The 72,089-nt window shown below is 36.2% G+C and overlaps 6 protein-coding genes and 1 long non-coding RNA gene across 9 annotated transcripts in view; 5 read left to right on the top strand and 2 right to left on the bottom strand.

The window, feature by feature from the left end:
* Window positions 1-3,480, top strand: part of LOC128242386 (E3 ubiquitin-protein ligase TRIM71-like) — a 6,726-nt gene extending 3,246 nt beyond the window's left edge. For both annotated transcript variants that reach the window (XM_052959519.1, XM_052959520.1), the window contains exon 3: window positions 2,141-3,480. In XM_052959519.1, coding sequence (XP_052815479.1) covers window positions 2,141-2,970 — 830 coding nt within the window. In that variant the 3' untranslated portion in view covers window positions 2,971-3,480. The remainder of the gene's footprint in view (window positions 1-2,140) is intronic.
* Window positions 3,481-25,274: 21,794 nt separating this feature from the next.
* Window positions 25,275-26,467, top strand: LOC128244310 (uncharacterized). The gene is made up of 2 exons (XM_052962325.1): window positions 25,275-25,475; window positions 26,216-26,467. The coding sequence occupies exons 1-2, from the start codon at window positions 25,275-25,277 to the stop codon at window positions 26,465-26,467; spliced, it is 453 nt and encodes a 150-aa protein (XP_052818285.1).
* Window positions 26,468-26,482: 15 nt separating this feature from the next.
* Window positions 26,483-27,440, top strand: LOC128244309 (octapeptide-repeat protein T2-like). Its single transcript, XM_052962323.1, has 2 exons — window positions 26,483-26,757; window positions 27,125-27,440. Exons 1-2 carry the CDS (start codon window positions 26,483-26,485, stop codon window positions 27,438-27,440), a joined length of 591 nt encoding a protein of 196 aa, XP_052818283.1.
* A 694-nt stretch (window positions 27,441-28,134) lies between these two features.
* Window positions 28,135-37,230, top strand: LOC128242389 (uncharacterized). Of its 2 annotated transcripts, none has more exons than XM_052959524.1 (3): window positions 28,135-28,238; window positions 28,529-29,432; window positions 36,195-37,230. In XM_052959524.1, exons 2-3 carry the CDS (start codon window positions 28,529-28,531, stop codon window positions 37,013-37,015), a joined length of 1,725 nt encoding a protein of 574 aa, XP_052815484.1. In that variant the 5' UTR covers window positions 28,135-28,238; the 3' UTR covers window positions 37,016-37,230. The 2 variants fall into 2 exon arrangements, with proteins under 2 accessions (XP_052815484.1, XP_052815483.1); XM_052959523.1 differs by having other exon boundaries at window positions 36,189-37,230.
* A 3,952-nt stretch (window positions 37,231-41,182) lies between these two features.
* Window positions 41,183-46,715, top strand: LOC128244308 (uncharacterized). Its single transcript, XM_052962322.1, has 5 exons — window positions 41,183-41,333; window positions 43,376-43,415; window positions 43,847-44,002; window positions 45,246-45,358; window positions 46,082-46,715. Exons 1-5 carry the CDS (start codon window positions 41,188-41,190, stop codon window positions 46,713-46,715), a joined length of 1,089 nt encoding a protein of 362 aa, XP_052818282.1. The 5' UTR covers window positions 41,183-41,187.
* A 1,198-nt stretch (window positions 46,716-47,913) lies between these two features.
* On the bottom strand, window positions 47,914-54,960 carry LOC128244307 (centromere protein T-like). The gene is made up of 6 exons (XM_052962321.1): window positions 54,951-54,960; window positions 54,417-54,553; window positions 53,715-53,770; window positions 51,928-52,062; window positions 51,171-51,275; window positions 47,914-49,078 (listed from the first exon to the last, which is right to left on the bottom strand). The coding sequence occupies exons 1-6, from the start codon at window positions 54,958-54,960 to the stop codon at window positions 48,955-48,957; spliced, it is 567 nt and encodes a 188-aa protein (XP_052818281.1). The 3' UTR covers window positions 47,914-48,954.
* Window positions 54,961-55,130: 170 nt separating this feature from the next.
* On the bottom strand, window positions 55,131-64,871 carry LOC128242402 (uncharacterized). Its single transcript, XR_008262603.1, has 4 exons — window positions 64,809-64,871; window positions 56,760-56,843; window positions 56,412-56,549; window positions 55,131-56,129 (listed from the first exon to the last, which is right to left on the bottom strand). It is a non-coding gene; the product is annotated as an uncharacterized LOC128242402 (long non-coding RNA).
* Between the last annotated feature and the right edge of the window lie 7,218 nt (window positions 64,872-72,089).

The raw sequence follows: 72,089 nt of genomic DNA, 5'->3' as shown, positions 1-72,089 counted from the left end.
CACGCTTTTCTGCAAATTTGTCAATTTTACACTTGTCATGAAGTAGACATAGCAGTTTTGACATTGCTGTACATTAAAGCCTTCTAATTCGTAAGAGTTCTTGTTTTGGGACCAGATATCAAGATTATTGGCGTAGTTTTTGTTTTGCATTCAAATGATTTAAATGATTCAGGGAAATCAGAAAATCAGACAGCTCTTTAACCGTAGGCTTTAAAGTGTTGCATTGCCAGCATATTTGTGGGTAACATCCGCACATGGTTTTAAAAGGCATTCCGTCAGCAGTTACTAAGGACCTTATAACTTGACCAAAGAAAAGGGGCAGTTTTGTTCACATTTTGATTGTTAATTGAGTCTTCCATAGTTGACTGGCCCGCTCCATGAGCACAATTTTAAGATCTAATTTATTTGACAGAATTTATTTTTTTCCACTTATTTATCAATTGATGTATTTGTTTGTATATTGCATTTTAATGAATGTTCACTCGGTATTTATTTACTAAATACTATTTAGTATGACTTGAATATATCTCTTTTATATGCCATTTTACAATTTCAATTGAACTAATACATATTTCTTTATATAATTGCAATTTAACATTTATTTGTTTGCAATTCTATTTGATTTACTTCATTTTCATAAGTAACGAAATTATAGCACCGTAGGTTATATCACTAGTTCAAATTAGAAATAAAACCAGAATATAAAGTGCGTGTAACTAAAGTGTTTGATTTCGTTAAAAGTATTAATCATTCATTACCAGAATGAATCATTATTGAGCAAATTATAACTGTTAGTAACGTAGATTAGACACAAGTTTTTTGTACTATCAAATGAACGTTTAAATCGTCTAATCCATGTTTAAAATATGGAATACCTCTTTAATCAAGCAAAATGACATGACTTTATTTGTTTAAGCACTCTGTGTAACATATTATTTTAGTAGAAGCGTTGTTTTTTAAGTGGCATTTTAAAAGTAACGTAATTTACACCAATAGAAAACCTCCACAGAACTTTAGAACGATTTTTCCAACTTTTATCTCATAAACGATCATTATACATAGAGGAAATAGAGATAAATCTATAAAAAAAATAGGTAACGTAGTTTAAATGTCCGTTACGCACTTATGCCATTTCCCTCAGAGCGTAAACAAAGCATACTTTGTGGCTCTTTGCTTTTTATGCTTTGGGAAAATTATTACTTAACAAATTGTCCCTGGTGACAGCTAGGGGAGGGGTGGGGTCGCTCTAAAGACAATACGTTCTTACTGTTAGTTATATACCAAGGCTTTCACAACTCCCCGATCTTTTCCATCAAACACATTAAAAAAATACATTTATTTTTCTGTTTGAAATACTTTTTTAAAGACAATATCTCCTGTTTTGATATAAGCTGACTCTAAGTAGCGATTAAGACCAATTTAGTGCTGTGTTTTATATGTCAAACATCTGCACCGGGAGCAAATATATCCACGATATGCAAATTTGCACTTGGGGTATGTTTTGGAGGCATTTATATGACAATCGAGAAAAGTAAATATTTTCAATAAGAAACAAAAGATATAGTTTGCCGGCGAATTTTGACAGGCGTTATTACTTTTATATCAATTGTGTTACTGTAATTATTTTATGTCAAACATTCACTCTAAATCCCCAAAAATAGAAACAACCGGTGAAACATGGGGCAAATTTGCTACCAAAAGAAAAAAAATGCATGTTTGCATTTATGTGCACACCTTTGCCCCTGGGGAGAATCTCATCACAAAAACTAGGTTAAATTATCCAACTGACAAAAATAAATCGTGTTAATAATGTGTTCTTTAGATATACAGGGAAACACGTACAGTGAATGGTTTTGCAGGCGTACTTAAGACGGGAACATTGAAACGATTTTTAATGCAACTCGTGAAATATAGCTTTTGGTGCTCAATCTGTGAATTTTATTACGTATAACACAAAACATATCCTCTTATTCATTTCTATTTATTACCGGGTGTCCGTGTCCTGTTTGTTTAATCTAAATTTTCTAATTGAAAAAAAAATAAAAATTGAAGCTGTTTTTCTAAAAAAAAAAACAAGTTTGAACCATTGTCTCATTTAAGTTTATAAGACGAAAGTGAAAAATAATCTAGTCTTTTTCAGTTCAAGTTCCTGACCGCTCTACTGTCACATGGAAGAATGAAGCAGACATCAACGTCAGAGCGCCACAGGACCAGGAAACCTGCTATATTTCCGGCCTCGCCCTGCTCTCTCCTGGTCTCTTCCTTCTGACTGACTACGGTAACAACTGTGCCAAACTGGTGGACGTCACCACCCGCAACGTCACCTCCCGCATCAAAATACCACACTGTCCCTGGGATGTATGTGTGCTCCCTGATAACCAGGCCGCAGTCTCTCTCCCGGGTAAGTCCATGATACAACTGCTGTCTACGAAAGGAGGGAAGTTGTCGCGTGGAAAGAAAATTAAAGTATCATCTGATGGTCGTGGTATTGCGTATTACAACAATAGATTATACGTGTCTTACGCATCAAACGCGAGTATTGAAATTATGACATTGGATGGACATGTTATCAGTACATTTCAAAAAGATGATGGAAGACATATTTTCAAATGCCCATACTACCTGACTGTGTCAGCTTCCACACCACCGACCCTGTATGTGTCTGACTGTACTGCACACAACGTCCTCCAGCTGTCTCTAGACGGGAAGGCCCTAAGAGAGTACAGTGACAAGAAGCTCAAATATCCCCTGTCCGTAGTGGCGGTAGGTCCTGGTCAGCTGCTAGTGTGTGGGTATGGCAGCCACAACGTGATGCTGCTGACAGAGAGGGACGGCAAGATGACGGAAATACTGGGAGATAAGGACGGAGTGACATATCCCTACTCTGTGTCCTTCTGTCCCTACACACGTACGATAGTTGTCGGAATGTTGCGTAATGACTCATTAATGAAGGTGTTTAGTGTAAACTGACACTGATTCTTCTTAGTCATGATTGTTGTTTCTAAGGAAGAAATAACCATGCATTAAATATTTTTATAAACAACTGAAAGGTTAATGCAAAAACATTTATTTTACAATTTCAGCTTGCGGTTTTGATTTGTTGTAACATTGTGCTATCAAACTGAACAACCATTTATATTAAATGTATTTTGCAGTTATAATATCATAACATTTTTACAAGTAACTATAAAGGATAGTTTTAATGAAAATTTCCAAGTGTAATTCCAGCTTCAATTTGAATAGACGGTAAATATTATAAAAAGATTTTATACCTTCAAATTTAAGGTATCAAATGAAATGTACGAGTATTTACATTTAAAGAGTATTTATCTTGAGACGGTTGACTAAGTGATTTTGCCTTTTATATTTTAAATGTATGTAATATTTCTTCATTTAAACATGGCTTGAAAATAACCGAAGATTTTACTTAAATATTTGAATAAAAAATGATTATAAACAAGTCTTGGAAGTGTCGGTTGAGAAATCCTGTAAATATATGTTAGCTGATTTGGCTTTGTATTTATGTGAAAGAATCACTCTGTGTTCTTAATGTTTCGATGTATTTGTGATTTGGTCTTTATAACCATATATCATTTATTTTAAGCAATAATCAATAAAGAAAGGTAATAGCCAGTCGCAAATATGAATTCATTTATGTTAGGGCCATCATTTAAATATATCAGACTAGTGGTAAAAATTCCAGAGCGGTTAATTTCATAATAGCTTCATTATGGCAGGTGTCAATGGGATAATCCGAGAATAGCTAGAAGAGTCGCAGAATGACTCGTATACTTACATTATTTTCACCGCCCCGATAGCTTAGTGGTGGAGTATTCTCTTCGGTTGCGGTAATTCGGGGGTTCACACACCGGCGGCGTCAAACAGGAAGACGATAAAACATGTTATCAGAAACTCCCTTGCCAAGCGCTCGGCATTGAGCGGTAAGTACGTATTGTGAAACGGGTACTGGTTCAACCCTGGGAAGATGACCCCGTGTTTCGAAGAGGTCTCTGCGCAAATAGACTCAAACACGGAACTCATGTACCTCAAATTGTTTCTCAAAAAGTCTTCTTATGTCTGGATTGACTGCAAACTGCAGTCACTTCCATCTCATGTCACTTATGGCATTTGAGAAACAATTCAAGTCGTGATGGCGTCACGACGGGGTTGAGCCAGAATTCAGCCAATAGGCGCGAGAAGACCTTGATAATCTAACAAACAAAGATCAGTAAGTTTGGGGCATTATCTGCAAAGTGGTTCAAACCTGGAAAATGTTTTCCAGTTGAAATCTGAGTTTCTGAGAAATCTTGAATTTAGTATGTAAGATAGTTGGGAATACATATCCAAAGTTTCAATGCAATAACTCATGTATTTACTGAGATAATGACTTAAAGGTGCTTACATGCAAAACCTTAACCAAGGTGTGACGCCGACGCCGACGCCGACGCCACCGCCGACGCCGACGCCAGGGTGAGTAGTATAGCTCTCCTTATTCTTCGAATAGTCGAGCTAATAAATAAGGCAACTAATCCTTCCATCCTTGCCAAATCTCTCGCATTTTGTCCTGCAACCATTACATTGCTTTTGAGACAAACAAAGAATTCGAGTGTCCGAGGCTGTATTAAAGTCGACTGATTCATACATTGGTATTCCATTGTATAATATATTCTTCGACTGTAACTCCACAATATTTATCACTGAATTGTTAAATCAAAACACAAAGGTTACACATGAATTATTTTCCCAATACCTTTACCTTATTACACTAGTGTTTTATAAAATACTTATTCAGATCGGCTTCTATCTACAAAGCATTGCCATTTTTTAACTATCCAGTAGGTGCCTGTTATGTTGCCGCTCAACAGGCTTAGCGCTTGGATCTGTCATTCTTGACTTGGAAAACAACAAGTGGAATATGGAAACTGAGAGTCGCCAAAACAAAAATCGTCAATGACTCTGAAGCGGCTGTTTATATGGACTAATGTCTCTTAAAACTTGTATTGCTTTTAGATTAATTTCCCCGGGCACTTGTATTTCCTTATGTGAACATGAGCGAGGAATAGGTCAGCTATGATCACACTCCCAGGACACTTGCATTATCTTGAATTATTAGTGAGTGCCAAATAATGGTTTTAGTAGCAGCTTATTGATGTGTTTTCGGTAGTTTACACTTCAGAGAATCTGTATTTGAATTAAATTAATAATTATCACCACAATATGTGTTTTCAATATAAATTTGCTTATTTTAATTTAAAAAGAGAGCATACAAACTGTAGCAAGATAAAAAAAAAACAATTGCATACTTCCTACTCCCCGGTATAAATAATTTAGATTTGCAAAAATGGTTTGTTCAAATATATAACTTTTCTTTCATTGAAAAATAGCCCTCTTTAGCAATATAAGTTTTATACAGTTTATCTACACTACCAACCATGCAGTTTTTTCACATTTCTCCCGTGATTTTCCCTTACCGCAAATTCTGCAGGCGTGGTTCAATTAACATGTACAAATTTCTATTTGTACCACCTTTATCTGTTAAAATACCTGCGTAGTGGTAAGCAGCATCACGGCGACACGCCACATGCATGTTTTTCGGAAGACGCATGCTGTAATTCACTACCCTAACTAAGTTTTAACTTATTTGTTTAAACCATGTTTTATACATGTGACATTGTAGTACCATCCGATACTTCCGTTTTGATGTTTATATATTGACTGAAAGACGGCTATTGGTTTATCCCGGCTTGAATGATTTTTCCATCACCAAGAGGGATATGTTTTTCTTGTCCCCACTTACTGAATCAGGCTTTTATGTTCCACCATACCGGGGTTTGAAAGAAGTTAACCCAAGTCAGTATAGTTTGATTTGCCTTGTGTGTTTAGCCCAGCAATATGCGCGGAGTTTCTATCCTGTTTGAAACAACTGATTGAATTATTATTTTATATCGAAATATGTACACAAACACAAAGGTCAATAAGATATACTATTACTTAAACTACGTCCTTATAATAAAAGAGGGTTAATATATTTACATATACTGCCGCCAACACATTTTCAGATTATATTGGCCAAACATAGTGCGATCGTCAGCTGCTTGAGTTACACATGCTATGTGGCGTGTTGCATATATACCAACATATGCAATAAACACGTTCTATACTCCGGAATTTGGAAAAAAAGAGTATGATTTTCAACGCTTTAAAACGTATATAACATTAAACAATGTTGTATAATTTGTTGTTTTTTTGTACAAAAATTATACCTGTATAGGTCGAGTTTTACTTTATTCATAAATCTGATTTTCTAAATGTGACTCGTCTTATTTTGATATCAGAAGTGTACTTGAGTGTTGCTCATTATCATAAGAGTTCTGTTTGATTTTATAATATGGAAACTTAAACACATTTGTATTACAAAATAACCCGTACATAATTTAAAAAACGTTTTGCGAAGCGATGCATCTTAAATGAATAGGATGAGAAAATAAGAACCCAAACCTAGCACAAACAGATCGATTAGCTGTACTAAACAACTAGCTTTCGACTGATAGTTTAAAGGCATAAGCACACTTTTATTCTGCAAGGTTATTTATTGTCCGTATGTTGTGAGAGAATGTGATTGATACTCTTGGCGAAAACCGGAGAACCCGGAAAAAACCTTCCTACCTCAATATTCAAACTCAGTCACACGTCACAAAGTTGAATGACAAGCTTGGCTTACGGAGACATATAGAAAGTATCTCATTTTTTGAAGATCTTTGGTTACAAAATTAGCAAAAGGTTATTGGTTAATAACAACACACCCTTTTTTAAACGATTTCTTTTTTGTTGGTTAAAAGGCCTTTTTATAATGTTAATAATATATCTGCAAAAAAAAACTCTTCTGAATTTGAAAATATATACACACATTAACAATAGTTTGCGTATTGTCTCGGATTATCTAACAATCCTATAATAAATATTTAAATGTCATTTCTTGGTTGCGATGGAATCACTGTCTGTTTCTAATGCAAAGGTGGTAATTTGTTTGTCGTCATCGTCAATTGTCATCCTGTTTCTTATAATGCCGAGGAATTGCATAGGAACGCACATGCTCATTCACAGGCTTTTTCGAGTGGTTTGCATTGGAACGCACATACTCATTCATCTACTGTGTTGAGTGTTTTGCAATGGAACGCACATACTCATTCATCAGCTGTGTTGAGTGTTTTGCAATGGAACCCGCATATTCATTCATCAGCTGTGTTGAGTATTTTGCAATGGAACGCGCATACTCATTTACCAGCTGTATTGAGTGTTTCGCATAGAAACTCACATAATCATTCATCAGCTGTTTTGAGTGTTTGCATTGGAACGCCATACTTATTCATTAGCTGTGTTGAGTGTTTCGCAAAGGAACTCACATAATCATTCACCAGCTGTGTTAAGTGTTTCGCATAGGAACTCACATACTCATTCACCAGCTGTGTTAAGTGGTTCGCATAGGACTTCACATACTCATTTTCCAGTTGTTTTAAGTGTTTCGCAAAGGAACGCACATACTCATTCACTAGCTGTGTTAAGTGTTTCGCATAGGAACTCACATAATCATTCACCAGCTGTGTTAAGTGTTTCGCATATGACTTCACATAATCATTCACCAGCTGTGTTAAGTGTTTCGCATAGGACTTCACATAATCATTCACCAGCTGTGTTAAATGATTCGCATAGGACTTCACATAATCATTCACCAGTTGTGTTAAGTGTTTTGCATCGGAACGCACATACTCATTTATCAGCTGTGTTGAGTGTTTTGCATTGGAACGCACATACCCATTCATCAGTTGTGTTGAGTGTTTTGCATTGGAACATACATAATCACTCACCTTTTTAGTCGAGTGTTTTGCATAGGAACGCACAAAATAATTAACGAGCGTTGTCGAGTGTTTCGCATACGAACGCACATACCCATTCATCAGCTGTGATGAGTGTTTTGAGTTAGAACGCCCACAATCATTCACCAGCTATTTTGAGTGTTTCGCATAGGAACGCACATACTCATTCACCAGCTTTGTTGAGTGTTGAGCATAGGAACGCACATAATCATTCACTATCTGTGCCGAGTGTTTTGCATTGGAACGTACATACTCATTCACCAGCTTTGTCGAATGTTTTGCCTTGGAAGGCACATAATCATTATCAGCTTTGTCGAGTGTTTTGCATTTGAACGCACATACTCATTCACCAGCTTTGTCGAGTGTTTTGAATTGAAATGCACATAATCATTCACCGGCTGTGTTGAGACATTCGCATTTAACTCACATACTCATTCACCAGCTGTGTTGAGTAATACGCAATGGAACGCACATACTTTTTTTCTAGCTGTGTTGAGTGTTTTGCATTGGAACGCACATACTCATTTATCAGCTGTGTTGAGTGTTTTGCATTGGAACGCACATACTCATTCACCAGCGGTGTTTAGTGTTTCACATTGGAACGCACGTATTCATTTAACCAGCTGTGCTAAGTGTTTCGCATAAGCACGCACATACTCATTCATTAGCTGTGTATAGTGTTTTGCATTGGAACATACAGAATCACTCACCATTTTTGTCGAGTGTTTTGCATAGGAACGCAAATAACTCATTCATTACCTGTGTTTAGTGTTTCGCATTGGAACGCAAATACTCATTCATTAGCTGTGTTTAGTGTTTTGCATAGGAACGCAAATAACTCATTCATTACCTGTGTTTAGTGTTTCGCATTGGAACGCAAATACTCATTCATTAGCTGTGTTTAGTGTTTTGCATTGGAACGCACATACTCATTCATTAGCTGTGTTTAGTGTTTCGCATTGGAACGCAAATACTCATTCATTAGCTGTGTTTAGCGTTTTGCATTGGAACGCACATACTCATTCATTAGCTGTGTTTAGTGTTTCGCATTGGAACGCAAATACTCATTCATTAGATGTGTTTAGTGTTTCGCATTGGAACGCACATACTCATTCATTAGCTGTGTTTAGTGTTTCGCATTGGAACGCACATACTCATTCATTAGCTGTGTTTAGTTTTTCGCATTGGAACGCGCATACTCATTCATCAGCTGTGTTGAGTGTTTCTTATAGGAACGCACGTACTCATTCACCAGCTGTGTAAAGTGTTTCGCATAGGAACGCACGTACTCATTCATCAGCTGTGTTAAGTGTTTCGCATAGGAACTCACATAATCATTCACCAGCTGTGTGAAGTGGTGTGCATAGGAACGCACATACTCATTTACCAGTTGTGTTGAATGTTTTGCATTTTAACGCACATACTCATTCACCAGCTGTGTTGAGTGTTTTCAATTTTAACGCACATAAACATTCACCAGCTGTGTTGAGTGTTTTGCATTGTAAAGCACATAATCATTCATTTTTATGATTAAAGTCGATATGTTCATATTTCAATAGAGAGTTTGGTCTTAAGCCAAAACAAACTTGCTTTATACTTTGAAGTTCGACCATCATAATCTAAACGAATGCTCCCAAAAACTTAGTGTCTGTTGGTCATATAAAATGACGCCATACAATAAATCTGATAATATGTACCACACTGTGTACAGTTACCTTTTTAGAAGTGGAAATATTTTTTAATGAAAAATAATACGTGTTTAGTAAAATATTGAAATACACTGTAATACTGTGCATAGTTATGAATTTATTTTCAAAATGCTGGACTGACTCAGAAATTACCTAATCACAATTTAACCAAACATAAACTCTATTGCATGTCGAACAATAAAACCATTCGGACACTAGTCATCCCGCAGGTTTACCACGGCAGAGTATCCATTTTAAAGATACATATTGTTTTAAAAGAAATGCATTGTTGTTGGATACTGTATACCATTTTGGCATTCTATTATGTTGTGTAATCAGATAATGACTTAGCAAAGTAACCGCATTATCTAAATAGCATTCCATAAACGCCGTAACAAAGCAGTGCAGTCTTATCAGTTTATGTTTTTCACTTCCGTGCAGGCCCACATACAGTTTCACTCAAGACTCGCAAATATTTGACAAAAAGTTTAAATACTTATTTTAAATCTTAAATACATTTTTAACAAATTCAGTTAATTGTTGCAACAATCTAAAACATTTAACAAATTCTTGCATTCATTTAGTAGATATGTAATAGTTATATATTTTTTTTACTTTTGTGGCAACACAAATATTGATATACAATCAATTATGAACATCTATTTGATAAAATAAATCACCTAAATAAAACAATTTCAAATAACTAATGATTATTTGTCAAAAGAATTTTTTTTTACTGATTCAAATATTGTGAGAGTTGTGCAAAGAAATGTTTATATATTTCTCACTCTTTTTTGATTTTAATGTTGATTGTTTTTGTTTGAATAATACTCAAAAATAATCTACATCCATTTTGTAATAAAAACTATCATAACTTATGATTATGCAAGTAATACAATGTGAAGGTATAATTTCCTTGTTTGTAAATTATATTTTATGGTGACGATCTTCTATGTACAAGTTAAAAGTCGGTCTGTTTGTCGAAAAAAATTAAAACAAAAGCATACTGTAAAGATTGAACTTGAGTTTTAGATGTTAAAAATTGATTACGTAGAGCCTTAATAGTGGCGGCATAACGATGTTAAATACCATAAGCGACATTTCATTATTTCAGGTATATTTACGCCCTTAATAGTTTCAACTAAATATTCAGATGACGTGCTAGATTAACACTTCAATTCATTTGTATGAAAACAAAGGAAGATGATAATACGTTTCAAGTTTATTTAATGTTCACACGCACGCAATTTTTAAACTTGCATGGATTTCGTAAATAACTGAATTATGACATTACATAGAAAAAATCTTAAAACCAGCCGTTTACCTAGTTATACGCGAACAAACAATGTCAATAACTTCCATATGATAATTTTCTCTTGTGAACGTTGTTAACCCTGGTTTGCCTGCTTTTCAATTTGAACAGCTGTGAATAAATAGTATTTAAAATAAACATTATTGGAAATAGTCAATGACGTTTTAAATGAACTTTGAACAATAACGCGATTCACTTTAATCACTGGAGATATTGGAGGGGGTTCGGCCGCCTCCATCCCTCTTCTATTGACGTGAAGAACGCAATCACTTGTCTTGTTTATTCTCTAACTTGAATCTCAGACGGTTTAGAGGGTACCCCACATTCCTTTTTCTAATGACGAAATGAAACACGCAATCACTTGTTTTGTTCATTCTCTAACTTGTATCACAGAGAGTTTAGAGGGGACCTCGAGTTCCCTCTTCTATTGACCAAGTAAAACAAGCAATCACTTGTCTTGTTCATTCCTTTACTTATATCACTGTGGATTTATGAGGCAGCCACTCCCCCCTCCCCCTCATATTGACTAATTGAACATTAAATATTTTGTTTCTTTCATTCTCTCATTGATATCATAGTGGATTAAGTTGACACCCTGCCGCCCCCCTCATATTGACCAAGTTCATCAGGCAATCACTTATCACAGTGGATTAAGGTAATGTCTCGCCCCTACCTCCACACACACACACACACACGCACACGCACACGCACTCGCACGCGCACTTGCACGCATGCGCACTCGCACGCACGCACGCACACACACACCCCACACACATACACACGCACACGCACGCGCACTCTCTCACACACACACACGCACACGCACGCACACACACCCACACACACACACACACACACCTAATATTGACCTAGTGACACTTGTAATGTGCAATCATTTGTCTTGTACGATCTCTCCGTTTATTCACAGTTCTTTTAAGGGGGCCTCTCCCCTGATATTGACCTAGTGAACATGCAATTACTTATCCCGTTCATACTCACTTATATTCCCATTGATTAAGGTGGGCCCCGTCTCACCCCTCATGTTCACATTGTGAAACATACATTTTTTTTGTATTTTCCACTATCTCACTAGTGGTTGCGCATCATCCCTTATACTGATATGGAGAAACATGCAATCCACTGTATTGTAAATTCTTTCACTTGCCTCACAGTAGAATTAGGCGACGCATGCCGCATCCCATTTTTTGACCGTTTTAAACATGCAATAGCTTCTCTTGTTCATTCCCACACTTGATCCACAGCGGATGTATGGAGCAGCCGCGTGGAACATAACATCTCTTGTTGTTGTTTTTTAATTTATTTCATTTGATTCACATTGTAGTAAGTGGGCACCCTGCCCCCCTCCCCCCCCCCCCCTAATATTGACCAAGTTAACTCGCCGCCCTCCCTCCCCCCCACACACACACCTAGTATTGACCTGGTGACACATGCAACATGTAATAAGTTGTCTTGTACACCTCTTTCTCTTGATTTACAGTAAATTTTGGCGGACCATTCATCCTCTGATATTGACCTTAGAGATACTTTAGAGGGCGCCCTGTTGCCCCCAACCCCCATTCAAATTGATCATATGAAACATAAAATCACCTGAATTGTTCATTATCTCAATTCAGTAACAACAGGTGGTATAGGTTATATGTCTCCATTCTCGTATTGACCAAGTGATAGAGACAATGCCTTCTCTTGTTCATTATCTCAATTGAATCTCAGTGAATTAAGTGGACATCTAGCAGCCCCGCTCATATTGACCGAGTGGATTATATCATTAGTTGTTATGGTCATTCTCTCGCTGTGAATGACAGTGAAATGATTGGTGCACCGCCACACTTCGATATTCACCGAACGAAGCATGCAATATCATGTCATTCTTTACCTAATGGTCAATTGAAATATACATACACATGTCTTGTTCATTCCCTCTCATGTTACTCAGTGGATTTATGGGAAGCCCCGCTTCACCGATCCATCATAATAAGCTGGTGACACGTGCAATAACCTGTCTTGTTCATTCTCTCGCTTAAACCACAGTGGAGTTCGTTAACGCATGTCTTCCCTCCTTATATGCACCAAACAAAACATGCCATCACTTATCTTGTTCATTTTCTACCTTATATCACAATGGATTTAGGGGACAGGCCGCTTTCCCAATCATTTTGAGTAAAAGTAAACGAAGCAAGTATTTATCTTGTCCTGTCTCTTACTTGAATCACAGTATATTTACGGGGCGCAACGCTTTCCGTCTAAGATTTTTCAAGTGAAACATGCATTTATGTATTTATGTATTTATTCTCTCACTTGAATCGCATCGGAAACATGGGCGCTCCTCCGACTTGAGTGTGATTCTATAAACTTTTTGCCACAATCGAGCATAAATAAATCAGTTATAAAGTAATACAAATTAGTATGTAAGTATGAACATATGTTTTTAATCCTCAAACGACAAAACTAAAAAGTGCAATTAATAAAACAAAATAATGGGCACAGAACTGCTTTTGCAGCACGAATACAGATGCCGAGATTAGTTAGACTACATAAAATCTACATAGCAAACTGGTTTCGGATTCCAGAGGAAAACAAGCAAACAAAAATGAGCTTAGCTAAATTATGTTATAATTGGCTTAAGATGTTTCGAGGAATTAGGACCAGACATTAAGGCATAATGGTGCGGTTCTTTCGAAGAGTAATATATTACAGAATGTTTAGGTTACTTTAAGACAAAACACACCATTTAAAGTATATCGCGTTTGGTGAAAAATGCCGAAAAATATCACCGTAGAACTAGAACGAGTTAACTTTCATCTTTGGCTGATTCTCTTACATACTTTTTTAGTTCGTATTGAAACACTATTATTTTACCATCTTTGCACTGTTTTAACACGGAATAATATCGTATGCGTGTGAAAAGATTACAATTGTGATAAGTGTCTATCATTTCTATAGCAATGGGTGTGATACGATAACCTGATTGAACTGTGGCTTGTAAGGACACAATGATATTGTGTGTATAGTTCAATGAGGAAAATACGAATTATGGCCGATATTTTCTGTATTTACTAGAGGAAATAAAAACTTAAAATAACTATTATATCAGGGTGTGTATCACGTTTTACTGCAGATGCCGATGAATACGTACTTGCCATATGCACTTAGGTCAAATCTGTGAAATGATGTGTACTCTAAATATTTCTCCTTGTGCTTTAATTACCCTTCATCGAACATATCTGTGAGTCTCAATGACGATTTAGAGCTGAGAGGAAAAACAAAGACTGACCTCACGAGTAGACATGTTTCTCTCTCAGCGTTAAACAACAACTTTTTAACAAAAGAACAGAACATGTTCAAATGATTACGAAAAACATAACCATTATTCAAAGATAAAGAATACCAATAAAGGTCATTTCCAGGTTCGATATTACAGTTGCCGTAATAAAAAAAATAAATTGGAAGAAAGAGTTCACGTACAGATACGCAATAAAATCGTATAGATGAACAGGCTCACTACATAAAAATATGCACGAGCACGTTCGTTAAACAAGCGTTAACACGTACAGGCTAACTATACAAGACTAAACATAACTTTACAAGCGTGAACATGAACGGGCTCACTATACAAGCGTATACAAGTACAGGTTCACTATACAAGCGTATACAAGAACAGGATCACTATACAAACGCATAAACGAACAGGCTCACTATATACGCGTATACACGAACAAGCTCACTATACAAGCGTATACACGAACAGTCTCAATATACAAGCGTATAACACGAACAGGCTCACTATACAAAGCGTATAACACGAAAAGGCTCACTATACAAGCGTATACACGAACAGGCTCACTATACACGCGTATAACACGTACAGGCTCACTATACAAACGTATACACGAACAGGCTCACTATACAAGCGTATACACGAACAGGCTCACTATACAAACGTATACACGAACAGGCTCACTATACAAGCGTATACACGAATAGGCTCACTATACAAACGTATACACAAACAGGCTCAATCTACAAGCGTATACAGGTACAGGCTCACTATACAAGCGTATACACGAACAGGCTCACTATACAAGCGTATACATGTACAGGCTCACTATACAAGCGTATACATATACAGGCTCACTATACAAGCGTATACACGATACAGGCTCACTATACAAACGTATACATGATACAGGCTCACTATACAAACGTATACACAATACAGGACTCAATCTACAAGCGTATACAGGTACAGGCTCACTATACAAGCGTACACGATACAGGCTCACTATACAAGCGTATACATATACAGGCTCACTATACAAGCGTATACATATAAAGGCTCACTATACAAGCGTATACATATACAGGCTCACTATACAAAGCGTATACACGATACAGGCTCACTATACAAGCGTATACACGAACAGGCTCACTATACAAACGTATACACGAACAGGTTCACTATACAAGCGTATACATATACAGGCTCACTAAACAAGCGTATACAGGTACAGGCTCACTATACAAGCGTATACATATCCAGGCTCACTATACAAGCGTATACATATACAGGCTCACTAAACAAGCGAATACATATGCAGGCTCACAATACAAACGTATGCATATACAGGCTCACTAAACAAGCGTTAACGAGTACAGGCTTACTATACAAGCGTATACATATAAAGGCTCACTCTACAAACGTATACATATACAGGCTCACTATACAAGAGTTAACAAATACAGGCTCAATTTACAAGCGTATACACGAACAGGTTCACTATACAAGCGTATACACGAACAGACTCACTTTACAATCGTATACACAAACAGGCTCACTATACAAGCGTAAACACGAACAGGCTCAATATACAAGCGTATACACGAACAGGCTCACTATACACACGTATACACGAACAGGCTCACTATACAAGCGGTTACACGAAAAGGCTCACTATACACGGGTACACACGAACAGGCTCACTTTACAAGCATATACACGTACAGGATCAATATACAAGCGTATACATATCCAGGCTCACTATACAAGCGTATACACGTACAGGCTCAATAAACAAGCGTATACATATCCAGGCTCACTATACAAGCGTATACACGTACAGGCTCAATAAACAAGCGTATACATATCCAGGCTCACTATACAAGCGTATACACGAACAGGCTCAATATACAAGCGTACACATATACAGGCTCACTATACAAGCGTTAACGAGTACAGGCTCACTATACAAGCGTATACATATACAGGCTCACTATACAAGCGTTAACGAGTAGAGGCTCATTATACAAGCGTATACAAGTACAGGCTCACTTTACAAACGTTTACACGAACAGGCTCACTTTACAAGCATATACACAAACAGGCTCATTATAAAAGCCTATACACGTACAGGCTCATATACAATGGTTAACGAGTACAAGCTTACTATACAAGCGTATACACGAACAGGCTCACTATACAAGCGTATACATAAACAGGTTCACTATACAAGCGTTAACGAGTACAGGCTCACTATACAAGCGTATACACGAACAGTCTCACCTTACAAGCATATACACAAACAGGCTCAATATAAAAGCGTTAACGAGTACAGGCTTACTATACAAGCGTATACACGTACATGCGCACTATACAAGCGTATACATATACAGGCTCAGCATACAAGCGTATACATATAAAGGCTCACTATACAAACGTATACATATCCAGGCTCACTATACAAGCGTATACAAGCGTATACACGAACAGGCTCACCTTACAAGCATATACACAAACAGGCTCAATATAAAAGCGTTAACGAGTACAGGCTTACTATACAAGCGTATACACGTACAGGCTCACTATACAAGCGCATACATGTACAGGCTCACCTTACAAGCATATACACAAACAGGCTCAATATAAAAGCGTTAACGAGTACAGGCTTACTATTCACGCGTATACATATACAGGCTCACCATACAAGCGTATACATGTACAGGCTCACTATACAAACGTATACATATCCAGGCTCACTATACAAGCGTATACATATACAGGCTCACCATACAAGAGTATACATATAAAGGCTTACTATACAAACGTATACATATCCATGCTCACTTTACAAGCGTATACATTTAAAGGCTCACTATTCAAACGTTTACATATACAGGCTCACTAAACAAGCGTTAACGAGTACAGGCTCACTTTACAAGCGTATACATATATAAGCTCACTATACAAACATTAACGAGTACAGACTCACTATACAAGCGTATATATATCCAGACTCACTATACAAGCGTATACATATACAGGCTCACTATACAAGCGTATACATATAAAGGCTCACTATACAAGCGTATACATATACAGGCTCACTATACAAGCGTATACATATAAAGGCTCACTATTCAAACGTATACATATACAGGCTCACTATACAAACTAAAACGAGTACCGGCTCACTATACAAGCGAATACATATACAGGCTCTCTTTATAAGCGTATACATGAACAGGCTTATTATACATGCGTATACACGAACAGGCTCAATATACATGCGTATACACGAACAGACTCACTATACACGCGTAAACATGAACAGGCTCACAATACAAGCGTATACATATACAGGCTCACTATACAAGCGTATACATATACAGGCTCACTATACAATCGTTTACACATACAGGCTCACTATGCAAGCGTATACATGTACAGGCTCACTATACAAGCGTATACATATACAGGCTCACTATACAAGCGTATACATATACAGGCTCACTATACAAGCGTATACATGTCCAGGCTCACTATACACGCGTATACATATCCAGGCTCACTATACAAGCGTATACATGTCCAGGCTCACTATACAAGCGTACCCATGTACATGCGCACTGTACAAGCGTATACATGTTCAATCTCACTATAGAAGTGTATATATGTAAAAGCTCCCTAGCGTTTAAACTTGCAGTCTCACTGTACAAACGAAAACACGTAAATTCCCACTATACAAGCGTACACAAGTTCACTCACTATACAATTGTATACACGAGCAGGCTCACTATACAATCGTATACACGGGCAGGCTCACCATACAATCGTATACACGTGCAGGCTCACTATACAGTCGTATACACGTGCAGACTCACTATACAATTGGTTTGTTTGGTATGATTTTGGTGTTTAGTCTATGGTATGACTGTGATGTTTAATATGTGGGTTGTATTTGTTGTTCGTATGTCGACAATCTGTGGTGTTTATTATGCGGTATGTCTATGGTATTTAGCACTTGGTATGTCTTTAGGTTTAAGTGTGCTTCATGTCTGTGGTGTTTAGTAAGTGGTTTGTTTGTAATGCTCAGTATATAGTATGCAAGTTGTTTGTAGTATGGAATATGTCAATGGGGTTGTGTATGTGGTATGTATGTGGTGTGAAGAATAAAGTATGTCTGTGATGTTTAGTATAAGGTATATCTCTGGTTTTTAGTATGTTTTATGCCTGTGATATTTATAATGTGGTATTTCTGTGGTGTTTAATATGTGGCATGTTTCTGGTGTTTAGTATGTGCTATATCCGTGGTATTTAGTATATGGTATGTCTGTGGTGTTTAGTATGTGGTATATCTGTGGTGTGTAGTGTGTGGTATGTCTGTGGTGTTTGGTATGTGGTATGTTTACGTTGTATAGGTGTGATATACCAGTGATGTTTAGAATTAAGCATGTCTGTGGTGTTTAGTATGTGGTATATCTGTGGTGTTTAGTATGTGGTATATCTGTGGAGTTTAGTATGTGGTATGTCTGTGGGATTTAGTATGTTGTATATCTGTGGTGTTTAGTATGTGGTATGTCTGTGGTGTTTTGTATATGGTATGTCGGTGGTGTTTAGTATGTGGTATATATGTGGAGTTTAGTGTGTGGTATGTCTGTGGTGTTTGGTATGTGGTATGTTTACATTGTATAGGTGTGATATGCCAGTGATGTTTAGTAATGAGCATTTATGTTGTGTTTAATATGATTGTGGTATATCTGTGGTGTTTAGTATGGTATTGTGATATAATTGATATGTTTATAAAGTTGTATGTCTGTGTTGTGTTTTACGTTCTATGTCGTTCATATAGCGTTCGTTTGTTTTTGACCTTTTGCATCGGAGGTTTCTCTTCTCATTTATTTATTGTTATAAATTTGAATTTTAGGCACATTGCCTAGCTAATCTCAAACCTTGTTCAGAATGAAATGTATGATATTTTGCCAACTTATATTTATGAGGTATGTACACGATGTGTTTTGCTAACCTGTTATATCAAGAACACATTTGCAAACACTACGTCAACCGTTTAAAATTGTATGATTCAGGTCATAATGAAAACCATTTTGCCACATTTTTGATGCCCTATTGTGCGTTTCACATTGCGATCTCATTTACTCTTTTCCTTAACAATATTGATGATTTACGGGTTTTTTGTGATATAACAACTGACATTTAATCAATATATTATGCAATTAAATCGAACATATGAATACTTTAAAACTGGTAGCTTTTTATATAGGAAAGGTATCACATTAGTAAATTTCCTTACTTATTTGTTTTCAAAAATGTAACGCATTTCACCTGTCAAATATATCTTGATTTTTCAGATTAAACAATTGCCAGGCAGACTTATCTTTTATTCTTCGGATTGTAATTGTGTATCGGGTTTCTAAACCTGGTACTTGAATGCAATCGGAAACAAAGGGCCTTTACTACAAACTAATCTATAATCTTTGTACATGTTAATGAGCGTGTAAACACTCAGAAGACACAAACTCAATGTTTGACACAGAATAAGACTATCTTCTTCTACTGTAAAAGTATGAAAAATGCCTGTAGACACTCATTTGAGACTTACATAACCTTTTATGTAGGAATTATAATCCAGTCAATTGTACCCCCCCCCCCCCCCCCCTAAGCCCGGACAAAAGCGGAGACTTTGACTTTCAGTCCAGCCAACCCAGGGTAAAATCCCCGCCCTGCAGGGAAGAAACGATGTTAAAATACCTGCCAAATGCCCCCGCACTGCTATATTGTGCGTCAAGACAAAACCACCGCATTCACCCGGCACTGCAGGGACACCTGAATGGTAAAAACACAGCCCTTTCACCCCACTATCCCCGGTTTACCACTGGACCTGGAGGGTCCAAGGTTACAGTTGACTGGTGCATTAATGCGATACATGTGCAGAAAAAATTATGAATTCCAAAAAATTTATGACAAAAATATTAAATATATAGTTTTGGACGATTTTCAATAACTTTTTTAACAACTCAAAGGTTAATCTTTACTAATTGAGTACCCAGATGCATTTTGAAAGCCTTTAAACCAGACTTTCTTAGAAATCGTTCTTACTTGCAGACAATATTCCTTTCTAAAAAATCCTTGCCAAGAACGGGTATGGAATTCCATCACGAGACCATGTTTTGATCAGCATTGGTTCTTGTCCTTGAATACCTCTGTGGCTTCAGCAACCAGACCGCTTGTTGTGCATATGCTACGAAGCAACAGAGATAAATGCAAAATAAATCGCTTACGTAAGCGACCAAAGCATTACGAATGTTGCAGTTGAGCTCAAAATTCGTTAGCTTCGAACTTTAAACATGTACCTGTAGCCTCGCTGATAATCATATATATCACGTCATGATATCGTACGTGCAACGTACACATACCTTGATGACGTAGTTCACATCTTAAGCAAATGAAATTGCAGATATGCATTCATTAATTTTTATATTAATCATAAAAAATCACCTTTCGCGCATGTTTAAAGGTTCACCTTCTGTCACTTATCCGATTCACACACCTTGTGTTATAGTTTGCGTTGTCAATGCATCAGGTTGCATTAAATGTTAGTTAGATGATTTCTTAATGATTAAAAAAACTCGCTCGATTCGCTCACTCCGCCCATTTTTATTCATAAATAAATTACTTCGTGTCATCAAACTTTTACATAGAGTGATTCTGAATGGTCGGAAGACAAGCATTTCAAACGCGTATATAAGTTCCTATCCGTGTTTGAGTAACTTAATCTGGAGTTCGAAGAAAATCGATATCATAGCTAAAAAGGGAAGGAATTAGATTTCGTTGGGAAAAATAGTTAATACGAGATTTAAACGTGTTTATGATAAAATTCTAGTCGAAGTGACTCAAATGCACAGAAGAATGTTTGCTTCGAAATAGATATGTGCGATGGCATGCAGCAAAGTGTTGCTTATTTTCGAACTGGACAGGTCATACAATAGAGAAGACGATTTGTGGATATCACGGCCACGGATAATAGTGGTGATTATGATATATTCAGGCGATTTGAGTACCAAACTAAGTCGGCAAATGATTTTTGTGTCGATTATTGTGGGATTTTGACCAACTTTACAAGTTGTTTAAACGAATAAAGGCGTAACTAAGGTGATCTATATGGGGTGATAGGGGTACACAACCTATATCGAGGAAATGGTTCTATTAAATTTTCGGACAAAAAATATATTCTCAAGTCGGAAAATACATTTTCAGACCGGAAAAATTTATTCTCCAGCCATTAAAAATGTTCCAGCCGGAAACCTCTTTCTACTGTCCGGCTTACTTCACACGCATCTCTAGAAAAGTTTTTCAATCCTTACCTTTAAGCTGCACAATCACAGATTGGCAATTTTGACATTTTTTTTATTTATATTCATCTTGGAATGAGCTGTTTTTGCGAAAATGTCTTGAAACAGTAAGATAAGAATGTTGTAAAAAGGTCGGATCTCACGTTTGTAAGGCATTGTAAGGCATTGTTAACGAGACAAAAGAGAAGGAAGTGCATGAGTAAAAATAAATGCAAGCAAAAACATTGCGATGAAATAATGAAAACATAAATAAATAAATAAACTGTATCCTTTCCATATTGGACATACGCTATATAAAAATGAACTGTTATATATGTTTGAGATACTCAAGAGACGCGTTTATTGACATTGGCAAATTCCTTTTGTAAACAAATACAAACATCAAACATTAAGTCATGTCGGTCCATTTTAACATTCGGTCAGTTCAAACTTTGGGTTATTTTGGTCGATGTTCAGTTCTAACATTGCGTCATTTACATGATCTAATTTTTTGCGTTTTCACTATGAGATGCAAACGGGATGCAGTACGTATTATAATGACGTTAAAATAGAATTACTTAGAAGATTAACTGTTTTAATTACGATATTGCTATTCAAAATGCACATTCATGGAATCGCTTGCGTATCTTTATCTTATCTAACAAATTATATTTTGAATATGAAATTATATTTCCTTACTAAATTTCATCACTCTCATTTTGAGACATTCCGGCCAGTTTATCATTCAAATATTGTGTCATTTCGGACCATTTATCATGGTAACATTGTATAATTTAGGACAATTTACAATTCTAACATTTGGTTATTTTGGACCACTAGTCATTCTAATTTTTTGTCATTTCCGACCATTTACCATTCCAACATATTGTCCTTCAATACAATTACCATCCTAGCAATGTGTCATTTCGGACCAATTATCTGACAAACTAACGTCCGAACCGGATTAACTCATTAAAGAACAAGTGAGAAAGGCACCAGCTAGAGATAGGCGTACAACTAAACCGATCGTGCAAGACGAAGAGTTCCCTCCCTCACATACAATTATTTCCTCCAAAATTGTTAATGTCCGACCTTAAACCATTCTAACATTACGTAATTTTGGGTCATTTGCCACTCTAACAATGTGACATATCGGTCGATGAACAACTTTTATATTGGGTGATTTAGGCACATTTACCACTATAAGATAAGGTCCAATTTGCGCATTTACCGTTCAGATTTAGATATCTTCCTAAAAGACCAAATTAATGTTGTAAAATGATTGTAAGTCCATGTACCAAAATCAATGGCTTACATATAAAGATTCTAATTTTTAGATCTTGGCAATCCTTAGCAAATTTTAAGGACATGCTCAATGCTGATAAGATTAGTTTAGATTAGACACACGAATCTGCGGCGGGTTCAGGAATTAAAGTTGAATTAAAGGGGACATAAGTAAGGGCTACAACCCATTGCAAGTGCATTTTGGGCGTTTTCTATTACTTTGTTCTCCTAGATGTAGGGGGCGGGGGTGGGGGGTACCGCCTGCGCGGTAATCTCTTACTTCTTCAGAAATGCGCCTTATATGAGCGTTATTGAGCGTCATTAATACAACAGCTGCAATAGCTTTTTGATCTATCTACCGCTGTTCATCTTGCGTTTTATTTTTGAGAGAAACAAAATGTAGAGAATAATCAGCGTTTGCTTTCTATCAGGATGAATAACTCCTCTCCTCATTCTGCCTAAGGATGTAACAGTTATTTCCCTTATTCGGATATGATGATTACTCATCATAAGCATTTTGCGCGCTTATCCCTTTTACTCGACCTCTGATGTTGAATCGGAGAAAATATTTAGTCACATAATTGATTCTTAGAAACCCGCCCAGTGTCTTCATAAAATAAATAGAGTTATCATAAATGAGGTTCCGAATGACACTGAATTATTAATAAAATAATACATGAGGTTATTCACATATATAATGTGCGCGTTCAGGTTACGGCTGTGGGGAGTTATTAAACAAACATTATACGAATTCTTACAAGGATACAACTTATAAATTATTATTGTGTTTTATGAATATTAAACAAATTAACCGTCCATACCATATATATAATAAAAGAGATTGTTAACCTACATTAACTCGAGGCCTCGTGTTAGTTAATATGGACTTCATTATCATTTAAATCAGTTTGCTACTTAAATTTCACAATGACATTGCCTGATGTATTGTTAATGCGATTTAAATGGTAATAGGCATTATGAAAATTGGCAAGCTTTGTTATATATGTATATGTATTTATGAAATTCCTCTCAGTGTTTTAAAGCTGCACTCTCACAGATATACAATTTGTACAACTTTTTTTTATTTTTTTGTCTTGGAAAGAGCAAATTTTGCGTAAACATCTTCCAACCAATAAAAGATTGCTGACAAAAAATCAGATTGTAGTTTTCACATTTCCGTTAGAAAAATATTTAAAAGAAATTGAGATCTTAAATTTTGTCAGCAGTCCTGTATAACTGGTTTCCATGGATTTTCGCAAAAAAAATGGCTCGTTTAAAGACAAAACATAAAATGTTGTAAAAATGGCATATCTGTGAGAATGCAGCTTTAATGTTACACCATTGGGATCCTTAAGTATTTCTTGTATGCATTGTTTGTTGATACCATACTTACCTTTACCCACTGACTTGTTGGTTGGTTGGGTTGGTTAGTTGGATGATTGGGTTGGTTGGTTGGTGGTTGTTTGGTTGGTCAGTTGATCGATACATGTTTGATAAATGCATAATAATATCTTTTAACTCATTCTTGAAGTATTTACATTAACAGGCGTAGTGTTAATATGTCAATATCGTAAACTTTGATACAATATTTCATGATTATAAATGTATAATGATTAACAATTTTGTTTAGTCAATTAGCCTGGTATATAATTACAGTCGAAACCCGTAAGCTCGATATCGCTTGGCTCGATTTTCTCGTTGGCTCGAACTTGATGTAAAGGACCGATTATGATTATTTGTTTGTAAGCAATACCGCTTAGCTCGATATTCGCAAGGTTCGAAGTTTTTCCAAGCAACGGGTTTCGAGTGTATGCTGTTTTCAGCATGTTTTCTCTTGCTGTTTTAAAATGACTCTAAAAGGTGTTTGTGGCGTGAGTGCATTCTTGCGTGCGTGCATGTGCGTGTGTGTGTTTCAATATATGTTTTAATTATATTGATTGCCAATATGCTTTGAAATTTGTTAAAAGAAAAATATGTCGCAAATAATGCTCTTTCGCCGTAAGAAGCGGTATTGAACATTGAAGTGAGTTTAGCCTTTGATTTACAGAATTCTGTGCGCAATCGATTATCTGGCGGGTTTTATTATTAAAATGAAGAAAAATAACCCAAATACTGTAGGCGTTTTACTAATGTTTGTTTAAATATAATTTATTCAACACAAATATCAAACATTGTAAGATAAATACCACACTACTATAAATAAGATATAATGAAGCGGATTAAAACGAAATCAGACCTTATAATGTTTCTCTCCGGATAGTTATACGTGCAATAAAGCGGTAATATCAACACCTTAGATTATAACAAATGTTTGAACAAGTTTTTAATATGTAACAATATACTTTGCATCCTATTTAGAAAGGGAGATTGGTTAAGGAAGGTGTAGAGGGATATGAAAGGTTTTCTGGTGGAAAAAGAAAGGGATGGGAAACGGAGGGGATATAGAAAGGAGAGGGACCAGGGAAAGATACAGGGATGGGGAAAGATAAAGTGATGGGGAAGGGAGAGGGATGGGGAAAGGGAGAAGGATGGGGTAAGGGAGAGGGATGGGGTAATGGAGAGGGATGCGGAAAGATAGAGGGATGGGGAAAGGGAGAGGGATGGGGAAAGGGGGAGGAATGGCAAAGGGAGAAGGATGGGGTAAGGGAGAAGGATGAGGTGAGGGAGAAAGATGGGGTAAGGGAGAGGGAGTGGGTAAGGGAGAGGGATGGGGAAAGATAGAGGGATGAACATTGGGGTGGTGGAGTAAGGGAATTAGTGGGATGGGGAAGGGAGAGGGATGGGGAAAGGAAGAAGGATGGGGTAAGGGAGAGGGATGGGGTAATGGAGAGGGATGCGGAAAGATAGAGGGATGGGGAAAGGGAGAGGAATGGGGAAAGGGGGAGGAATGACAAAGGGAGAAGGATGGGGTAAGGGAGAAGGATGAGGTGAGGGAGAAAGATGGGGTAAGGGAGAGGGAGTGGGTAAGGGAGAGGGATGGGGAAAGATAGAGGGATGGGGAATGGGATAAGGATAGGGAATGGGAGAGAGATGGGGAAAGGGAGAAGAATGGTGTAGGGAAAGGGATGGGTAAAGAGAGAGGGATGAACATTGGGGTGGGGGAGTAAGGGAATTAGTGGGATGGGGAAGGGAGAGGGATGGGGAAAGGGAGAAGGATGGGGTAAGGGAGGGGGATGGGGAAAGATAGAGTGATGGGGAAAGGGAGAGGGATGGGGAAATGGGGAGAATGGGCAAAGGGAGAAGGATGTGCAAAGGGAGAAGGATGGGGTAAGGGAGAGGGATGGGGTAAGGGAGAGGGATTGGGAAAGATAGAGTGATGGGGAAAGGGAGAAAGATAGGGAAAGGGAGAGGGATGGGGAAAGGGAGAAGAATGGGGTAAGGGAGAAGGATTAGGTAAGGGAGAAGGATCGGGTAAGGGAGAGGGATTGGGTAAGGAAGAGGAATGGGGTAAGGGAGAGGGATTGACAAAGGGAGAAGGATGGGGAAAGGGAGAAGGATGGGGTAAAGGAGAGGGATGGGCAAAGGGAGAAGGATGGGGAAAGGGAGAAGAATGGGGTAAGGGAGAGCGATGGGAAAAGGGAGAGGGATGGGGTAAGGGAGAACGATGGGGTAAAGGAGAGGAATTGGTAAAGGGAGAGGGACGGGGAAAGATAGAGGGATGGGGATAGGGGAAGGATGGGCAAATGGAGAAGGATTGGGAAAGAGAGTGGGAAGGGGAAAGGGAGGGAGATGGGGAAAAAGAGAGGGATGGGGAAAAGGAGAGAGGTTTTGGAAAGGGAAGGAATGGGGAAAGGGAGAGGGATGGGCAAAGGGCAAAGGAGAGGCAAAGAGAGGGGGTTTGGCAATGGGAGAGTGATGGGGAATGCGAGTGGGAAGGGAAAAAGGAGAGGGATGGGGAAAGGAGAGGGATGGGGAAATGGGAGGGATTGGGAAAAGAGAGTGACGGAGAAAGGGATCGGTAAAAAAAGGAGGGAGATGGGGCAAGGTTGAGAGGATGGGAAGGGGAGAGCTCGGGAAAGGGGAGGGGGTTAAGGGAGAGGGATGGGGAAAAGGTTAGGAAAGGGGAAAGGGTGCAGGGTGCGCTCATGTGGAGTTGAGTGGTTATGGGTCAATTGGGGAAAGTAAGAGGTATTGGGAAAGAGAGGGAAATGGTGTGAGGGATTGAGAAAGGGATGGAAAAAGAGGAGGTATTGGCAAGGTGTGATGAGAATTATAAGGAGAAGGATATGCAAAAGGACAAGGGATTGGGAAGGGGATAGTGACAGGGAAAAGGGATGTGGATGGGAAAGGGAGAGGGACAGTTAAGGTGGGTTGTGTGGGGAAAGAGACAGGGATCAGGAAAGAGAGAGAGAGGGATGGAAAAGGAAGAGGGATGGGGAAAGGAAGAGGACCGGGCGTGGGACAGTTGGATCGGGAAATGGTGAAGAATTGGGAAATGGATCGGGATTCGAAAAGGGGGAGGAATTTGGGGGAAAAAACGGAATGGGGGGAATGAAGGTGATGAGAAAAGGGAAAGGAGTGGGGAATGGGACAGAAATGGGTAAAGTGAGAGTGATGAGAGGAAAGAGAGGGATAAAACAAATAAGCGGGATTGGGAAAGATCGATGGATGTCGAAATGGAGAAGAATGGTGAAAGGGTGAGGAATGGGGAAAGGGATATGGATGGTTAGGGAAATGGACTGGAAAAGACAGAGTGATAGGGAAAAGGAGATTGGTGCGAAAAAGAAGAGGGATGGGAAAGGGTGATAGAAGAGTAAATGGTGAGAGATGGTCAAACGGGAGGTTGGATGGGAAAAGGGTGAGAAATTAGGAAAGAGAGAGAGATGGGAAAGGGATTATTATTATTTTTATTATTGTTATTTGTTTTTATTTGTTATTATTTTTTATTATTATTATTATTATTATTATTATTTTTTTTTTTTTTTTTTTTTTTTATTTTTTTTTTTTATTATTATTTTTTTATTATTATTATTATTATAATTATAATTATTATTCGGTTCTGCCTATTAACATAATGATCGGTCAATAAAATCCGGAGATGTATATATTAGGAAAGATATCGAGTTTAATTTGAAAGAAATTAGCATAAAACACGATATTTTTACCTTATGAGACTAAAATAGACCAAAGTAAATATTTAAGCATTCACCAATGAGTTAATATTTTAGCGCTTGCCGCTATTAAATTCAAGGTTAGCTTGTTATTAGCAGATGATATTTTCCATGCAATATTAAGTAAGTAGTTAAAGGTTTTTCAGTCAAAATTAATGTTTGTTATAAATGCGTATGTATTGATTTTGAATAAGAGTGTCACTTTAAATCGCATGTTTACAAACGTTTAAACATCGTGAATATATACAAAGGTTATATTTGGACATGCGCAGTACTTAGATGAAATGAATTTACTTCCTTGTTGGTTTTGAAGATCAACAAACTAAACGTAAATATAACTTGTATTTCTTTATTGAGAATTGCTTGATATAACCGACATTAAAAGCAGTTTTTTGTGGGGGGTGGGGATAATAAAATAGCACATTTGAACGATCTTTAATGCTTTTCTAAATTAGAACAAAGATCACTACTTTCGTTTTAAAAATGATTCGTATAGACAAGACATTTTATGTTTGTCTAAGGTCAAATTTTTACTTGCTCGTACTGAATCTGTACGTTTTCATTTGAATAAAACAGTTAGCTTATAACAGTGATTCATATATTAGTTTGTTTACATAGATGGAGGTACCCGGAAAGAAGCGTGACCCTGACCTTGACAAGGGTTCCGCTGACGCCACGGTCTACTGCCAGCCGTGTGAAGAAGGCGGTAAACGCGCTGTGGCCCAGGGCTTCTGTCAGACCTGCGAGGAGTACATGTGCGCTCCCTGTGTCGAATACCATAAGAGATTGAAGATGTCCAGGAACCACATTTTGCTGTCCAAAGATAAGATGCCCTCCTTCTACCCGTCAACGAAGAAATCAGCTATCGGCGACACGGATTATTGTAACAACCATCCGAAGGAGATGATCAAATTTTATTGCCCGACCCACGGCGACCTTGGCTGTGGTGATTGTGTCGTACTCGACCATCGCAGCTGTAAAGTTGACTATATCGCTGATGTGGCTAAAGAATTCGTCACTGGAAAATCATTCAGAGAGCTGGAGCCATCGATTAAACGTGCTGAAGATCTTTTATCCGGGTTTATTAGTAACGTAAAGGAGCTTTTTGGTGATGTCAAAAACCAGTCTAAGGTTGAGATAGATAAACTGAGGAAGTTCCGTGCAGAAATAAACACTTATCTAGACCGGCGCGAGAAGGAGTTGCTCGACAACATCGAGAAGGTCAAGACCGAGGATGAGAACGCGCTGACTGCACTTAAGACCGATTGTGAGTTGACGAAAACCGGACTTGAGGCCATGAGGACGGAACTTACTTCCGGTGACGTCTCGGTCAATCAGCGGTACGTGGCATCAAGGAGAAGCCAGAAGGAGCTACGGAGAATTTATGATAATATGGAGAAGATGGCTGATAGGACGAACGCCCGGAAGTACCAGTTTACTAAGGACGCGGACACGGAGCGGCTACTGGGTTCGAAAAAGGGCCTTGGAACACTTGACGTTGCGGGAGAGTTTCGAAAGAATAGTATGTTTAAAAATCACTTTACATATTTAAGTATCACTTGACTCTAAAAAGGATAGCGTTGTAATTTTTTGAGGAAAACTCTATGTAATATCTCAATAATTTGTCCTTCTACTTATATTGAGTTCTTGTTCAAAATGGCCAAAGCTATTACTTAAATTATGACACAGAAGTTTAACTTAAACTAAATGAAAACGTTTTAATACAAAATTACTGATAATAAATACGTTTTTGCTGCAATCAATTCGGTAAACCCGCCTGGGCAAGTACACTGCAAGTACACTGTAAACAAACATAAATGGGCCTCGACGCGAATGCCAACGCAGCCCGTTTTTTCCCATTCGGTATAAATTGGAATCCATAGTTATTGGGCTTACTGTAAGTCTGGGTTCCAAGGCAGAAAAATGTGAAAAATAAGGAAATTTACTGCACCCCTCTGCTATACAAAATAATTTGGTATCAAATTGTAGGTTAAAGTCTATAGATTATGATAAGTGCGTTTGGCCACTTGGGGGCTCTCGCGAAAAGGAAATATCCAAGATGGCGCCCAAGATGGCCGCCATTAATTGCCATTTCAGTAAAAATACTATGTTCGAATAGCTATTTTCATTAAATAAATAAGAAAAAATGTTCACATGGATATTACTTTTCTCATAATGTACTTCAAATTGACATATAACCTTAAATAAGTCAAGGTCATTGTCAAGGTCATTTTCAAGGTCAAAGTATAAAAAATGCCCTAAAATTCTATTTTTCCCGTTCACTTTTCTTCTTTTTTAATTCATTTATGTTAAGTGTGTGTCAAAAAGTGCGGGCAGAATTGTAAATTGTATGTTCCTTCATTTAAAACAATATTTTAGGATATAGCTTCTATATTTTTTGAAAACGCCAAGGGTTCATACTATAATAGCATGCCAAAGGTGGTCGCAAGATTGCTATTGCTGTAAGAGTCTTATAGCAAACTGTGCTAGTGTTACTCTGAAAGTCTAAATGCATGGCTTGTATCTATTAAATTGTGTGCTTTATGTTGACATATCCATCTGACCTCTACCATGTCAAGTTTAAGCTTATTTCAGCCATTTCAAGGTCATGGTCATTTCAAGGTCAAGATATGCAAAATAACTCAAAATATGTTTTTTTATATACTTTTTTCCATTTTCATTTCAATTTACATTTAGTATGTGTCAAAAGGCGTAGACAGAATTGTTAATTATATGTTCCCTCATTTAAAACAATTGTTTAGGGTATAGCTTTTTTATTTTTGAAACCGCCACCGCCAAGGATCATACCGTTAGAGTGTGCCAATTAAAGGTGATCGCAAGATTGTTATTGCTGAACGAGTCTTATGGCAAGTTGTGCTAGTGTAACAGTCAATTAATATGTATATCTTAATTCATGGCATGTATCAATTTCATACTGTGCTTCATGTTGACATACTTATCTGATTGCTTCAAGGTCAAGGTCAGTTCAAGGTCAAAATATATTGAAACACAAACTGTTGAGAATATTGATATTTTTGCCTTTTTATTTTTTAAATTTTGTTAATTAATTCGTGTTTGCAGAAAAGTAATTGATAGTTTTCTCTATTTTGATCTCTGTTCAGTTACTTTTGAGTGAAGTGTTTTAAAGATGATATGGAGACAACTAGGGGTCGTCCTTGTACATGTTACCCAAGGCAGTTACAACAATTTGTTGATTCCAAGAGATTTCATTATTAGTACATTGTAACTGTTTCATTTTTAAACATATGTGCATACGAATAGATGTTAACTATTTTATAAAGTAGTTCACATTGAAATACAAAATTAAGCTTTTCAAAATCAAAGTCAAACTCATTTGAATGTCATTTGAATGTCAAAATGCAAATATGTTCAATATCGACGTTGTTATTATTTAATTTATTTATATTTTGGTTAAATTTGATCTAAAAACGTCTATACATTACCAAAATCACCAAGCAGTTTTAACCATATAGTTAATATATTTCCCATTTTAAAAGTCAAGTCAACCAGAAAATGTCCCTTCTTGAGCCAATTTAAACATGCTACATGACATATATTTTTATGAGTCCCATGTAAGCACATCCAGCCTTTTCAAGTCCATCAAATGTTTTGCCAACTTCATGTATTGATATCATAATCCAAAATCAGTTCGTTCTAGATATAATACCTGCTAAGCAGGCCATAAAGTGTTTATATAGAAGCCTACTGAATGCCCGACACCCCATTATGGCTCATTTTGTGCCCTTCTAAGCGCCAAAAAAAGAATCCACATGACACAAAAGGTCCCCAACAGCCCTCTGAATGATTGCAATAAAGCCCATTTTGTACCTTTCTTACTACAGAAGGGTTCGTCAAGAGCTCAAAAATCACTATTATGGTAACAGACAAACGCTTTCATTATCAAATAAACACATACGGGCTCTACGAAAGCCAAGCCAGTGGTCATTCAACCGTTTTTGGGCTGTAACCTAACCCAATCTTCCAGACCATCATCACACTATGGCTGTTCGCAAGTCCACTTTGTGTCCAATAAACTTTTTTCATTTCTGATATCTGCCAACTATAGACCGTATGAAGCCAATCGAGTGTCAAGTGATCCATAAAGTTGCCATATTCAAGACCATGTAGGTTCTATACGAGCCGAAACAGTACCAGTACCAGTGTATAGTCAAGCATATCAATAGGTTAAAACTCAATAGGTCTATAATTAAGTAGGTTCAATTATCTATCAAGTCAATTGTGACTACAATAATGCTTATTTAGAGCCAAACATACCCATGTGTAGCTCTAATTAAGCCTACTAAGTGTCAAGCAGACCACATTTGGCAACCATTAAGCCCGTTTAGATCCAAACAAACCCATGTGAAGCTCTAAATACGCTTACACAGTACCCATTAGGCCACATTTTGGCAAATATGAAGCCAGTTTAGATAAAAACAAACCCATGTGCAGCACTTAGTAAGCTTGCCCAGTGTGAAATAGACTCCATTTTGGAAACCATAAAGCCCGTATAGATCCAAGCAAACCCATTTGAAGCTTTAAATAAGCATACACCGTGCTCTTAAGACCACATTTTGGAAACCATTAAGCCCATTTAGATAAAACCAAACCCATGTTCAGCTCTAAGTAAGCCTACTCAGTGTCAAATAGACCACATTTAGAAACCATTAAGCCCATTCAGAACCAATCACACCCATGTGAAGCTCTCATTCAACCTACTCAGTGTCATAAAAATACACATTTGGCAACCATTAAGCCTATTTAGAGCCAATCAAAACTATGTGCAGCTCTAAATAAGCTTACCCAGTACCCATTAGACCACATTTTGGCAAATATGTGCAGCACTGAGTAAGCATTCTCAGTGTCAAATATACCCAATTTTGGAAACCATAAAGCCCATTTAGATCCAAACAAATCCATTTGAAGCTCTAACTAAGCATACACAGTGCCCATTAGACCACATTTTGGCAAATATGTGCAGCACTGAGTAAGCATTCTCAGTGTCAAATGGACCACATTTGGGAAACCATAAAGCCCATTTAGATCCAAACAAACCCATGTGCAGCTCTATGTAAGCCTACTCAGTGTCAAATGGACCACATTTTGGAAACCATAAAGCCCATTTAGATAAAAACAAACATATGTGCAGCTCTAAGTCAGCATACACAGTGCCCATTAGACCACATTTTGGAAAATATTAAGCCCGTTAAGATCAAAACAAACCAATGTGCAGCTGTAAATTAGCATATAAAGTACGCATTAGACTACAGTTTGGCAAAGATAAAGCCTGTTTGGAGCCAAACAAACTCATGTGCAGCACTGAGTTAGCCTACTCAGTGTCAAATAGACCACATTTTGGAAACCATAGAGCCCATTTAGATCCAAACAAACCCATGTGAAGCTCTAAGTAAGCATACACAATGCCATTAAGACAACATATTCGGAACGATATAGTGTATTTAGAGCAAAACAAACCCAAGCAAGACACATAACAGGAGATTCATATTTATATGATATGATATATTTGTCCAATGAAATCGGAAGTTTGTTCTTCGTTTTAAATTAACTTGTATATCCTATAAGTTTTTTTACGTATTTGACTAGTTTCCCTTCATTCCACATTTTTATTCAAAACATTCGACCACCTTTAATTAAGAACTGCTTTCTCTTTACACATTAGTATAAATTAAATAAAATGAAGTAGAAATACAGAATTTGGCATTATTTTTTAACCAAACTGAACTTGAAATATCTTCAAAACGATAAAACTAGTTTATAGATTGGCAATCTCTAAGAGTAAGGTATGTATTAGTGTATCATCAACCTTATATATATTTCAATAATTAGTGTAGATGGTGACCAATTTGTTGTCAAGGAAAAATGTCATTAAATATCATGTATATAAGTGAATTGCTTATTTTATTTACTTGACTCAAGTTACTCTATGGTTAGGATCCGCCTACTGGTTACCGTTCAGATTTCGGAGTTATTTTATAGACGAAAACAAAGAAACACTCAAACAAGGTACAATTTTGTGTTATGACCTTATAATAACCCTTATATATATATATATATATATATATATATATATATATATATATATATATATATATATATATATATATATTCATGATATTTAGTTCTGCAATCACACGTTGTAAATGAACATGCGATAGTAAACTTTAAAAAGAGAAGAAAATAGACAATAGACTTAATATCTTAAAGATACAATTTTTTTGCGTATTTGTATTTTGACCTTGAAATGAACTTGAACTTGACATTGAAGAGATCATTCACGCATGGTAACATGAAACACATTATGAAATAGATGCATTCAATGCATTTAGATATACTATTGACTAAGACTTAGAGTGTAACACTTGCACAATTTGCCTTATTATTAAGACTCTTACAGCAATATCAACACTTTTGGCACTCTGTAATAGTATTAAATCTGCACCTATTCAACAAAATCTAAAACCTTTACGTAATTAATATGTTTAAAATGTAGGACGATACAAATTGCAGTTCTGCGGCCTCTTTTTGACACAAACTACACATAAATTAAACAAAAAATCAACAATATTGCAGGAAAAAAAAAAAAAATTTCGGGTACATTTTATTATTTGACCTTGAAAAAAATGACCTTGACCTTGAAGTAGTTAAGGCTGTATGTCAATTTGAAGAACATTATGAGAGGAGTCATATCCACGAGAATGTTTCTCCATATATTCAAACATTACATTTTTACCGAATTAGCAATTTATAATAGCCATCTGTTTTTATCATTTTTTGCTTATTCTGAATAGTGACTGTTTGTACGCCATTTTGAATATCTCCATGGAAACAGCATATAGGGTGCATTCAAAATAAAATATTGAAAGAACATACATAGCAGTTCATTTTGGTATATATATAAGCTTGATACACATTATCATTTTTAAATAATAAAAGAAAGAAGCCAGTCCGATAGTGTATTTTTCTCACAATTTACATTTTGACCTCTAAAATGACCTTGACCTTTAAAATATAAAATGTAAATAAACTTAAATCTGAACAGTAGTGAGTGTATGTATATATTTAAAAGTGATTTGGTTTTAATATTTACTTTCAAAATATCTTATCAACCTATTATTTGATTATTTCTCATATTACAAATTTTGGCGGCCATTTTGAACGCCATCTTGAATTTAGCGAATTCGCAAGAGCCGCCATGTGGCCAAAGGCACTTTTCATTAACAATAGACATTCTCCTAACACGACATATAAAAATAATTTGTATAGCATGCCGGACACTTTTTTCTCAAAAAATGAGGACTTGGAACCCGGACTATGTACATAAGCGTATTTGTACCAACATTTTTACAGTGTCATTTAAATATATTTCAAGGTTTTCACAACACTCTGACCTTTTCCATCTAAAACAAAAAGAACTTTGATTTATATGTATTTTTCTGTTCGAAATACTATCTTTATGACTATTTTTACGGTTTTATAAAGGTGATCAGCTGACTCAAAGTAATGGTAATGCCCATTTTAAGTGCTGTGTCTTATATGCCCAACATTTGCACCCCGGGAAAACATATCAACGGGATGCACATTTGGCCTTGGGGTATGTTTTTGACGAGTTTATATGACAATTGAGAAAAGTAAAAAAAAATCAATAAAAATCAAAAGTTATAAATAATTTGCCAAAACATTTCAACAGATTTTTTTTTATATATCAATGCGTTACTTTTATTGTTTTATGTCGAATATTCGAATTAAGACCCCCAAAATAGAAACACACGCTGGGACATAAGGCAAATTTGCCTCCGAAAGAAAACAAATGCATATTTGCGCTTATTTATCCCTGGGGTAAATCTTGTCACAATAATTGGGCTAAAATATCAAACTGACAGAAAAGACGTGTTAATAATGTGTTCGTAAGATATACGGGGAAAATCGTACAGTGAATTTGTTTGCAGGCGTACTTAAGACGGGAACATAAAAATGATTATAACTCAACTTGTCAAATATAGCTTTTGGTGCTCACTCGGTGAATGTTATTGTATATTACACTAAAACCAAAAACACCTCTTTATCATTTATATGTATTACAGGGTGGCCGTGTCTTGTTTGTTTAATCTAAATTTTCTCATTGAAAAAACACTTAAAATTGAAGCTGCACCTTTTTAAAAAAGGTTTAAACCATTGTCGCATTTAAGTTTATCAGACGAAAGTGAAAAAAAATAATCTAGTCCATTATTGTGTTCAGTTCCAGTTCCTGACCTCTCTACTGTGACATGGAAGAATGAAGCAGACATCAATGTCAGAGCGTCACAAGACCAGGAAACCTGCATTATTATCGGCCTCGCCCTGCTGTCTCCCGGTATCTTCCTTCTGACTGACCACGGTAACAGCTGTGCCAAACTGGTGGACGCCACCACCCGAACCGTCACGTCCCGACTCGAACTGCCAGGCATGCCCTGGGGCGTGTGTGCGCTTCCTGGTGACCAGGCCGCTGTCACTCTCCCGGATAAGTCCATGATAGAACTGCTGTCTACGAAAGAAGGGCAGTTGTCGCGTGGAAAGGAAATTAAAGTATCATCTGGGTGTCATGGTATTGCATACAACAACAATAGACTATACGTGTCTTACGTATCTAACCCGCGTATTGAAGTGATGACATTGGATGGTCATATTATCAGTACATTTCAAACAGATGATGGAAGACAACTTTTCCATGATCCTTATTACCTAACTGTGTCAGCTTCCACACCACCGACCCTGTACGTGTCTGACCACACTGCCCACACCGTCCACCAGCTGTCCCTAGACGGGAAGGTCCTGCGAGAGTACAGTGACAAGAAGCTCGCATATCCCGAGTCCGTGGTGGCGGTAGGTCCGGGTCAGCTGCTCGTGTGTGGGTCTGGCAGTCAGAACGTGATGCTGCTGACGGAGAGGGACGGCAAGATGGCGGAGATATTGGGACATAAGGACGAACTGGCATATTGGGATACTGTGTCCTTTTGTCCCTACACACGTACGATAATTGTCGTGATCATGCGTTATGACTCATTGAAGGTATTTAATGCAAACTGACAGTGTTTCTTCCTTAGTCGTGATCGTTATTTTTAGGAAGAAATTACCATGCATTAAATAACCTTTAAACAACTGAAAAGTAAATGCAAAAACATTTATTTTACAATTTCAGCTTGCGGTTTTGATTTGTTTTTTTTGTAACCTTGTGTTATCAAACTGAATAACCATTTATATTAAATGACATGTACAATATATCGAATAAATATTAAGTGTAATTTTGCAGTTATGTTTAGCAAGAAAAAGAAAAACAAATTAGTGTAAATATTGTAGTAGTATCATTACCTTTTTTCAAGTAACTATAAAGGATGTTTTCAATGGAAATTTCCAAGGGTAAATCCAGCTTCCATTTGAAATGTAAAAGTGATAAAAAGATTTTATACCTTCAAATTTAAGGTATCTAATAAAATGTATTTACATATTTTGAGTAATTACGTATCTTGAGACGCAAAATTGGTATTGCCTTTTTATTAAAATTGTATGTCATATTTCTTCATTTAACCATGTCCTGAAAATAACCAAAGATTTCACTTAAACATTTTAAATAAAAAATGTTTATAAACAAATCTTAAAGTGACGGTTAAGAAATCCTGTAAATATATGATAGCTGATTGGGCTCTGTATTTATGTTAAAGAATCACACTGTGTTCTTAATGTTTCGATGATTTGGTCTTAATAAACGTCTATTATTCATATCAAGCAATAATCAATAAAGAAAGGCAATGACCTGTCGCAAATATGAATTCATTTATGTTAGGGCCATCATTTAAATCTATCAGATTAGTGGTAAAAATTCCACAGTGGTTAATTTCATAATAGCTTCATTATGGCAGGGGTCAATGGGATAATCCGAGAATAGCTAGAAGGGTCGCAGAATGACTCATATACTTACATAATTTTCACCGCCCCGATAGCTCAGTGGTGGAGTATTCTCTTCGGGTGCGTAATTTCGGGGGTTGAGCCAGAATTCAGCCAATAGGCGCGGGAAGATCTTGATAATCTAACAAACAAGGATCAGTAAATTTGAGGCATTATCTGCAAAGTGGTTCTGATCGTCTGCTTTGCTCTCGTTTGGGGAAACTGTAACACCGGGTAATAAATAACTATTACCAACATAAACGTCGTTGTTTGTATTCTGTAAAAATGAGTTTCCATGAGTTTTTATGAATCATAAATTGAGTTACTGTGAACCATACATTGAGGAACTGTGAATCGTAAATTTAATTACTGCGTATTGAATATTACTTAATATTGTCAAATCAATTATAAAAACACGGAATGCATACCAACGACAATGCATGGTGCAATGAAAAACAAAAAACACTAGATGAAATCTTCAAATCCATTATATTTTAATTACAGTCCAACCCCGTTAGCTCGAACTCGTTTAGCTCGAATAACTCGTTGGCTCGATCTGGATGCTTAGGACCCATTTCTTTATACTCAGGAAAAGATTCCCGCTTGGCTCGAATTTTCTGAGGCTCGGTGTATTTTCGCCGGTCCCTTGGAGCCAACGGAATCGATTGTATTGCGGATTTGAGTTGTGCAGGCTCTTAAACGTACCTCTCCGACCTGACTATATCCCTCTCATTTTTCCAGCAGCAATTACATTGCTTTGGAAACAAACAAGGCTACTCATCCCTCCGCCCTGGCTCTTTCTCTCTGATTTGCCTGGCAATCATAACATTGCTTTGAAAACAAACAAGGCGACTCATCAATCCGTCCTGGCTCTATCCATCTAATTTGCCTGGCAACCATTTGATTGCTTTGGAAACAAACAAGGCGACTCATCCCTCTGTCCTGGCTCTATCCCTCTAATTTGCCTGGCAACCATGACCTTACATTGGTAACAAGCAAGGCGACTCATCCCTCCGTCCTGGCTCTATCCCTCTAATTTGCCTGGTAACCATTGCATAACATTGGAAACAAACAAGGCGACTCATCCCTCTGTCCTGGCTCTATCCCTCTAATTTGCCTGGCAACCATGACCTTACATTGGTAACAAGCAAGGCGACCCATCCCTCCGCCCTGGCTCTATCCCTCTAATTTGCCTGGTAACCATTGCATTACATTAGTAACAAACAAAGCAACTCATGCCAAGAAATCCTATCCAATTTTCGATTAAGAAGGAAACCACTGTATGCCAGCATATACCTGATTTTAGCAGCATATGCATTATGTTCCATTCAGTGGTTTTGTGCTAAGGGTTAAAGGGCTGACTTGGTTCTTCATGTAATTTTTATCAACAGCTAATTCATTTCATTTAATGGCCATTACGACCAGCATGAAATTCAGGGGAGCAATGATTTTGGTCATTTTCGGAAAAATCTTTCTATAGTGCATGTTTCTTAGGTTTAACGCTTCATCTCATTTTGTTTATTACGACACTTGTCAAAAATAAAACAAAAAATTCAATAATAGTTTATTATTAACTATTGACATGATTTTCTTTACTATAAAAATATAATTATTAATTAACTAAGCTAAGCATTACATCTTTAATATTGTTTATGAACAATCTCCTTGATAACAATATTTAACTATCTAAACCACACTCTTGAATTGTGTTTAAAGATTGAAAACATCAAGCACAAATGTACTAACTATATTTCTTAGTTCCCCAATAGCTAATTATTTTCCTCACGCCGGCCAAATCCTAATAGCCTCTTGTAGAACAATACTGTAATCAAGTCGTTTAATTTAACAACTTGATTATGGTATTGTTCTATAAGAGGCTATTAGGATTTGGCCGGTGTGAGGATGTATTTTGACCGAAAAAGAATCACGAACCCCAGTCAAACTTATCGACTACCGGCTCAAAATGTTATGACCCATGTATATTTAATAAAATGATACCGGGGAGTCGTTTAACTGTGGATGTCGAAAATCTCCTTAAAGAGGCTGTACTCCGTATGATAAAATATCGAAAAAAAAAAGAGAAAACTGTCAAAAACTGACATAAACTTGGCATCGATGTGTACAATGCATTGAAACCGACTGACTGAAGTACCACATAGTGTACAATTTATTTAAGTTGAGCAGTTATTTCGTAATTTCCTTTAAAAAGATTACTGGGTATGTCTACCAGGTAGAATTCATTTCTTATGCGTGATTGGCTAGTCGGTGTTATCACGTGATATTACCGAGGTACGTGTATAGCTTAATTATGTAATTTACAGAGTAGGCCGTCGTAGCTCAGTGGATACGACGCTGGACTGAAATTTTGGCGACACGGGTTTGAACCCGGTCTCCGACACAATTTTTTTTTTACATTTTGGTACTTTTTTACAATTATGATATCACAGCGTAACACATTCCATTAGATAATTGTCCTGAGATTCATTACAGAAAAAAACTTTTTTTGGTGCGAATCTGGTGTACAGTTCCTTTAAGGGTTCATTGTACTTTGCGCTCATTATAAATAGATAAATGAAGGGTCTTCGCATTGATTCAAAAAGCTTAGTTCCTTCATTCGCAGCAACATATAGTTGATTAACGCGAGATTAGCAGCATCATTAGTAGTTATATGATAGTTAGTAGAAGGAATAGTAGTAGCTGTTGTTGTAGAAGTGGCAACACGGCATCTCTCCGCCCTGGCTCTATCCCTCTAATTTGCCTGGCAAACATGACCTTACATTGGAAACACACAAGGCGACCATTCTTTCCGTCCTGGCTCTATCCGTCTGATTTGCCCAACAACCATTATTTGTGCATTGCTTTGGAAACTGGCAGGCAATGCGACTCATCTCCGTCCTTGTCATATATCCCTCGCATTTCCCCAGCAACCAGTACATTGCTTTTAAAACAAACAAGGCGGCTCATCCCTCCGCCCTGGCTCTATCCCTCGCATTTGCCCAGCAAGCATTACATTACATTGGTAACGCACAAGGCGACCATTCTCTCCGTCCTGGCTCTATCCCTCACATTTGCCCAGCAACAATTGCATTGCTTTGGAAATGAATAAGGCAACTAATCCTTCCATCCTTGCCAAATCTCTCGCATTTTGTCCAGCAACCATTACATTGCTTTTGAGACAAACAAAGAATTCGAGTGTCCGAGACTGTATTAAAGCGGTATATATAAAGAAGTTGGTTGTTTGACTCGGCATAACAATTAGTGTAGTTTGACCTTTTTCGTGCGTATTATTTCATCTAGTGTAATTTTTGCAATTCAAGATGGCGGCGCCCTTGCGACAAACCAGATACACTTTAAAAAATAGTGTTTTTTTACTGCTTTATCGTGTTCATGGGGTATTCTTCATAAGAAACAAGAGCATTGAAGTGTCTCCTATGATGAAGAAAATAATGAACAAAGGAAATAGGTAATTGATGAGGAATCACAGTCCTAAATTTTTTTGTCCGAATACTGTACATGTGTAGTTGAGAAGAATTATGGTCTTTTCCTAAACTGTCTGTTTCGTAAACTCTAAATCTTGACAGGTCCTTCCATAGACCATTTAAGCGCCCATTTTCTGGGGCAAGTGTTTTTAGCTCGACTATTCGAAGAATAAGGAGAGCTATCCCAGTCACCCGAGCGTCGGCGTAACCACTTAATTAAAGTTTTTGTAAGAGTTTGTGTACCACCTCAATATTTTCAAAGTCCATTGACATATGGCTTCGAAACTTTGCACACTTGTTCACCATCATAACCCCAACCTGTACACAGGAGGAGGTAACTCTTATCAAGCATTTTGATAAAATTATGCCCCTATTTCTACTTAGAATTTATGTTAAAGTTTGCGTACCACCTCAAATATTTTCAAAGTCCATTGACATCTGGCTTTGAAACTTTGCACACTTGTTCACCATCATGCCCCCAACCTGTACACAGGAGGAGGTCACTGTATCAAGCATTTTGACAGAATTATGCCCCTTTTTCGACTTAGAATTTACGTTAAAGTTTGCGTACCACCTCAAATATTTTCAAAGTCCATTGACATCTGGCTTTGAAACTTTGCATGCTTGTTCACCATCATGCCCCCAACCTGTACACAGGAGGTCACTGTAATGAGCATTTTGACAGAATCATGCCCCTTTTTCGACTAAGAATTTACGTTAAAGTTTGCGTACCACCTCAAATATTTTCAAAGTCCATTGACATCTGGCTTTGAAACTTTGTATGCTTGTTCACCATCATGCCCCCAACCTGTACACAGGAGGTCACTGTAATGAGCATTTTGACAGAATCATGTCCCTTTTTCGACTTAGAATTCACATTAAAGTTTGGGTACCACCTCAAATAATTCAATTTATGGTAATATCTCGGTACATCATGTATTGCATTGAAATCTAATCTAACTGAACCATGCATGTTTCGCCAAAACTTTTCAATCCATACACCGAAAAGCGGCGGAATAGTCGAGAGCGCTGTCTCTGTGACAGCTCTTGTTAATAATCAGATAAATAAATACTTTTGAAACCATTTTCTTCATATCTCATACCAAGTGGTCACAACCGATTACGATTGCTTATCTGGCAGAACTTCATCCTACTGAGAAAATGACCCTCTTAAATACGAACAAGAGCTGTCACAGTATGTGACGAATGCCCCCGAGTGTGACATTGACCTACGAACAAGGTCAGTACATGAAAAGTTGATCTTGCCTTGACGTGTCAAATACATATGGCAAGTTATTTTAAATTGCCTCTGAACATAAAAAAATACCACCCATACTTGACAACCTACACTGTTATGTCCTTATATTCAGAATTCCCTTGTGAATAAACACTTAGTGTATCTTTCACCTAAGAGGTAGGGACATGGGTCTTGCACACGACACGTTGTCTTCGTATGTGGAGCACATGTAGCAAGTGATTTTAAAATCTGTCCATACAAGGGAAAGTAACAGCCCTGACACGACAACCTATACTCGATGTCCTTATATGCAGCACTCCATTGTGAATAAACACTAAGTGTGACCTTGACCTTTGAGGTAGGGACACGGGTCTTGCACGCGACACGTCGTCTTGGTATGTGAAACACATGTGTCAAGTGATTTTAAAATCTGTCCATACAAGGGAAAGTTACAGCCCGGACACGACAACCTATACTCTATGTCCTTATATGCAGCACTCCATTGTGAATAAACACTATGTGTGACCTTGACCTTTGAGGTAGGGACACGAGTCTTGCACGCCACACGTCGTCTTGGTATGTGGAACGCATGTGGCAAGTTATTTTAAAATCTGTCCATACAAGGGAAAGTTACAGAGCCGGACGGACGGACGGACGGACGGTGCGATTTTAATATGCCCACCTTTGGGGGCATAAAAAGGGTGTTAAGCCTAATAATAAATAGTTCTTAGATGCAGACCATATAAAATGTATTAAAACACACATATACATGTTCATTGTACATTCCAGGAAAAAGACTGTAGCATGGTCAGTGCCTTTCAATCCAGAGGTATGATAAGATTTCTTTATATTTGACGTAAGGGCCTAAAACAATTTATAAATTTAACATATAAGCTTGCGGAGATTTTATTACTGACTATTGTTTTTGATATATGTCTTAAAACTCTTCATTAAAGTGTATAGGAGCATAGCTAAGCCAGGTTTGAAGTAGTGTGGACGTTACAGAGGCAACAGTCTTATAACGAAAAGCTAATGCTTGAAAACAAAAACAAATACTTGTATTATGTAAAAGAGATTTAAATTTATTTATTATTTTGATAAAAGTACTAGACTGTAATCTTGGGCGATTTTTTCTTTTACCTTGGTGGCAGGTTTAACATATGTGTGCACCCATTATGCAGATTTTCCATGTTAAATATGAATGTTAAATGCTTCTATAGTACCGTATATCTTGTATTGATCTTTTGTTTCTATTTTTAGGCCCAGGGAACAACTGTCAAAACCGGTGCTAAGAGCAAGATACGGTACTCGGACGGGGTGATACGTCGAACCAACTGGGTTGGCAATGTGCTTGAAGATACCATCCTGCAGATATTCGCCAATGGGGAGATGGATGTATTTGTAAACATAATCAAGGTGAAATGGTTATTGACATGATTATTATGACACATGTATAGTTTCATCGCATTCTTCAAGATAATTAAAGCACCCAGGGATTTCCCTCACAAACTATGCACATGTTTTGGACTCAATGTGCAAGCTAGGGATGCGCATTTTAAACTAACCATGCATCCCTAGGACCCCCAAAAATTAATAAAACTTCCATTGATTGGAAGCGATGCATTAGGACCCAATATGATTTCCACAAACCCTACATTTATCAAGTATAACAACCACATTTAAGTTATGCCCAACTTAGTACTCACTTCTTCAAATTCTGTTTACTCACCTATTTACTTGTGAAAAATGAACATTTCAAAACAATAATAGGCTCTACTTAACCAAGGTAACAACATTAAGAATATGAACAAAATGTTCCGATATTATGTTTATTGTACTTATCATTTAAGCTATGTTATGAAGAGACATTCTCATTCATCTGGCCCCAATTTCTCGAATCTTCTTAAGCTTAATAGGCATAAGTCGTTTATTTCAATTAGCCAAAATACATTCTATAAATGGATTTTGATAAATGAAAAATGGTTTATTCTGATAATCATACAGATTATTCCTACATAATTTAAAAAAAATCTTGAAGACGTAAATATAACACTTTTATAGAACAACAAAAATAGTGAGATTAGCTTAATCCTGTTATAAGGGACTAAAGAAGTTTCGAGAAATTGGTGCCAGAGGTTTGATTATGATAAATCATCCTCACTCTGGTGAACAAGAATGTGAAGAGATTAAATATGTGATGGCATGATACATGTAGCTGAAAACTAAGGGTAAACAAAGTAAAGTGCTCAGCTCAAGAGGGATGTAACTTAATATAAAAGTTTAGTTTGTTTTGCACTATTATATTATATAAGCGCTTGAACTAGAGATGAGACTACTAGCCCTAATTGGCTTCTATCTTGTCCGATTAATGCACTCCCTTCTCATTAAGGCAACCCTGGTTCAATTCCCAGCGTGGGGGCGTGCGAGTTTGGTATGTGGTCATCAAGCCAGACAATTGGGTTTCCTCCAGGCACTTTGGTTTTCCCCTGCAACACAAGACCGCCCTCTAAGACTACATAGTGCCAACAAGAGTGATTAATATAATGTTGTATTATTTTGTTTCACCAACTTTGTTTAAAGTATGGAAGTATAAACAAAAAACTGGCTTCTTAGCTAGTATTGACCTCTCTCTCTCTCTATCTATATATTGGCTTTGCAGGTTGAAGTTGTTCCAAGCTACTCTGCACTGAAGGTTTGGTGGGAGGCGAGCGGAGTGCATGAAAAAGACAAACAAACTCAACAGCTCCTTGAAACACAGGCTGGCAAACTCAGGTGAGCATTGCCCCCAACATCAAGCCCGGGACTTTGTTAAACATCTAAATCAACCCTCGCACAATCATATGAAGTATCTTGAAATAATATATGATTGGTAAATGTAAATGTATGTTATTCTTCAATGACAGTTACCTCAAATTACCTGTATTTTATCAGTGTATGTATACCACATGACAAATTACGTCATACATGCTATGTCAGAAGGCAATATTTGGCTTAAAATATAGACTTAAAACAAACTTTTCTTTTACTTCACCATTTAGAAAGAAACAGGGCAGTCTATGCTGCTTAAAGAGCCTCACCTTCATTTTATTACCGGAGTTTGATAAGGTGATTATTTTCATCAAACACTTAGACAAACCTGTTTCACAAAATAATGTTTTGACAGTGCTCCTTCAGACGGCTGTTTTGTGAAAGGTTTTTTTTAAGTGTTTTTAGAAACTAGACTCTCAATCAAACTCTGGTAAATGACCAAAAGAGGGGCTACATAAGAGGCGTAGACTGTGTTGGGTTTCATTTAAAAATTTGAAGAAATCGTGGAGTTATCTTTGTTTAAAGTCTTCATTCGAAGCAAAAGGTTGCCTCCAGATATAGCATTTATGACGTAATTTAATTAAATGCTTCCAGCAGATAATTTAATTGTTAATGAAATCGAAACCAATTCCAATCATTACCTTTATTGACAGATGAATCAGTATTAAAGATGTATTTTTCTTGCAGGCACTTGTTACTTCAGTCTCAGGTGTGTGGGCGTGTGCCTCCGGTCGTGTTCATGAGGGATATCAGCATAGCTCGCCAGAAGCAAATAGAGGAGCTACTTCACAACTTTGACACAGGGCCTCCAGATACAGAATTGGAGCTAGAGGAAGACAAGCTTGAACTTCAGGGAGATTGGAAAAGGAAACAAGCATGGAAATCTACCGGGCATAGTAGTGATTTGGTGGTGAAACCAGGTGAAACTGATGTTGAAAGAATTGAGTTTGAGGATAAATCGTTAGATAGTCATGAAGTTGATAGAAATATATGTGAAGGTGTATCATACAGTTTTGATAAAGAATTGAGTGTTGAAGAGAAAGGGGTGGAAGGAAATGATTCAAAAAGAGTAAGAACAAGTGACTTCAAGTTCAGACAAGATCTGTATGGGTTACACCATGATTCCCTTATGAAGAAAGTGCTAGATAGCAAGCTGGCAAAAAGGCCCATTGCTGCAGTAGAGGAAAAAGAAACATTCAATATGGACAGACTGGTTTTCAAGCAAGATAAGAAAAGGGCTTATAAGCCTTTTAAAGTATCAAAAAGAAGATTAGAAAGATTAGAAAGGCAGACTTATGGATACAATAATTATGATGTTTAGAAACGTATTTTTGTTCTTTTTTTATGTGTGGTACTTTGCGAAAATGTTTAGCAATAAAGTTTCATGTATAGTTTATTTAATAACAATCTGTTAATAATTATAAGAAATTTTAGTAATGCAATGTTTTAGAGCATTTAAGACTACTGTTGAAATTGGACTCAAAGCCATTTATATTGATTTCAAGTTGATTTTTACTAGTTTTAATGCACTTTATATCAAACAGAAGACAATCTAAACAAACGCATCTATAAGACTGAAAGGGAAAGCTCTCAATCCTGATTTCACAATAATCCTAAATATGATCATCTCTGGATTCGCTTCTTGAAGCAATACTCAAATACTTGAAAGTATTTTCAATGTTGCATGTGCAGACAGAAGTGCAGTATCAACCTAACTGTATCAAATTATTCAAATTTAATGGTTCAATAGGCCAGTTAGGTTCAGCATTTTTTTAAGTCACATACCCAAACAGCAGGAACACAGTTTGGAGTCTGCTTTTACTTAACAGATTTCAAAACAGAATGTACAAAACTCCAGGATCCTATCATACACTTCCTGTACTAACTTTTCTGTAAAAGATTCAAGTATTGGCCATATGAAGGCATTATTTTAATCATGTACACCAACTTATTAAGTAAGCTTTGCCTCATAAGTTTGATTGAATTTCTTATTGTTTGAACCTCATGGCGCTTGCTAAAAAAGCAATGGAGTAATCCAGTTCTATTGTTAATCATGTCAAGCCGACAAGCTGATCGCATGTTCCAACCATGACCCTCCAAGGTCAAGGCCGTAATTTTGTGTCAAAGGTCAGGTAGCTGTATTTTTCATGTCCGCTCCAGGAAATTATAAGAGGACATCTTGATTTAATATTGATTATATTAATAAGGATTGGAACTCAATGGTGTTTAAATGAAAGAATGTGCTGTACTGTAGTTAATTACTAGTATAACAAATCCAAATATATTATAACAAGAGGCCCACAAGGCCCTATGCTCTACTATGACCTTGTTTGGTCATTTTCTTTACATATGGTATACAGTGTGTATATACTAGGTGATAAATTGCGTCACAAATGCTGTGTTGGAAGGCAATATTTTGCTTCAAATGAAGAATTTAAACAAAGGTAACTGTTCTATTTCTTCACCATTTTAAATGAAACATAGTGCAGTCTACGCCGCTAACAGAGGCCTGCCTTAGGTCTTTAACCCGAGTTAATGCTATGATGAAATATTGATATAACAACATTAATTATTGATGTAAAACACAAGGAACATAAAAATACTAGTATAATATTTTAATCATTATATGACTTACATAAATGATTCTTATTGCCAAGGTTAAAGAATTTGTATGTATTTTAGTAAAAAATGGGCATAACTTGATAATACTTATGATCAGAGTTACGGGCTTTGATTTACATATGCGTATCTAGCAACACGTGTACCAAGTTTCATTTGAATTGACAATACCTTGACTTTTCCTGGAAAAAACAACAACATATAAACTATAGATAGTCATTGTCATCAAATTATTTTATGAACAACAAATGGTTGTACAGCGGAAATATTTCTTTACAGACATTATCTCAAAACAATATCTACATGCATCTACACATTTGAATACCAAATGATATCCTTGATGATCATGTCCTTGCCTTGTATGTACATTTTGTAACATGACTGTTGATTCAGACTTGAAATTCTTTTTCAATAAATGAAAATGAATGGTTACATTACCATAATGGTCAAGCTACATAATTACACTGATTCCATGACACTTTTATTATTAAAAAGAAAACAGAAAACTTTTTCTTTTACGATATACAAATATATATATATCAACAAACATCACATGGTTGACTGTTTTGAACACTTTATGACAGCAGTCAACAGTTTAGGTATATTTTGTTGTCTGCTGCGATGACAGTGTTGATATTTTTGGTAGAACATGTATATCTTGTTGTCTGCCTCAATGACGGCTCTAAAATCACCAATTTTAAGATATATAATGTTCTCTGCCCCAATGCCTGGACTTAAATCATCAATTATAAACCACAAGGAAATAGCTGTGTTTATTTCAGTGTATATTTTGTTGTCCAATCCAATGACTGGTATTAAATCACTAACATTGAATCACATGGTCGGTGGTAGCAGTCTACACTTTTGGGTATATCTTGTTGTCCGCCCTAATGAATGGTATTAAATCACCAATATTGAACCGCATCGTCGGTGGTAGCAGTCTACAGTTTTGGGTATATCTTGCTGTCTGCGCCAATGACTGGTATTAGTTTATCAGCTTCTTCCCAGGGGAGGTAGCGACGAATCAAGGAGTTAAGACTGGTCTTCTCTGTTACATAGCCTTGCCTGAAATTCAATATTACATGTGTAAATATCATTGGAATAAAGAGTAAAGAGGCAGTATGTTTTACAATACCTGCATAAAAAAGGTCTTCTAGGTATAAAAATTCTTGATATAAATGCATTCACCTGAAGGATGCACTCTTATTCCTTAAGAAAATTTACAACAATTCATACAAATGTATTATTATACCAAAAAGTATGAATTAATATCGAAAACTATGGTTTTTATGAAGGATACCAAATTTAATTTGAAAGAAATATGCAGAAAACACGCTATTTCTACCTTATGAGACAATAGTAGATCACAGTTAACCTTTTAGCACTCACCAATCATTTAATGTTTTTGCTTGTTCAGCTATTAAATACACCATTACAATCATGTTATCAGTAATTAATATTTTTCACAAATGCATTATTTAGTATTAAGGTAGTTAAATGTTTATCACTCAAAATTTTTGTTATACTGATTTTGAATAAGAGTGTCACTTTAAGCTAACAAAAAATGATTTTCATGTACATGTATGCTTTATTCAAAATTAAATCAATTTCAATTATCTAGACTGTCAGTAGTAAATGTCTATGACAGCATGAAATTAACATGTGTACCTCTTCTTGAATGAGTTCATTGTGTAGGTAAATCCAATAGATTGATAACATATTCTTCAAACACTACACTTACTTTTTAAAGCTGAAATTTTCGTCCAACACTGTGGACATCATCAGAGCAACTGGCCTGACTATCGCTCACTCGCAGCTCTGACACTGGATGACATCATGAATCTAACAGACTTTATTTTGACGACAACATACTTTCAGTTCAGAGGTGACATATACCAACAAAAGTTTGGCACCGCTATGGGAAGTCCAGTATCTCCGATAGTGGCTAACCTGTATATGGAGTTTTTGGAAAGAGAAGCCATTGCAACTGCTCCGGTGACATGTAAACCAACCTTGTGGAAACGCTACGTAGATGACATATTAGAGAAGATTCAGAGAGGACAACTTCAGAACCTCACTGACCACCTCAACACTGTAGACGTTACCAATAACATCAAGTTCACCCACGAAGAAGAAAGCAACGGGGCCATTCCATTCTTGGATACTCTCATCACCAGGAAGGAAGATGGTAGTATCAAACTGCTAGTATATAGAAAGAAAACCCACACGGACCAATACCTGAATTTTTCATCCCACCACCCATTACAGCACAAGCTGAGCGTGGTCAGAACTCTATTAGACAGGTGCTACAACCTCGTCACCGAAACTGAAGATAGAGATAAAGAGGAAGAACATGTAAAACAAGCTTTAGGCCAGTGTGGGTACCCTGATTGGACAATAAAGAGGGTTAAGACCGAGATTTTGAAAAGAAAAAATGAAAACAAGGACAAGAAAAAAGTGAAACATACAGATAGAGACAATAAATCTAAAGGGATGGTGGTTATTCCGTATGTGAAAGGGCTATCTGAAGCAGTGAGCCGGGTGTTTAATAAACATCGAGTCGCCACGGCCATGCGCCCACATCAGACACTACGTAACATCTTAGTGCACCCCAAGGACAAACAGGAAACAACAGAGAAAGCAGAAGTAATTTACAAAATACCTTGTAAAAATTGTGATAAAGTCTACGTGGGAGAATCGGGGCGAAAATTTGGAATAAGACTGAATGAACACAAAAAAGATTGTGAAAGAAACTCAAATAAGGCATTTACTAGATCAACTAGAAAACAATCAGAATCGACAATAGAAAAAAGTGCAATCACAGATCACCAGAACATAAATAATCATGAAATAGACTGGGAGGGGGCACGCGTAATAGAGAGAGAATCAGACTGGAGAGTGCGAAAAACGAAGGAGGCTATCTGCATCAAAACTGAGGGGGCAGTTATGAACATGGACGAGGGGGCCTTCCTTTCTGGGATTTACAACCCACTTTTCGCCGGATTACGGAAATTCGGCGGGAAGTCCCGAGTGTCAGAGCTGCGAGTGAGCGATAGTCAGGCCAGTTGCTCTGATGATGTCCACAGTGTTGGACGAAAATTTCAGCTTTAAAAAGTAAGTGTAGTGTTTGAAGAATATGTTATCAATCTATGTGTACCTCTTAAAGAGCAGTTCAAAGTCGGCCATCTGTATGCGTTTCCTGCCAGCATGTCTGGCGTATGCCTCCAAGTCCGCACACAAGTTATCCCAGTACGTCTCAGACCTTGACAATGAAACACAAGCAATGCAATTACAAATACACATGTATATGCTTTTGAGATGAAATGCATCTTAATTAATATTAAGTAGCTTAACTATCACCAATAAGATATTTTGTAGTTTAATTATCGCTAATATCTTTTGAAAACGAATATTACAATCATTTTAAAACCAGTTGATGTTGTTGAACTCATTTCCAACTTTTTTCACAATGTTAAACGGTCCAAAGCCTTTATAATGGTAATGTTTTTAAGTGATATACTAGAATTCAGTAAATCAGATGTGATGCCTGTTGAGAGAGCTCATATTTTTTCTAGTCAAGCTCACCATGACCTTGACCTCACCATGACCTTGACCTCGAAATCAATAGAGCTTATATACTGATATGACAAAAAGGCATACAAATTTCGAAAGACTCTATGATAACAAAAAGAAAGACTAGACTAAATCCGTCATAAGAAATTGACCTGAAACAAAACTGATTGTGTTCTTCGATAGGGTTGGCATGACCTATTATCTCCATAATCAATTTTTCTAGTCCTTCAGAAAAAAATATACTGGTGCCTATTCAAGAAATAGATTTAAGATTTATTCATAATCAGTTACAGCTCTCTTTACAATCAAACTCAGAAAATATGATATAAACTATCACATACACTTTCATGACCTCCTTAATAGCGTCCTTGGCCACACGCATGCCGGCAAAATGGTTGAAATATTTCTTCACTGTTGTCGTTGGTATCAGGTAGCGAGACTTCTGACGAGGTTTTCGCACAACCTTCTTCTTTGGGCTACACGATATTTACAGTGGTTAGATTGATGAGTTGATGAATCCATTATGAAAACCGGAGAATTGACATCTTCCATTTAAAACATACAACTCACCCACAGTGGCAGAATAAAAGAATCTCAATAGATAGTTTCAGTATATTTTTCTATCTTTTTTAAGTTAAAAAACTTCTAATTGGGGACAGTCCAGTTTGAAAGTGCCTTACTTGGGTGATTTGTATAATGTTTTAAAGCTGCACTCTCACAGATTGAACGTTTTGACAACTTTTTTTTATTTTTTGTCTGGGAACAAGCCAATTTTTGCGAATATGCATGGAAACCAGTTATATACAACTGCTGACAAAATATAAGACCGCAGATTTTTATATTTAAGTTCAATACTGATTTTTTATGCATTTTTTTTAAACCGTTAGTAAAGATTTACGCCATAAAACATTACTTTTCAAACGGAAATGTGAATATCTACGATCTGATCTTTTATCAGCAATCATTTGTTTGCAGATATTTACACAAAAATTTGCCCTTTCCAACACAAGAAATAAAAAAAGTTAAATCTGTGAGAGTGCAGCTTTAAGTGTAAAGTTGTTTTTAAATGCTTTAGGCAATACGCTCATGCGTACACAAACAGTTTAAGTTAATTGATAGGTCTTTAGTAAGGTTTTAAAAAACAGGGTGGTAAGGTAGAAAAAAGGGCGCATTTAGACATGCTATAAAGAATTGGGACATTTTATATCAAAAAGAAAGGAATGGTGTAAAAGTGAGGTAATATTTGGTGTCAACTGCCGAAGATGTTAATTTTGTAAGTATTTATAATCATATCAAGATTTAATCAAAACAACAGAAATATTTGACAGTCTTCATTATTGAATTCTATGATTGCAGAAGGGTGCACATGCTGGTCTCCATAAGGGCAGAAGGGTGTTACACGTACCCAAAACGGCAGGGTGTAGCACCCTTCCATAACTCTTTAGCAAAACCTTATTAATAATATAATATGATACTTAAAACATAGTGTGGAAAAGTGTTACTATAGTACCGATATGAAGTATTTCTTAAAGATTCAATGGAGTGTATTTAATTTCAGTTTATAGAATAAGGCCAATTCTAATTAAATGAAAGATTTTCATCCAATTTTTAATTCACTAGGGCTGGGGGGCATTTTTTTATTAATTTTAATTTTTATTTTTCACTGTTGAATACGACGTGTTCATGCTCTTTCTCATTGCATAACAGACCACATGCATGTTTTTCTAGACAAACCATGAACACAACTGTAACAATTCTCCATTTTTTACATGTGAATGTTATACACTATATGTATGAATTAACACATTTTAATCAACATTTTTATTTGAGTCAATAAAATTTAAGGGTCGGAGAAAACAAGAGCAGGGCTGAAAATCTAGCAATTAAAATTAATTTATAGGGACCTACAATGAGGACATTTAATATGAATGAGTAAGATCAATTATATAACATCAAATATGACATCAATACAATTTATATTGAAGAGCCCCAACAACATAGCCAAGATAATGAAATAAAGAAAATGCTAATTGGTGCTGACTGTTTTACATAAACTAGGTTTTAAAAGATTACAAGATACATGTATGATATAGGAGCTGGACATATTGAAATCAAAGGTTGTACTAGCCTTTTTACTGTTATTTCAGCTGCAGTGGAGGTTATGTTTGTATTTTCGCCTTCTGTCTGTAAAATTGAAGGGTTACTTATCAAAGACAAGCAACAAAACATTTAAACATGAACTGAACACTTAATTATGATCTAAAAATAAACATTATTTTCTAAAAAGTGAACATAAACAAAATATACCTCTTGGTGGAAGACCACTGTATGATGCAACATTCAATATGTCAAGGGTGTGGCCCTAGTTGTTTTAAACAAAAAGATTTCCCAAAATGAGTATGATAAAAAAAAAATTACTCAGGGATGTGACTAATTTTGACCCCAGGGGCATAATTTGAACAAGACCACTAGACAATTAACACACCAACTATCTAAGCTACAGGCCTCATGGTTTTTGTCAAGATTTTTCCTTTTGGTTGCCATGGCAATAAGAGTTCTAAATGGAATTCATGGAATTTAAACAATTTTGAAAAGGCACTATCAAAGGAACATCCCATGAAGTTTCATCTAAATTTGCCTGGCAGTTTAAGAGGGGATGTCTTTTGAAGTAATTGTTGGCAGACAGATGACAGGCGAACAGAGATGGAGGTGGGCAATGGGAAAATAAACAACTTTAACCGTTCAATTTTATCACCAAAACAGCACTTACTGATGGAGTAACAGGTTCTAGTAAGTTGAGGGATTGTCTTAATCAAACAAGATTGCTCACCTGCTGTACAAAGTCGGTGATTCTACTCTGTCTAGATGTTGATGGCTGGGGAGAGAGGCGGGAGAGAGCCCCGATGTTCTGGGTAGAGGCTATTGGGGGGGGGGGAACAGCATTGTCTGATGGGGAAGAGCGTCCACCTCAGCTGTAAAGCCAACATGTACATATAAATTCTTATAACTGCAGTGTTGGGAATCATAACATCTATTAAAACTGATCAGTGATCAATCAACGATCTGCATATTGGCTGCATTATTTTATTACCAAATATATGTCTTATATATGCATGATCTGACTTGTATTATACATCTACAATGTCTGTTATACTGTTTCCATTCATCTAGCGCAGGAAATATTTAAAAGGAAGTATTCAATTTGCATAAGCCTGACTGCGGCCTGGATTTAAACCCAAAAAAGTTCAACAACTGCTTTTAAACATATTTTCAGTTATTTCCAACAAAAGGGTGAAATTGACTAAATCAATCAATTTTCAATTATAATTGATCATTAATATAACACTATTTTCACCTTTTTTACCTTCAACCATCAGTCAAAATGGATTAGGAACACATGTACAACCTTGATGACTTTGTTTGTATCACAATAATACAAAATACAAAAAACTACAATTAAACAGACGTGCATTATTCTAGATAAAGAATAATCTTAGATATATGCATGCACAATCTAGGACCATCAAAACATAGAAATCTCCCATTTGGTTATTCCCAAAATTGTAGTTTCAATTTTCAGTGTCATGGGTTCGTATTCAATATAATTAGTATCCTTATCCTTAAGCACGCCTTAGTGATTCCATTAAATACATTTGCCAGTTATGTTTACAGTCCCATCAAAAGACTGAACGATGAGAATAGCATTAAGAATGTAGTAGTGAAGGCACTGTATGGATACAGTGACCAGGATGTCGACTAGGTTCAAATATGTTGTAGTGCATCCTCGATCCTTACAACTTTCACAACATTAGATGCTGAACAATTATCGGGGAGTCCAAATCTTAGATTGGTTCGCAATGTAATGAAAAACAATGCGGTCTGCTGTGATAAACATGGTTCGCCAGTACAAAGCGTACAGAACTCTGGATGCGCACCAGAACCAACAACTTGATTGTCTACTGTACAAAACATAGTGCTTGACAGTAAATGGGCCCACTCTTTTACTTTGAAACAGAAAATTATGTTTAATTTAAGCTTTTCACGTCTTGACTAGAACTCTTTCTAAAACTTACATTTTGGATACTTAAATTTCAATTTTAAGTGCAATATTTACGCTAGAATGAAAAACTACTGTTGTGTTGGTGCTATATGCATGTCGATATATGTGCCGTTTGTATTAGGATATGTAGCCCACTTCGCAGACAGCCAACAAAGATATCATTCAGAGGATTAGTCAATATTTTATACAGTTTTATCAATCATTCAGGTTTAATGTGTATATTAAATTATTAACATGCTAGTATTTTTATTCGGTTATTACAATATATTGACCTATACGCTTATTGGTATCTCTGATGCGCGTCTGACTGAAAAGTGAGTATTATTGTGTTACTGTGATTTGTAAGATTGCAAAATAAACCTACCCGTTCCCAATCATGCGTAACGAATAAGGGGTCATCAAAGGTCGTCCCCTGGATGAGTTTTAGGTCAGCAGATATTTTGTCCCATGGGAGTCCGTTCAGGTTGATCTCTCCGGCCATTCCTGAAAGTAATGTAACTAAAATTCAACATCTAAACAATTGAAAGCGCTTACCAAAGTTTTTTGTAGCATGGAGACTAATCTGACAATTTTCAATTTGTTAGTTTGAACTTCTTCTTTGTTCAAGCCCAGCTGTAGTTCTACTTTTGGTTAATTGTTGTATTTCAATAGTTATTTTCAGAGTGCGAATTTGACAGTCCCACTTTGGGCCTAAAACCGTATTGCGACATTTTTATTATTGATCTTTCATCAAGTAGTTTCCATATTGCTATAACTATAACTGACCCTCTCTGTTGTCCCGTATTTGGAGATCAAAGAAGCCGAAGTCACAGCCCACGTTGGCCGCGGGAGTGATGCAGAGGAATCACCAGAAGTAGCGGCTCAAATCCTGACTGTGAAAACGCTCCGCGCGGGGACAGTCGACTGGGTACCGGAAGTGGATAGAAGACGTTTCATCATCATCATCATAATCATCATCATCATGTTAAAAGAGCTCAGGAGTTATTTATACAAAACAAGATAAAAATAAATCAATATTAACTGGCCTTGAAGTACCGTTAACCAATATCAATTTGGTCAAAGGAAACACATGACGAATGATTGCTACTGAAACAAATACATTCAAACGTTTACCTTGTCGTAGCTCCGCCATTCCGCACGAGGTAGTGACCAGATTGTAGTCAAATGTTAACGTTTCACAGGTCAGACTTTTGGTTGCTGAACAAGTAAAGAGGTAGTACATTTAAAGGCGCATCTTAGTGTGAAAAATACAATAAAGTTCCAGAATTGGTCAGAAACCAAGTTACTAAGAATTTGTCTGAAAGCAAACGGAACAGAGAGAGAGTCTCAGACTCCCACCCATTCCGAACTCCGCCCTTCCTCTTGTAAAACCGCCCATTATTGACTCGCTCTATTGTATGTTTCCCGCTTATTGCGCTCATCCTTTTAATATCGTTTCTGAAGGTGGCAGTCGATTGTAGTTCCCTGAATCAACATCTCTATGTTAACAAATATTGTTCCCTCACCATTTTGTAGGTGTGGTAGAAAGGAGACTACATACCACTATCTCTTTATTTGTGCCCTCTTAACTGAACAAAGGCAAAACATGTTTAATACTGTTCAATCTCTAACTGAGGTTACCTTCCGTTCCTTACTATATGGTGATGACACACTGACTGAAGAGTAAAATAGCAAAATTATTTGTCAAAAAGATTTGAAAGCCGGTGATCGACTCAAACCCCCAACACTCACACATATTTTACTTTGCCTCTCTTTCTTTTTCTTCTTCGTTCTTTTCTCATACTATATTATTTTTTTTATTTTTCAATACAGTTGATTAATTTAGAATAAAGTTGTTTTTCTTTAATAAAGGTTATTGCATTTAAAGTCTCTCATTCAATTACCTAAATTTAAACATTATTTAATATGAGCTTGTATATTAATATAATTATAACTTCATCACTAGCATCCGCCTCAAATGCTAATTGTAATTTATCATAACAGGGAAGGAACTCTATTAGTTTATTTCTACCCTCCCAATCCTGAAATTTGATTATGTATTTGTATTACAATGTTGATAAATTTTGCTCAATAAAATATGTTTGAACAAAGGTGACATTCAACCCCTAACATTAATTTCATACACATTAATAAAATAATTAGCATATGTGCCGTATATAAGATACAGTGAAAAAACACATAAGTAAGACAAAACATAAGGAAAACGCATATTTCTCATATAAACTGCGGGTCTCCCGACGCCACGTTCCTCCTTGGCTGGACTATCTGTTGGTGGAATGGTGTGGTTTGACCTATCTCAGTGGTGTATATACCCAACCACTCCCCAGTTCGAGGGGTGAAAGCGAAAAGGTTCTAACTGACATTTTGACCAAATATCATTGTTTTGTTATATTTGTTATAATAATATCTAAATACATCTACTGTAAAAAAATGTAGCATTATATAGCCATTAAAGGTATGAAATGAAAAGTTGTCCAAAAGTTCTAACTGAAATATGAATAAATATTTAATGCGAAAGAGTTCTATGTGCAACACAGCACTTAGAACTTTTTCGCACTAAGAATTTTTTGTATAACGGAGAGTTCTATCTGATACATTATTTTATATTTTGGACAAAATTGATATAATTCATTTTTCTTATAAAAATAGTGAAAATAGTTGATTTAAGGTTTATATTTTTTTTAGATGTTTTGCCTTTTTATACACATTCCAACATCACATAGAACTTTTTCGCACTAATTTTCTTTTTAAAGTCATCACGGAAATTAGTGCGAAAAGGTTCTAAGTGCATGCAGTGGTATAGGAAGAGGTCAATTTGTGTTGGTTAATTTCTTTCATAGTTGAGTTAAAATGCTATTCATGTCCAAAATGTACTTTTTACTGATTATTATTAATTCTGTTATGGCTAATTTATGATTTATTTGAAAGTTAAGATCTAATGTACTAAAAATTATTCTTGCATTTCGCATATCGTAATAATATTAAGCTGCTCCTTATCCCCTTTTTATCATTGATAGCTTTTAATTTCCTTCAAATAAATATTATCCTTAATTTTCTTGAATTCCCTGTGTAAGATTCTTAAGTTTCTATCAAAACATTCTGAATTCCCAATTTTGTCAGGTTACCTCTGGATTTTTCAGCCCAAAATTGATCAAAATAAATTGTCACAAAAAACCAAACCCTGATCTTATTGAAACATGATAAAATTCCTAATCTGCACACCACCACATTGACGACTGGGTAATGGACCTGGAATAATTGATCAAGCATTTCACTTATGTTCATGATGTCATACTCATGATGTCATAATAATAAATAATAAAAGGTCACACTTACTAAGTGAAAGTAAATGTAGCGAGCGCAATGAGGTTACAGGCACGAGAAAGCATGCACCATTTTCAGTAGATAGCCAAAATGAACTCAAACTCATTTGGTGTTCTCATTAAGTTGACCCACTAGCTCCACCCTTTGTGTAGTCAAGTGACATTTTGGTGCAAAAGTTAAATCGCCCGGGCGTAAGTTTCATTAAATAAGTGTCGGGTGATGGACAATTGTCGTGACATTGTGAATATGTTTCTACAAAAATGGAAAAGCACTAAAACATGAAATGTATTATACTTTTCGTTAATAATCGACACCTTATCGATATTTAAACTATTAGAATTATCTAGGTATGTTTGCATAGTACAAAACTTTACGAGGATTACCTTGTGAAGATAATATTCATAATCATCAACAAAAGATTGCACGTTTTGGTACTAAATCAGTTCTGTCTGATTGGTTGTATAATATAAAAAGCATCTTAAAGAAAGAAACCTAAATGAGTTTTATTTGAATTGTCACACAAAGATTTTAATTATGCACTAAATGGTCGTCAATAGGATTCGATAGCTGATTTAAGACACCTATTTTCAAATTTGAGTTCATGACATAAGCTTTAACTGTCTCCAGAAAATGGCACCCTTAACTGTCAATTATAGGCACTTCACACAGTTGCAGAGGGCGACTTTACTACATCTTATAGATCAACAAAATACACTCTAAAAATAAATGCTCATATTCCAATTGTGATATAGTCAAACATGATGTACATGATATGGAGCTGCAGAAAATAGGACATATCCTCGATTGTCATTGGCCCTCAAATATGTGCGAACATGAAGGAATTTACAACTGACTATGTTTTGTTGATGAAATATTGTAATTTTTGGGTAAATATAGTGTTTTTTTAAAACAAATCAATCTACAGTTTGTAGAAGACTTTACAGTCGAGTCAAAAGAAAATGCAAGAGAAGAAGGTATGGAATGTAATTTATTAATAAATCTTGCTTCTATAGCATTATAGAAACATAATGAAATAAATGAATAACTTTAAAACAAATAAAGTAAATGATGTTTCTTAATGGAATGGTTTTGATATCATGTTGATACAGCATTGGTGGTAGTGACATATGACATGATATTAATGTCTGAATAGTTATTTGCAGTATTTAAAAAAATGCTTTTTGCGTGATGTCTTTATATTATATCAATTATTTAATACAGAGGTAATGGTATTTCTATAAAAATCCTGTATATGTTAGACCATGCCAGTTTTAGGGAAGAAAAAACTACATTTAACATGACAAAAATTGCCAGGGGATAGAAGTAATAGGGATGAGACAGCAAGGAAAATAGTTAATGAGTATGGTGATAGGAGTAGCAGGGATGAGACAGCACGGAAAATAGTTAATGACTATGGTGATAGGAGTAGCAGGGAGATAGGAGTAGCAGGAATGGGAAAGCAGGGAATATAGTAAATGATTATGGTGGTAGGAGGGGCAGGGATGAGACAGCATGGAAAATAGTTAATGATTATGGTGAAAGGAGTAGCAGGGATTAGACAGCACGGAAAATAGTTAATGATTATGGTGATAGGATTAGAAGGGATGAGACAGCATGGGAAAATAGTTAATGATTATGATGATAGGAGAAGCAGGTAGATAGTATTAGCTGGAATGGGAAAGCAGGGAAAATAGTAAATGAGTATGGTGGTAGGAGGGGCAGGGATGAGACAGCACAGAAAATAGTTTATGATTATGGTGATAGGAGTAGCAGGGATGAGACAGCAAGGAAAATAGTTGATGATAATGGTGATAGGAGTTGCAGGGATGGGAAAGCAGGGAAAATAGTTAATGACTATGGCAATAATAAGGAGTAGCAGGGATGGGAAAGCAAGGAAAATAGTTGATGATTATGGTGATAGGAGTAGTAGGGATGTGACAGCAAGGAAAATAGTTAGTGATTATGGTGATTATAAGAAGTAGCAGGGATCGGAAAGTAGGGAAAATAGTTAATAATCATGGTGAATATAAGAAGTAGCAGGGATTGGAAAGTAGGGAAAATAGTTAATAATTATGGTGATTATAAGAAGTATCAGGGATTTGAAAGGAATGGAAAATAGTTGATGAGTATGGTGATAGGAGTAGTAGGGATGAGACAGCAAGGAAAATAGTTGATGATTATGGTGATAGGAGTAGCAGGGGTGAGACAGCAAGCACGAAAAATAGTTGATGATTATGGTGATAGGAGTAGCAGTGATGAGACAGCACAGAAAATAGTTGATGATTATGGTAATAGGAGTAGCAGGGATTGGAAAGCAGGGAAAATAGTTGATGATTATGGTGATTATAAGAAGAAGCAGGGATTGGAAAGCAGGGAAAATAGTTAATAATTATGGTGATTATAAGAAGTAGCAGGGATTGGAAAGTAGGGAAAATAGTTACTAATTATGGTGATTATAAGAAGTAGCAGGGATTGGAAAGTAGGTAAAATAGTTAATAATTATGGTGATTATAAGAAGTAGCAGGGATTAGAAAGCAGGGAAAATAGTTAATAATTATGGTGATTATAAGAAGTATCAGGGATTGGAAAGCAGGAAAAATAGTCAATGATTATGGTGATAGGAGTAGCAGGGATGAGACAGCAAGAAAAATAGTGGATGATTATTGTGATACAACAATTTTGCACAATCAAGCTTTAAATGAGTTGCATTCATCAAGAATAATTAGATTCAGCACCACAACAAAGCTTTTCAAATATTTTCTTGATTGTATATGGTTAGTAAGTCTTTTATGCTTGAGTTACTTGATATTATTTATTTGTAGATTGATGCATTTGTGGGGTAGGGATGGGAAATGTGGGAAAACAGTACAGCTTTGTTCCAATGTTTACTGTCCTGGTAGTGCTAGGTCAGTAAACAGATGGCCAACCAATAATTTGAAATACTTAAGGATTCCAAATTTATTGTTTTATGGCTTAAATCGTTACTAACTGTTCAAGAAAAATGTATAAACCAACAATTTTGGTACGGATGTGAAAAACAGTGATCTGATCTTTTGTCAGCAGTCTTTTATCACTGGCTTGCAGATTTTAACGCAAAAATTTGCTTGTTCCAGGACAAATTATTTATTTGTCAAAATGTTAAATCTGTGAGAGTGCTGCTTTAAATAGCAATTAGTCTTGTGTTGTTTTTTTAAATCTATGTGACTGTACTTTTACATTCATACCTGGTGTTCATAGTGAATTGAATCAGACAATTATTGTTATAAAGCATCAGTTATTTGACTGAAATTGTTTCCTATTAAGTATATAAGTGCTAAAAGAAACAGTGAGCACAACTATTTTTTACTAACTTTTTGGCTTACTTGCAAGATCGCAGTCATTTAATAAGATTATGAATAGTTGTAATCTGTGTCAAATATGAGAGTTTGTTTTTATTTTTAATGCATCTATTATCCTTGAACAATAACCCATCAATTTCCTGCAAAAATAATGCAACTTAATTCATATGTTAAATCTTCGTAGTTTTTGTTTCCAAAATGATCTTTTTAGAACTCTTGATAACCACTTAGAACTTTTTCGCAATGAAGAAAAAAGTTTGAAAGCCCATTTTTGAGTGCGAAAAAGTTATATGTGACATAAATTTCAACTTTTTTTCTTGCTGTATTTTAACTGAAAGAAGAACATAAAAACTTAATTTCGGTTTGGAAATAATGCCTTTCTGTCACTAAAAATATCACTTAGAACTTTTTCGCACCTAATAGAGGTCAATCAGATTTAAGTGCGAAAAATTTATATGTGCATTTTTCTTAAATATACTGTATATACTGTCATATTTAATATTTATAAAGACAGGTATCATTTAAAACAGGTGAATTTCCTTTAGTTTACAGGTATTGTTAAATTGTTTACAATATATACAAAAGGAGATAGATTTTTTGCTTCTCCTGTAAAATTTTATAAAATGCAGATAGAACCTTTTCGCTTTCACCCCTCGAGTTGCAATCTAGAAAATAGTAAAATGATATATATTATGTTTAGGTCGTATCCAGGTGGACTGAGCAAGGTGCGGAGCAAATACAACTGACTTGTATATTATCTCGGAACCAACGATTGGCCCTCGCCGGTGAACGCATTTCCAATAGATAACTGCGAATGTATTCTGGTGTGATATGAAAATGATCTTTTTCTGTACAAGAAAACGATTAGGCAGTTTTTGTCTTCTATCTGTTTCGTACAACCACGCGTCTATCCTTGTTTTCCCCTTGTCTTGGGGCTGATTGGGATCCAACTTGTTGATGTTGGCATACAGGTTTTTTGTCTCTATCCCGCCTAGGTCTGGACTAGGGTGATTTGTCATAATATTTTGGATCGGAGGTCTTACAGACATCTTAAATCAGTAGAAAACATTCTGGCTCAAGCATATTTCACAAACGGTTATATTTCAAGTCTGTCAATAAGCTCCCGTTTTAAAAACGTATAAACAGCTTTGTAGCTATCGACATTGACTCTGTGTGTGACGGACAAACCGGCATTGTAATTATCGGAATAAACTGTCAGTAACATCAAGCTATGGTGTTTGTTGCATTGGGTCATTTTGGTTTGTTGTTTTCGTCTCTCACACTGTCGAAAAAAACAAAAAAAGCAAAATGGCTGCCGCGAAGTGAAACTACAGTTTTCACTAAGTCAGATGTTTGATGATTAATGCATGAAGCAGTTGCTGACAGCTTCAAAATGCGAGTATACCTTGTGTAAATAGGTGTACACATTAAGAATGAATACATTTTATGTCTGTTCTTTAAATATTTGTTAAAAAAAACTTTTTTTTTCACAAAGTTTGTGTTCGTCCCAAGTTTCGTACGGTTTCGTTCTCAAATATGTTTACAGTATGTAATAAAGGCGTGTTTATATAAAATAAAGCCCGAGAAAAATGCCAGCTTTAGGTTACATCAGGAGTTTTCTAATTGAAATGTGATATTGGGTTCATCTTCAAGTGTTGGCTTCATCGCACCTTTCATGAGCAGCTTTTGGTCGTGGTGGAACACTTAAAAGTTGAACCCATCAATTTAAACTGGTATGCCAGAGATGTGTTAATTGAGTATGTTGTGTAGGCTATAAGAGCGTCAATGATTGTATGCTGGGGTGTTGTTGATTTATTTATTTTCCTTTCTTATTATTTTAAATACAAACTACATAATCCTTTGTACTTGTCTTAAAACATGAAAAAACGTTTAATCAAATTTTCACTTTCGCTTTTCTTTTAGAAAAACCACGTTTTCAGTGAACTCTGACGGGATCCCAGAATATTTCATCATCTAATTAACTATAAATAGCCACATGGTTCTCAACAAATGTTGATATATGTGTTTTAAAGGGTACGTATAAAACCGGTACCAGCATTGAGTCGCCTTCCGTGAAAAATTTGTATTCATGAGATTCATAAGGGGAGATTACTACAATCGACTTGGCATCGCTACTGAGTACATTCATGGTATGTAACTACGTAGTAGGTCACCTAAGGTCACGAAGCTGTGTGAGCCACGAACGGCACGAATGCATTAATTAACGAAAAGCATAATATACGTCATTCAAATTAGCTAGATGAACTACACAAATTCACATCGTAATCTAAACAAATTAAATAATATAATAAACACACAGGTTCATGATTTAGGCCTCTCAATTAATGTAGGTCACGCACATAAACAACGCAGGTAAAACATAGATATTTGCACAAAGAACAATATGAATACAGTGCAATAATGAAGCATTTTCAATAACTGTCATGCCACGCACACGTAGAGCCGTTCATGTGTAACAATCTGATTATAAAATACTTACAATACACATTTAATCCAGCTGAAGTCCATGAGGCACTCTTATGCAAGGCGCTTACAAAATGGCGACGATCGAAAAGTGAAATGATCATGCTAAATATAGGCGGAGTAATCTGTATAAATTACTTTATCGATATACGGTTTACAAAAAGCATTCACTTCGTTTCTTGTTTATTGATCAGTGAAATAGTGTTTACATAGCATTTCGTTTTTAAGGAAATTTTAGAATTGTTTGGAATCGATTAATCAATTATGGTAATTACTTCTTAAACCGACTCACACCTGTAACAAAACATTTAGTTTTTCGCCGTTTTCGAGCGGTTGCGTATAAATATGTTGTCTCCATTTTGTGATTTTTTTTAGTTGCATTTTCAGGGATATGCAAAATGTACGAGTTCAAGTGTACATTACTATACTATCAATTCAGATTTGTTGAAGTATAAATATGTGAAAATTAAAATTAAGATTTAGGTCTACAGCTGAATAAACGTAATGACATGCCAACATCCCAGCAAGCAAGGCTAAATGGGTCCCATATGGGCTGAATCTGGACAAAAAGCCCATATGGGGCCCACATAGGTCCAATATGGTTGAGAATGCCCAGATGGGACCTAGATGGGACCCATATAGCTGCTCATCTATATTCATTGGATACACAAAGGGAAACGAAGATCATTGTTATATGAAAATATGTAAACATCGATACTATGTGAAAAAGTTCATTATTTCATGCATCAGCTTCATATATTTTGCCATGATATGCCCCAGATAGGTCCCATATGGGTCCCATATACTCGGCATTATCATTATAGTAGGGCAGTGTTAGATGGTAGGGCACGATGTTGCGATGATACATAAATACACAAGGAACAGATATTTTTCCGTAATTGCGATTTTTTTATAACTTCTTAAATGTAAATCTTTTGCAATTTTATTTATAGTTGCAATTTAGTCACAAATAAAAAAAATGGAAAATATGTCACGTGATATTTTATCGACGCGCGAATGATGAACGTGATTGATGAAAAAACAATGGTTAAAAGGCATCTTTAAAGAAAAGGTAAAGGTTCTTATATAACTTTTAAAGCAAGTTGTATTTATATTAATAGTATTTTAATTTTAAACAAGTGAATTACTGATGACTTTTATGTAGAAGTATTGTTTGTGCTTCGATTTTGTTATTTGTCAAATAATTTCGCGATAATATCGATATAAATTAAGTAAAGGCATTCGGGAAAGCAGATGGCAAAACAAAACAAAACTAAAAAACAACGACAAATTAATGGCTAAGCAGCTGTGGGGAATCTATTTACATATAGACCTCCAAAGAGACTTTAACATATTATTTTCTCTTGAATGGATTCTGACAATCATTAATCTTTTATCCAATTTTAAAGTGCACCGAGGAGGCTGTATCAGGATATGAGCGAGGGTGAACAGCCTGCCACTCGCAGCTGCCCTGCCTCTGCAGCTCATAGTGATGATGAGGATGATGGCCCTGTTACAGACAAGACCAACACCACCCCCCCCCCACCCCAACCCCAACATTCCAGCTACCTGTTCATTATTCGATGCTCGGCAGAGCAGAATCCAAGAAGGTAAATAAGAAATTTTAATGGAATGACAATGTAAAATGATTTTCATAATTGGACCTTGCATCTTTTTATTATTATAAACATTAACAAACAGCCAATCACATTATTGGTTAAATGGTTCACTGTATATTACCTGAAGTGTCTTGTTTCAAGTTTTATTTTTGACAGAATGTTTTTTGTTCCAGATCGGGACACCTGGGTCTTTGTGCTTTTGGAAAACCAGCAGGAGCAAATATGACAGCATACGCGGCTCTTGCGTCTCATCCTGGCACAAGATGCAGTTCCAAATGAGATGCCAGTGGGGATATCTTTCCCCCTCAAAACTGTGGAGGATTTGGCACCCATCAAAGAGCGAAAGTCACAAGCAAATGCTGTAACATCCGTTGTAAGTTTCCCAAACATAGTTGACTGATTTTTGTTATGACTATGATGTGTCTTTTAATTTAAAAATGCATAATTTGAGCTTTAAAATTACATTTTGAAGTGACATTATCCATTCAGATTTGTTTTTTGAAACGTGATCTGATCAATATAAGGGCAGGCACACAAACCAAGCCAGTACTAGGGGGCACTGACAGTGCTTCTAATTTTAATATTTAATTGTACCACATTGAGTGTGATACTATGGTTCTGCTTGAAAGTTTTTACTGTTTTGCATTTATATGTGGATTTACAGGCATTTTCATGCACAACTTTCTGTTCAAGGTAAAATACTTGGCAGAATATGGTGGGAGTGACACAGTGGACACGGTTTCCCGGATTATCAAGACTGTGTTGACAACAAATCTGGCCCGCCAATACAACCTAAAGGGAACCAAACAAAAAAGAAACTGGACAGACTCCACTTGATAAACATCTTTTTCAGTAGGTGGTTTTGTTGTTGTATATATATTAAGGTGTGATAAATGAAACTACCTTTGTTGTGCATATACATCAATGCATTTTTAAAAAAACATTGTAGAGTATTAGTATTAAAAATGACAAACTTTTTAAGATAGCTTTAAGATAAATTTATTTGCCTAGCTAAAATTACCATATATAGTTGACGATAAAATGCTGCTTATTTATTACTAAACATTTGATAATCGCTTTGATGAAATAACTGTCTCAGATATTCATCTATCCACTAACACTTTTTACAGGATGTCTACGATTGAACCCAGCAACACGCTCTTGTAACCGCAAGGAAATGGAGGGGGTCATTTAGAAATGGCTTTCCGAGTCTCGAGGTCGTGTGGTTGGCCGCAAAGACGAAGCAAGGGTCACCCTGATGCTTCCTGAGTAGAATGTTGACTTATTTACTTACCAAAAACATTCGGATTTACAATTCAGAATTTTACCAACAAAAATTTTCAGAATATTTTTCAAATTGATTATATTCAATATGTATGCATCGATTGTTTTATCATGTACACATCAATGTCATGTGACATGTTATGTAGTTTGTATGCAAAATGTATCACAATAATGTAATAATGAGATATCTACAAATTTTTCCCTAAATTTTCATATTGTTAAGGGTTGCAAGAAGAGCATTTATCTATATTTATAGGCAAATCCATGTTGCTTTTACTTTTTTGTATAAACATAAGACAAAACTTTCCATGACAGATAACAGACCCATCAACAAGACAAATATGTTTAGTTCACATTTGGATGATTTTTCTGAAGAAGACTCTTAATATTCTGTCTTTCCCTTTTATAAACAGCATAACACTGATGTTTTAGGTAGGTTATCTAAGGAAATATAATTTATTAACATTTTTAAGCCAATTGTAAACAAAAAGTGACAATGTCAGATTTCATTTACCAACACGTGTACACATGTGAACACGCTAACGTTCCCAAATTACGGTGTCAATAATGTCATATTTTACTTCAATTATTGTTTCCCTGATGAACAATGTAAGCGAAACCTATTGGCATTGAATAATTATCATATCTCGGAATGGTGTCGGTTTTTGTTTTACTATAATATTTTCTTATCCTGGGTACACCATTTTAAACTTTGATACACTCACGATAAACTTATTTTAAGATGAAGTAAGAAATTTGGCTGAATGAAATAAGCTACTTAAGGGTGTTACGCTTAAGAACTTTCGAGAAATTGGGGCCAGATGACTAATTATATCAACACCATTTATTTCCGGGCGATAACAGTGAGCCCTGATTTGTACATGGTACATACATTTTTTTAACCTATGGAGTGAGTGTGTATATATTAATTAATCCTTCTTTATAGACAACAATCAAACGGGTCTTATTGATATAATTTTATTATGTACATATTTGTAATATACTGTTGCTCTACTTTTGTATTATGTAATGTAGCTCTTCATACATGGAGGAAATAAGAAAATATATGTTTTAACATTCAGTCATATCAGTTCACTAGTCAGTACTACTAGGTGCATTAATTTTGTTTGTCAATAGTTCTGGTTTGTGTTTAATTTATACTCCTTTTATTTATTTTTTATTTTACATGTATGACTTTTGTGATTGAATCCAATGTGCCAATTAACTTGAAACTGTTATTTCATTTCTGGTTTGAAATGCTGCTTTATGTCTTAGCAATATTGTTATACTTGAATGTGTAGTTGCACTCCATGCTCTGTTTACTAGAATTGTGTGTCTTTCGATTTGTGTATTTTTTAAACTCATTCGTTAAAGCATTCGGAGCTCTTCGGCCGTTTTTATCGAAAACAACCTCAGATGTATGCCGGTATATCAGTTGAAGTAGTTTGTAAATTTCTTAATTATATTATTGATTGCCAGTGAAGGGTATTATTGCAAACATAATTAAGATTCCCAAGAGTTAAGTCATAAAGTTGAACTGCTAAATAAATTTACTATGTGATCTACTTGCGGCAGACTTAACTGTACCGCTTTTTGAGTATGTAAACCGTTAAAATACATCCGAGGTTGTTTTTGATAAAATGCCCGAGGAGCTCCGAATGTTGTTAAAGCCTTAATTTAAATTGTGTAATATTTGACACGCTGTTTCAGTTTAACAGCTGTAAGTGACTGATAATATCAATAAAACAAAGTTTACACTTATTACTAAGTTACTAATCAAATTCCCATATAAATGTACTAGATCTTTTTAGCTTGGTATTGTCTAACCAAACTGAAAAAACATGTGTCATAATTTCAGTAACATTTTCTTGTTTATTTTCATTTTTATTATATTGCCAGTATTACGCAAAGTCTTAACATTGTCAGTATTTAATTTTAGTTTGTACATCTTGTTTTACATTTCTAATGCTTTCATGTTAATAAACTTTATAAGAGTATTGCTATCTTTGTTGTGTAATGAAATATTATGTTGACATTATGTCATTTGTACTTCTCAACATAGCTGTTGGTCTAGATGACCAATGAAAGGATAGTAATGCAATAGGTGAACACTCCAAGATCAAATAATTTAGGTAATTGGCATCAATATATAATAACATGTAATAACAAAAGTAACGGTTTAGCCTAAATTTATTGCTTAGGTAGGGCCCATATACAGCCCACATATACCATGTGGGACCCATATAGGTCCCATATCAAGCCCAGTTCAAAAACCCATGTGGGGCCCATATAGGTCTTAAATCGAGCCCTGTTCCAAAACCCATGTGGGGCCCATATGGGTAGCCCACATGGGACCCATATGGTAACCCATGTGGGAGCTATATGGGTCCCATATATTTTGCTGGCTTGGATTTCATGAATATAAACAACAGGGCAGTAGGTTTAATGGAAGATACAGTTCATGGTTTAAACAAGTCGCCTTTACGTAAATATCTTACCTGAAAAGTGCTGTTAATCCGCTTCCAAATGTGACAAAATGAGGAGTCCGCAGCCATTACTGGTCTCATTGTTACTAAATTTAGCTCCACGTGTCTCCAAGACTATGCTGAATTCACACGCGTGGGAAGGCTACAAACTACTTGGACTTACCGAGTGATGAATTGTGGTTCTTGGATAATAGCAAGTAAAAATGATCTTTTTTTATAGTTGTAATTATAAGTATTAATCATTATTTTTCTGCGTTTCTTTGATGTATGAAGTGTCGGAAAAAATAAACCTAATTTATAGATAAACACAATTTTTACATCAATGAAACGCAGAAAAATAATGTTCAATTCTTAAAACAACATTTAAAGTTCATCGATGTTAACTTTTAAACATGACGTATGTATAAATGGCTTCTTTCATTGTATTTAAAACAAGCTGAAAATGTTAACTAAAATCTTATAAAATCCATAAACATATCTGTGAAACTTCAAGAGCAATAAAGATCATTTTTATATGAAAAGCTACAAAAACAAGTCCAGTTGTCAAACATTTAAACATAAAACAGGTTAAAAAGAAACAAAACTTTCACTTCCACCCCTTGATAAATATTCAGCCTTGTATTAATAATTTCAGACCTTGAACAATTGATTATAAGTTCAGCATTATCGGGCGGTCATAATAAGTTAAGCATCATCGGACGGTGATTATACGTTAAGCATCACCAGGTGTATCATCGGGCGGTGAAAAAAGTTAAGCATCATCGGGCGGCGATTATTAGTTAAGCATCAACAGGTGTATCATCGGGCGGTGAATGTAAGTTAAGCATAATCGGGCGGCGATTATTAGTTAAGCATCACCAGGTGTATCGTCGGGCGGTGAATATAAGTTAAGCATCATCGGGCGGCGATAATGAGTTAGGCATTATCGGGTGTATCATCGGGCGGTGAATATAAGTTAGGCACGCATCATCGGGCGGTGATTATAAGTTAAGCATCAGCGGGCGGCGATTATTAGTTAAGCATCATCGGGCGGTAATTATAAGTCAAGCATCATCGGGCGGCGATTGTTAGTTAAGCATCATCGGGTGTATCATCGGGCGGTAATAATAAGATAAGCATCATCGGGTGGCGATAATGAGTTAAGCATCATCGGGTGTATCATCGGGCGGTGATTATAAGTTAACCATCATCGGGTGGCGATAATGTGTTAAGCATCATCGGGTGTATCATTGGGCGGTGATTATTAGTTAAGCATCATCAGGTGTATCATCGGGCGGTGAATATAAGTGAAGCATCATCGGGCGGCGATTATTAGTTAAGCATCATCGGACGATGAATATAAGCTAAGCATTATCGGGCGGTGATTATTAGTTAAGCATCATCGGGTGGCGATAATGAGTTAAACATCATCGGGTGTATCATCGAGCGGTGATTATTAGTTAAGCATCATCAGGTGTATCATCGGGCAGTGAATATAAGTGAGGCATCATCGGGCGACGATTATTAGTTAAGCATCATCGGGTGTATCATCGGGTGGTGATAATAAGTTAAGCACCATCGGGCGGTGATTATAATTTAAGCATCAGCGGGCAGCGATTATAAGTTAAGCATCATCGGGTGTATCATCGGGCAGTGAATATAAGTTAATCATAATCGGGCGTTGATTATGACTTAAGCATCATCGGGCGGTGATTATAAGGTGAGCATCACCGGGCGGTTATTATAAGTTAAGCATCATCGGGTGTATCATCGGGCGGTGAATACAAGTTAAGCATCATCGGGCGGCGATTATAACTTAAGCATCATCGGGTGTATCATCGGGCGGTAAATATAAGTAAAGCATCATCGGGCGGCGATTATAGCATAAGCATCATCTGGTGTATCATCGGGCGGTAAATATAAGTTAAG

Source organism: Mya arenaria, chromosome 8 (assembly GCF_026914265.1).
Source record: "Mya arenaria isolate MELC-2E11 chromosome 8, ASM2691426v1".
NCBI lineage: Eukaryota > Metazoa > Mollusca > Bivalvia > Myida > Myidae > Mya > Mya arenaria.
Note: the sequence above shows the minus strand (reverse complement) of the source record. Positions and strands in the feature narration are given on the sequence as shown.

Bases quoted from the DNA above. Each gene is read 5' to 3' on its own strand.
- LOC128244310 (XM_052962325.1), top strand. From the start codon at position 25,275: ATGGGGAAAGATAAAGTGATGGGGAAGGGAGAGGGATGGGGAAAGGGA. The intron at 25,476-26,215 runs GTAAGGGAGAGG...GGATCGGGTAAG, and splicing joins AGGTGAGGGAGAAAGATGGG to GGAGAGGGATTGGGTAAGGA.
- LOC128244307 (XM_052962321.1), bottom strand. The intron at 53,771-54,416 runs GTGAGCAATCTT...TCAATTTTACAG, and splicing joins TCACCGACTTTGTACAGCAG to ACAGAAGGCGAAAATACAAA. The intron at 49,079-51,170 runs GTACACATAGAT...ATTGAATTTCAG, and splicing joins TTTGAACTGCTCTTTAAGAG to GCAAGGCTATGTAACAGAGA.
- LOC128244308 (XM_052962322.1), top strand. From the start codon at position 41,188: ATGGCGGCGCCCTTGCGACAAACCAGATACACTTTAAAAAATAGTGTT. The intron at 41,334-43,375 runs GTAATTGATGAG...TGTACATTCCAG, and splicing joins ATAATGAACAAAGGAAATAG to GAAAAAGACTGTAGCATGGT. The intron at 43,416-43,846 runs GTATGATAAGAT...TTCTATTTTTAG, and splicing joins CAGTGCCTTTCAATCCAGAG to GCCCAGGGAACAACTGTCAA.
- LOC128242389 (XM_052959523.1), top strand. From the start codon at position 28,529: ATGGAGGTACCCGGAAAGAAGCGTGACCCTGACCTTGACAAGGGTTCC. The intron at 29,433-36,188 runs GTATGTTTAAAA...TATTGTGTTCAG, and splicing joins GGGAGAGTTTCGAAAGAATA to TTCCAGTTCCTGACCTCTCT.
- LOC128244309 (XM_052962323.1), top strand. From the start codon at position 26,483: ATGGAGAAGGATTGGGAAAGAGAGTGGGAAGGGGAAAGGGAGGGAGAT. The intron at 26,758-27,124 runs GTAAAAAAAGGA...GTGTGGGGAAAG, and splicing joins AGTGACGGAGAAAGGGATCG to AGACAGGGATCAGGAAAGAG.